Raw genomic sequence first — 61,833 nt, forward strand, 5'->3', positions numbered from 1 at the left:
AAAACTGATCAGAATTTAATCAGTTGTGCTTAGATTTTGCATAAGTGTGAGACGGTGTATTCTGTCTGAGGTTAGTTTTGCTATTTTCGGTTTTATGTTTGTTTGTTTTAGTTTATACTGTGTTTATTTTCTATTGATGTTTTAATCAGTTTTAGAATATGTATTGATAGATACTGATGTATGGCATAGTGGTTAGAGTGCCAGACTAGGACCTAGAAGGCCAAGGTTCAAATTCCGAATTGGTCATGTAGCTGACTAGGTGATCTTGGACCAGTCACTGCCTTTGATCCTCACCTTACTCTCAGGGTTGATGTGGAGATTAAATGAGGGGTAGCACCATGAATGCCACTTTGTGTTCCTTGGGTGGGAAGGAAGGAAGGAAGGAAGGAAGGAAGGTTGTACACCACCTCATGGTTGTATCATGAAGCTTGCTATAGAAATAACACATAATAATAATAATAATAATAATAATAATAATAATAATAATTGTTATGTAATTTATTATTTATACCCTGCCCACCTGGCTGAGTTGCCCCAGCAACTCTGGGCGGCTTCCAACAGAACAGAACATTAAAATGCAATAATCTATTAAACATTAAAAGCTTTCCTAAACAGGGCTGCCTTCAGATGTCTTCTAAAAGCTTCATGAGCTAAAGCTGTGCCCAAGCTGACATTCTGAATGCATGTAGTTCAGCAGTCTCATAATAGGACATTTTTAAGACTGTCAGTCAAAACTTGGTCATAATACAAGGCAGCACTCCATCCCTGAGTAAACAAAACGGAAGGATGGATGGATGGATAGACACACAGACTGATATTTTCATCAGCAATCAGCCATTGCAATTTGTGTACAAAGTACAAACATACAAACACAACTAAGCAGATGAAATTGTCAAATTTAAAAGCATACAAAGTAAAACTCAGACAGCATGGTCATGGGCCTTAACAGCAGCTACTAGACATTGTGCACTGGGTGGCAGAGAGCAGGTGGGGGCGTGGCTGGTGCGCGTCCTGGGGGCGTCCTGGGGGCGTGGCGCACCACTTGCGAGCGGGGGGGGGGCAGCTGTGATGACACTCCACCAGAAGGGTGCTGCCGGGGACGGTGCACTTCCCCCCCCCAGCCCCCTCTTCCTCCGCCAGTGGTTGTGCAGACTTTGCTGCTACCAGCTTATCTTGGTCAGCAGTAATCGGCTGAATGCACAGGATGAGGTAGTATTAATAATAGGGTGGCACCACACAATGTATCCCTGTACAATATATAGGGCTCCTATATCAAGACTTAAAACAGATAGAAATGTTTTGTTTTGGTTTTTTACTTTAGGACTTGCTTTTAGTAGGTCCAGGTTGGCTGAATCTATTTGCGAAAAGACAAAACCACCCGGAATTGCATATGAGGTCAAATGCTACTTCACTGCATGAAGCAGTGCCCTTTTAAGACTGCGTCAGCAAAATCTAGTCTTTTGCCTGTAGCCATTTTTCTCCCTCTGCCTGTTGCTTCCTGCCATGCACACAGCGATACAGAATGGACACTCTCATTGCTTATGGAAACAGACCCTTCAACTGGCACGTGCAAATTCCTCCCCTTTTGAAGTATCGGGATCAAAGCATTGGCACATGACAGTGCAGAGAGGATGCAGTAGGAATGTAAAATAGGCTCAAGGCACCAGCATCAGGGAAATAGCTTTGAAATGGACACCAGCTCTACATAAGCTTGTGCGACAGAGCCCAGGATGTTACTGTTATCTCTGCTTGTTGTATTAACTCCCCCTCTCACTCGGTAGCATTTTGCCCCCAGATGCATCTGGGGAGTGAAGTGTTTATAGATGCTCGATTCACCTGAGCCGTTAAGAATGGGGGAAGATATGTCACTCTGGCTGCAGATACACTATGCATTTAAAGCACACACACAAACCCCAAAATATCCTGGGAACAGTAGTTTGTTAAAGGTATTGAGACCTGTAGCCAGTGGCGGAGCTTCATGCTCTGGCACCGAAGGGCGGAGAGCAGGCAGGGGCGTGGCTGGTGCGCATCCCGGGGGTGTGGCCCACATCCTGGAGGCACGGCGTGCTGCTGCAGGGGCATGGCGCACATCCTAGGGGTGGGTGGGGGGCAGCCATGATGGCAGCCCAACAGGATCGTGCTGCCGGGGGTGGTGCGCTCCCCTGCACCCCTCTTCCTCCACCAGTGCCTGTAGCTCTGTGAGGGGTAAACTACAGTTTTGTGGGGAAATGTGGTTACACCACACAACAAATCTATCATGCTATCATTTGTTGTTGATTTAATTCTAAATTTTTGAGCAGGTAGCTGGATGCAGGGCAAATATTCCTGCTTGTGAAATGTAGCATGAAGAGAGAAGGGATCACATCCTCTGGAAATCTGGTGTTATCATATCTATCACACATGTCTTCCTGAAACATGTGTCTGGGCCACTTCACACATTACATTTTTAGTGTACAGTGGAACCTTGGTTTATGAACACAATTGGTTCCGGAAGTCTGTTCATAAACTGAAGCGTTCATAAACTGAAGCGAACTTTCCCATTGAAAGTAATAGAGAGTGGATTAATCCGTTCCAGACGGGTCCGCGGAGTACTCAACCTGAAGCGTACTTAACCCGAAGCATGGGTGTAATTGGTTCCAGAAGTCTCTTCATAAACTGAAGCGTTCATAAACTGAAGCGAACTTTTCCATTGAAAGTAATGGAAAGTGAATTAATCCGTTCCAGATGGGTCCGCGACGTTCGTAAACCGAAAATTCATAAACCAAGGTGTTCATAAACCGAGGTTCCACTGCAGTCCCAGGAATGGGCATACAGAGCCATGCCATCTCTGACACTGGAAGCTGAACATAGGCATCCTGACTAGTTTTGTGGGAACCTGTCAGGGACTGGGCAGAGGAGGAGGAATGGTGAAGGAATTCTGGAGGTCCACTTATATCAGTGTCTCCCATATTGGTGGGCAGCCGCTCCCCTTCTCATCCTAGTTATTGGAAGCAGGTAGGTGGGTAGGCTTTCCAGAGCAGGAGGGAAGTCGAAAGAATGGGACCTGCCATTAAAATAGGACCGCTCCAAGATATCGCATCCGATCACAATGGCAACCACTGAGCATGCACTGAAACACCAGAAAAGGGTATTCAGTGCACTGGCATCACCAATGGTGGGCCTTAGCAGCTGTCAAGAAGAACCACCTAGTAATACACAACTTGATTTGAGGGTTGAAGTTTGTGTCACAAGCTACCTATCTAGCAAAGTCACAGCCTCCCAAGAAGTACCTTTGGGCACCTTTCCTTTGGAATTTGCATAAACAGTATAAATTCCCATCAGTGTGTCCATTCAAGGGTCTAGATGTATCTCCGCGTGATTTATACCTGCTTTTCACTGACCAGTATCACAGGGCCATATCTGCACACAGATTCACACGTGTACTTGTTGTTGTTGTTGTTTAGTCGTTTAGTCGTGTCCGACTCTTCGTGACCCCATGGAGCAGAGCACGCCAGGCACTCCTGTCTTCCACTGCCTCCCGCAGTTTGGTCAAACTCATGATGGTGACTTCGAGAACACTGTCCAACCATCCCGTCCTCTGTCTCCATCTTTAAATGAAAGACATGGAGGGGGCTCAAGTGAAGCCCCCTGTTATGATCTCACACCCTTTCTGAGGCGAGAAATTACTCACATTTATTCGCCCCCAGAAACTGAAATCGGAATTCATTGTCTCTTCAGTGCTACCCGTGCTAGAAAATTGATTTTGCAAAAATCCTAAACTTTACAAGGTGCTCTGTTGTCTACAGTTACCAGCACTAGTGAAGAATGGCATCTGGGCAGAATATTTTCTCACACCCACTCTGCAAGGATTTTTCTCTATTCTTTTCATCATTTCATTTTTTCTCCCCTTCCAAACACATAAATTGAGTTTTCTAGCAAATAATGACAGAGCATCTTTGGGGGATAGATGTCAGATGCTTCTGTGTCTGCGTGTGTCGTCCTCTTTTTTCTATTATTCCTCCTCTACATCTTCTATTTCAACCTGTCTGCATTACAGACAGATATTGCTTTCTGTTCTATGGAGGTCATTATATTTGTAATTGGAAACCTCACCATTTCCCCCCCTCCTCCCACCCCCTCCAGATACAACCAACAATAGAAACTTCAGTGTCAGACTCAAACTTCAACGAAAGAAAAGAAGTTATAGTCACAGAGGGAAATGGGTTTTTCCTCTTTTCTCTAAATCTTTAAAATAAATTGAAATGCTGGCTAAAAGGGTTGAATTAGATAGCCTAGATGTTAAGACTCTGGTGCAATGAGATATGAAACCAAAAAGAATGGTGGGTGTCTTTTAATGCACCGTACCTTTAAAGTATAAAGAAGGTGGTCTTCCTGTGGGAAAGGAAAGCTGCTACCGTATCTTGTTTTTTCTTCCTTTCTTTACATCTCTGAAATAAACTGAAATGCTGGTTAAAAGGGATGAATTATTTGGCTTGGACACTATGAGTCTGGTGTCTAAAGGACAGCTTCCATGTGTGTGTGTGTGTGTTTGTGACAGAGAGAGAGAGAGAGAGAGAGAGAGAGAGAGAGAGAGAGAGAGAAGTGGGGGGAATGTGGAGCATAAAACAATATGGATTTTCTGTTATGGTTGGCCACGTGTCCTACTTTACAGAGTGGCAGTCCTCTATCTGAGGGTACGGTTGCCATACGTCCAGGAAATCCTGGACATGTCCTCTTTTGGGGGCCTACATGTCCCTCTGGGGGATGGATAAATTTAAATGGAAATGTCTGCGTTTGCATTTTTTAAAAAAATAAAAATGTGTGCGCTAGTGGCTTGGGTTCAGGCTTGGGCGGCTCAGCATGTGGCGAGGGTGTGGTGAGGGTGGCGGACTTTGTCCCCCCCCCTAAATCTCAACAACTCAACAAATGTCTGGATTTCTACAGCAGGGGCAGCAGAAGGGGCCTTGGAGTTGCCTGTCGACAGTGAGCATATAGACAGGAGACTTTATCAGGTACACAGGTCACTTGGTCACAGTCTTCCTGGCCACGGCGAAATGTGTTGTTCTATATTATTTTTAATACTTATTTTGCTTATGAATTGCTTCCCGTGAGGCATCCCAAAACAATGCACAATATAATATAAACGCCTGTAGAGCAATTGCATATACAGTGGACCCTCGACTTACGAAGTACTCGACTTATGAAATTTCGAGTTACGAATGAAAAAAAATGGCCGCACGCTTACTTTTTTTCGACATCCGAAAGGAAAACTGTTGTGGTTTAGATGGGGTTTTCTCAACTTACGAATTTTAGACGCGGTTTACTCGACTTACGAATTTTTCCGTTTCCAATGCATTCCTATGGGAAACCGCTTTTTTCGACTTACAAACTTTTCGACCTACGAATGGGCATTCGGAACAGATTAAATTTGTAAGTCGAGGGACCACTATATAATAATAATAATAATAATAATAATAATAATAATAATAATAATAATAATAATAATAATGTTTAGTCGTTTAGTCGTGTCTGACTCTTCGTGACCCCATATAATAATAATAATAATAATAATAATAATAATAATAATAATAATAATAATAATAATAATTTATTATTTGTACCCTGCCCATCTGGCTGGGTTTCCCCAGCCACTCTGGGCGGCTTCCAAGAAATATTTAAAATACATTAACATGTCACAGATTAAAAACTTCCCTGAACAGGGCTGCCTGAATTATTATTATTATTATTATCATCATCATCATCCATCAATTAATTAAAGGAAAGGCTGGCTCTCACCCTGTTGCTGTGACTGGTAGTAAAAGGTCTGAGAACCCCTGATTGAAACTATTGTCATTATTTCTATATATGCACGTCTATATATCATAGAATCAAAGTGTCACAGAGCTGGAGGTGACCCCAAGGGCCATCTAGTCCAACCCCCTGCAATGCAAGAATCTCAGCTAAAGCATCCATGAAAGTTGGCCTTCCAACCTCTGCTTCAAAAACCTCTAAGGAAGGAGAGGAAGGTCATGCTAATATGATATGCTAATATGATATGTTAATTTATATGCTGATATAAATTAGCATCTGCAAATATTACACAAAACTGTGCATTTTCTGTTCCTTCTGGTGGCTTCTGAAAGCTACTATAGGCAATCTGCTTCTCCAAGAGGAAAGATGCCAGAAAGAAACGAATCCCCATTCCAATAGGCAAGAGCAGGTGATTCTTTTCATTACAGCGGTTTATTTGCTGTAAAAGCAGGTGTTAACTTGGCGCAAAAAAATACACACGCATAAAAGCCAGGTTTGGCATTGTTTGCTCCTTGTTAAGATGATGCAAGCCCCTGTGGGCATCTGTTTCCTTAATATCCCGGTGCCGAGAAGCGCGACATTTTCATAATATAAGCTGTTGTAGGAAAGCAATTCCAGCCCCAGATAAAAAAGAAGAAGATTACACTTGCCACTCGAGTTATGGCATTAGAACAACCAATTTTTATTTATTTTCATTTCATTTTCCCTGTCAGTCGCTGCTGCACTTCTGCAAAATGTTCTTGGGAGACGTTAATTGTATTTTGCATGCCTGGATCCCCCTAAGAAATGACAAACCTTTTCACTCACAAATTAGATGTCTCTTTTCATTTAAACTCCAGAAAGGGAAGCTATAATTTGGAAAAGGAGAAAGTTGGGGGCTGCCGCCTTCGCAAGGGCCCTTTGCGTACAATGGGAGCTGACAGATGGGTTTAAGCAGTGGAGCTGCACCCTCTCTGCCAATCTCTGAGATCTTCATTTAATTTGGCCCCCAGCTGATGAACTTATTAAAATAAAAGTCACAGCTCATGCCTGTGTGAAAAAGCAATATAACAGAAAGACAGGAATAACAATGACTAAGCTTGGGTTCACGGGGCACCGACAGGCAGATCAGGACCAGAGTTTAAGGGGCTTAGATTTGTTAATGAAACTACCTGTACTTTCCATGAGTAATATAGTTACAGGTGGCTTCCTAAAAAGGAATGGGGGGAGAAATTCGATTCAGTTTGCATTTAAAGGAGAACCTACCTACAGTAACTGGCAGCTTCCGAAACAGGACGTGAATCAAAACATGAGCACCCTTTGAAATTTGCACGCCTCCAAATTTTGCAATGCAGTTATCCAGTCAAGAAATGTGTATACTAGGGTGAAATATGCAAAAAAATGCATACGATAGAAAAATGCATTACATTAGGGAAAGTTGCCTTGCAAAAATGTGCTCAATAGGCAAAATTGTATGGAAAGTGTACGTATTAGGAAAAATTCATACTAAAATGCTGGTGAATTTTCATGGGGACTTGTTTTAATTGCAAACTGTTGTGAGAATGTGGAGAACTGAACCTAAGATTTAAGGGGAAAACGGAAAACAGAGAGAAAACAAAATTCACATATTCACCCCTCCCTATTTTTCATTATTGTTATTGGCTTTTCCCTATACAGTGATCTCTTCAAGGATCTTTAAAGTCGACCAGTGAGCTGCATTGGACTATGTAACATGGGGTAATGCAGAGGTCGGTCCATGTCTGCCCCAGGACGTTTTGCTACCTGGGGTGAAAGACAAGATGACGCCCCTCCAACCGTTCCACATACAGGAGACAATCCAACTGGCCGTTGAATCTTGCTTCAATGCTGGTGGCAGGCCCACATCCTCCATTGCACCTTAGGGCAGTAGGCTAGCTTAGAAGGCCACGTCCAATCACTGGGCATACACAACTCAGTCCTTCTACAACTCCCTGCCCTCAGCACCTGTGGCGGCTGCCTCACTACTGTAGCCCTGGATCAAGCTGGTCTGAATTCAAGTTTAATAGCTAATATAAGGCTATTATTCTAACTTGGAAAGCCTGTGTGCGAGGTAGAGGACCTTACAGAGAAGGGTGACCAGGTTGTGGGGGCGGGCAATAGTGCTTTTACCCTCATGTCCAGCTTTTGGGCTTCCCACAGGCATCTTGTTGGCACTATGGAGAAGAGGAAGCTGGAAGATAGACTTTGAGTCTAATCCAGCACGATCTTATGGGGCTTTTTTCAGATAATGGATATGGTCTTTCTCAGCGTGGATGTGGTCTGAGAGCCAGTGTGGTATAGTGGTTAAGAGCGGTAGACTCGTAATCTGGGGAACCGGGTTCGCGTCTCCGCTCCTCCACATGCAGCTGCTGGGTGACCTTGGGCTAGTCACACTTCTTTGAAGTCTCTCAGCCTCACTCACCTCACAGAGTGTTTGTTGTGGGGGAGGAAGGGAAAGGAGAATGTTAGTCGCTTTGAGACTCCTTCGGGTAGTGATAAAGCGGGATATCAAATCCAAACTCTTCTTCTTCTTCTCAGGTGTAAGGTAAAAGGTAAAGGACCCCTGAACAGTTAAGTCCAGTCAAAGGCGAATATGGAGTTGCAGCGCTCATCTCACTTAAGACCGAGGGAGCTGGCGTTTGTCCACAGACAGCTTTACAGGTCATGTGGCCAGCATGACTAAACCGCTTCTGGCAGAAAGGGACACTGTGATGGAAACCAGAGTGCACAGAAACACCGTTTACCTTCCCGCTGCAGCAGTACCTATTTATCTACTTGCAGTGGCGTGCTTTTGAACTGCTAGGTTTAATAATAATAATAATAATAATAATAATAATAATAATAATAATAGGTTGGCAGGAGCTAGGACAGAGCAACGAGAGCTCACCCAGTCATGTGGATTTGAACCACCAACCTTCTGATCAGCAAGCCCAAGAGGCTCAGTGGTTTAGACCACAGTGCCACCTGCTCCCTTCTCAGGTGTGCACAGCACCTGCATGGGGAGGGAACTCCATGTGGCCCCTTTTCACCCCCACCTCTCACCAGTGCACATCTAGGCAGCAGATCAGGCCAAACTGAAGAATGAGAGGTCCGTGTGTGCCTCCCAGCCTCCTTGTCTGGTAATGCAAGCTCTGGAGCACCCATCCAGCTTTCAATGGAAAGAAATATATTATTTGTTGTGTTTTTCCTAACCAACGAAAATGGGGGTTATGCATTTAAAAACTAATTTGTGCGTGTTTGAGCTAACATGGAAGAGTGCCAGGTTTCAAACCCTCCTCTCATTCTTATACCTGTAAGCAACCAAACCCCAAGGTGCTCGTGCGAGGAGCTCTATCCTTCCTAATTCTCTTTCACTAATCCCTTCTGCTGCAGCCAGATTCTGGATATACATTTAATTTTTCAGTGCTTTTGTGGATAGTCATCTTTCAATAACTCTCAGATTCCTTTCTGAGTGTGTAAAAGTCCGTGACCACAAACAGGCAGGTACTGTGTTCATCAACCAGCTTCACACTGTGAGCTCCAAGATGCCGTTCTCAGGCAAGCTGTTCCTGCTTCAGTAACAGACAAATCATCTCACACTATACAATCCAGCCCACCAGAAGGAAGAGCATCTGCTTAGGGTGCTTCCAGAAGGTTGCTACCTCACCCCCAGCATTCTGCTGTGCTAATGTAATAAGATGGAAAGCCAAAAGCTACACTGGGTCTCTGCAAAGATTCTCGCTAGTCCAAACAGCAGGCTAAGCATCCTGAATGCCACTTACTGGAAACCGCAGGAAGAGAAGTACTCTTGTGTTCAAATCTTGCTTGCTGCTTACTCACAGACGTTTGGTTGGCCACTGTGACAACAGGATGCTGAACTAGATGGGCCATTGGCCTGATCCAGCAGACTCTTAGATTCTTAGAAGAAAATGTGGCCCATTCTCAAACAGTGGCACCAACTATAGGGGGCAGAAGGGGGTTTGTCATCCTCAATATTTGTGGGGAGGGGGCGAGCCCCCCAATATTGAGGGGGCCCCAAACAGATCAGCCTTCCACCTGCAAACACGCCCTCCACATTCCCCATCCCCCGCCACTGACACAGCGCTGGCACACCGGGCAGGGGTGGGGCACAGAGTGTGATCTTTACTCTCTGTGCCCTCCAGCTCCTGCCGCCACCAGGGTGCAATGGGGATCTCTGCAGGGGGTGCCTGGATCATTAAACCACTCTGGGAATTGTAGCTCTGAGAGGGCCATGCTAAAAGAAGCTAAAAACTCTTAGCACCCTTAACAAACTACAGCTCCCAGAATTCTTTGGGGCAGCCATGACTGATTAGAGTCATATCACACTGCTTTAAATGTATGGTGTGAACATGGCCCTAGAAGGCAGGGCAAACCCCAAATCTCACACCCACCTACAAAGCTTCCCTTGCTTCCATCTCCCCATTTTCCCTCTTCCTGCAAATAAATATAACAGCATTCTGCTCAGAATGCTGCCCAAGCTATGGGCATGCTTATTGGATGTATCTTTCCAATTTTTAAGTTACTCCAACTTAATTTTTTATATTACTCCAACCAGAGCAATATAATGCTTTTAAAACAAAAAACAAAAAAAACAAGGAATGATGGCAGAATCACACTTGGGTGTTGAAAAGTCTAGCAAAAGAGTTAATTGGTTCCTATCTGCATAAAAAACGCAAAAATGTCAAAGAGGGAAGTAGCGTATTTGTGCAGAAATGTAAGTCATCACCATTACTATGAATACATTGTTATTATGTTTATTGTTGCTGAAATACATTAGCATTATCTTTTTAAAGAAATTTACATATGCACAATGGAACCCTTTTGTATCTGCCAAGCCATAAAGTAGAGCAATTTTAGATGTGGATGCAAATTAGGTTGTTGGAGGAAATGATGAAATCTTAGCCAGCAAATGTAGTGGTGTGCAAAGCTGCAAACCTCTCTGCACACTTACATGGGACCAAGTCCCATTGAACTCAGTCGGGCTTATTTCTTTAGTTATTATTTAATTTATCATTGCATTTTTACCCCACTTTTTCTTCAAGGAGTCTCAATGGCTCAATACATGGCTCTGCCTCTCTCTATACTGTCTTCACAATTGCCCTGTAGGGGAAGTTAGGCCAAAAGTTGGCAACTGCACCAAAGTCACCCCAAAGTTGGGGTTTAAACCCTGGTCTTCCGGGTCCTAGTCCAACACTCTAACCACCACACTAGCTGCATGTGCATGCATAGGATTGCACAAAAGTTGTTAATCAGAGGGGAGTTTTGCATTTAAAAACAACACACTTATTTTTTGTTTATCATGTTTAATAAAAGAGGATGTTTAAAGTGTGCAAGGCACATGCTGCCAATGGGAAGCCATCCTGGAGCTAATGAAGGGTTATTTGAATGGGATTTTTGTTAGCACCAGAGTAGGGGGGCAGGGACTTAAAGACCTCACATGTCACAGTCTTACTGAAAATCGGGGGGGGGGGGTTGCGCCTATGAACAAATGAAAACAAACAAAAGCTGCAACAGCAGGTGACACATCATGACTAGCTTGGCGCTCAACCAGGCTTCAGGCCTAGTTCTAAGGCTGCTTTGTTGTCTCTGGCCAAAGATATGTGACAGAACATTTATTTACATAGATCATTATAGTTCCATTTTACATATCATGATGATTGAGAGATTTAATAGTTGCCCAATACAAAAACTAATAGATTCAAGGGTGGTGTATATTTCTGGAAAGAGAGAGGCAAAAGGCTGAATCTTAGCTGGTGGCGTACCATGGGCTGCCAGCACCCAGGGTTGCACAGAGGGGGTGGGTGGGAAATGGATGGAGTACACATGTGCATTTAACTGCCTAACAGCATCCACATCACCCAGGAGACGGCAGCAGCAGAGATAAGAAAAAAAGAGTCGTTCCATTGTCTGTGAAGGGTACTTCCTGGTCTGCATGGAGAATATGTTTTCAACGGAGCCCTGTGACAGAAGTGCGCAGCTGTATTTAAGCAGCACCCAGTGTTGAAATTTTGCACCCTTAACAATTTTGCACCTGGGGCAGCAGTCCCTGTGGCCCCTCCCCCACGTTCCCCACTGGGTGGATGGCACCTCTACGGGCAGCTTTGGGGTGAACACAAATTAACAATAGTGAACGCCTTGCTGTGTAACGTACAAAGCAAGAGCTGGCCAAAAATTGTCCATCATGAGACACCTGAAACTTACCTTGCAGAGAAGCACCACTTACCTTTTCAGGATGAGAGATATGTGAGGCATGCCCTCAGTTCTTATTTATTAAGCCATGTAAATAGCACTTTACCAAGAATTAGCATGCAGGTCCCTGTTCTGATGGTTTGACAAGGGAGGCAAAAGCGGGAGAGGAGGGGAAGAGAGGCAGGTTAAACAGAGGGAGAATATTTGTCTCTTTCAGTTACATGTACTTGGGTTTAGCGAAAATAGGCTTTGGGGACTCTGTTGCTACCTGCTTGTAACATCTAAGGCCTCCAGATTTCTTGCTCAGAACTGAGGAGCAACCAGGCGTTAATTCAAAGGCGCTCAGCCCTAGAATCCTTTGTCAATACCAAGGCCACGTATGAAGTGGTAACAGAGTAATCCACAATACTAGACCGATGACACTTATGGCTCTATTTCTCATTTTCAAGGGAGCCTCGCCAACTTGGGGAACAACGCACAACTTGGGTCTCAGTGACTGAAGTGGAATATAGGGGTTTGGGTAATCCCTGAGGTACTCTGGGCTTGAGTTGTTCAGGGCTCTGTAAATTAATGCAAGCACCTGTTTTAACAATGCTCTCCCATGTTCTTGGCCAGATTCCAATTTAGATTAGCTTGAGTTTCCAAACCAGACCCAAGGACAGCCCCGCATAAAGTACATTACAGTAATCCAGCCTTGAGGTTACCAATACTTCTTCTTCTTCTTCTTCTTCTTCTTCTTCTTCTTCTTCTTCTTCTTCTTCTTCTTCTTCTTCTTCGGCGACCACTTGTAGCCAAGTAAGATTGTCTTTCATGAACACGGTATTTAAAAGTGAGTCCATAAGTGACTGCGGAGGCCAGTTCTGGATCCACAAATCTTTCCACAGTGGGGACATAGGTTTCAGGGTGGGAGTGAGGGTTTGCCAAACGTTCATAGAATCATAGAATAGAATCATAGAATCATAGAGTTGGAAGAGACCACAAGGGCCATCCAGTCCAACCCCCTGCCAAGCAGGAAACACCATCAAAGCATTCTTGACATATGCCTGTCAAGCCTCTGCTTAAAGACCTCCAAAGAAGGAGACTCCACCACACTCCTTGGTAGCAAATTCCACTGCCGAACAGCTCTTACTGTCAGGAAGTTCTTCCTAATGTTTAGGTGGAATCTTCTTTCTTGAAGTTTGAATCCATTGCTCCATGTCCGCTTCTCTGGAGCAGCAGAAAACAATCTTTCTCCCTCCTCTATATGACATCCTTTCATATATTTGAACATGGCTATCATATCACCCCTTAACCTTCTCTTCTCCAGGCTAAACATACCCAGCTCCCTAAGCCGTTCCTCATAAGGCATTGTTTCCAGGCCTTTGACCATTTTGGTTGCCCTCTTCTGGACACGTTCCAGCTTGTCAGTATCCTTCTTGAACGTTCCTTCCTCTTAGCGCGTTTCTCCCTTTCATCCTGCATGTGCGTGTCAAAACCCATGACACCTTTGGTAAAGGCTGTTCTCCAATTGGAGCGCTCAAAGGCCAGCGTTTCCCAGCTGTCGGTGTTTATACTACTTCTTTTCTTTTTTACCAACACATAGACTGGAGTGGACAGGCTATCTCTCTGCCCAGGAATGGTCATACCAGACAAAGTTGGCAAAAGGCTCTCCTCCTAAGCCGCTCTTCTTTCTTTCTTTTTATTAAACAACGGTAGCACTACCCAGAGCTTAATCTTACCTCTGATATTTTTAACTTGCTTATTTTGAAATGAAAACACTTAACAACACTCTATAGGGTTGCTTCAACAGTGAGGGCATGCCCTTGGGGTATGACATTCTACTCCTTTGTACCCACTTCACTTTTAAGATGAATGTCGGGAGCCAAAACATGTCACGGAGAGATTAATTTTTACAAATGACTCTGTGTTCACAATGTGCGTGCGTTCCATTGCGAATTCCACCCAACCGCCCTGGAAAACCTTTCGCTCAGCCGAAGAAAAATAAAGTGCCAGAGGTGGGGAAGAGCGGGTAAGATGTGGTGAATCATCTGAGGCAATAATGCCAGAGTACACATTTCCGAGGTAACTAAAAATGCACATTAACTCAAAGGGGGGGGGTGGAGAAGTTCATTTGCAGTCACAAGTAATAGCTTTTTCCTCCCACCTCACCCTACAAGCATTCATTTGATATCAAAGCAAAACCCGGTAAGTGACACCCAAGGCTTGTTTCCACAGCTATCCTAAGGAAGACCAAAGCAATCGTGAAGCTTTTCCTCCACAGGAAGAATCCCTTGAAAGCAGCATTTACTAATCAGAGCAAAAGCAAATAAAATAATCCTGTCCCCTCTTCCCACTCCCTCTGGGATTCTGACTAACCTTGAGTTCAGAGACACTGTTTGGGATCCTGCTTATCCAATTGAGAAGGCAATTTGTTTGTTTTCTTCCATTATAGTGTGAACAATTGTCCTCGGGCCCAGGCAATAAAATTTCAAGGACTGCAGTCCTGACCTCTTCTTTCCTAAAGGATTCACCAATAGGCTTCATGCTGTGCGCCTAGTTGGGGAATCCCCAGATGCAGTAATGCTGAAAAACAATATTCTCAGCCTCCTTGTTGCTGAGCACGTCTGCTTTTTCTTTCCGTTTCTGGACTGGCGTTTCCCATTATTTCTTTTCTGACATCGTCTCCTGCTCCATCAATCAACTTTTGCAAATCTCTTAATGCAGGCCTTGCTTCAGATGCCTTAGCACAGTGGTTCTCAACCCCCCCCCCAATGGACCACTTGAAGAATTGCTGAGGGTCTTGGTAGACCACATACGATTCCCCGATTCTCCCCCCCACCCGGCCGCCTGTTGTAGCAATTGTAATGCACTATGCTAGATGCCGCATGATTTTGATTTTTAATTATATTTTTATTGCTTCTTGTATTTTTTTATAGACTGTACTTTATCGTATTCCATAGAATTCAGAATGTAATACAATAATAGGCAAGAAATAAAAGAAGCAATAAAAATACAATTAAATATCAGTAAGAATATTTGATGTGATGGATGTGATGTGTCCCATTTTCATCACCTAAATGATGGTGGTCATGGAGCACTGGTGGTCGGTCCACAGACCAGTTTGAGAACCCCAAATCTGGCATGTATCATTCTGTGTTTTACTAAATTTGTGACCACCACCACCCCACACCACACCACTTTGCAAATTGTCACTGAGGTGGTAGGGGCAGGATTTGCTTGCTGGAAAGGTAGCATAATACTGTATTATAAAAGGAGAGGGGGCGGTTTCTAACACTCAAAGAAGCACCAACGGTAAGGCTGTCCTGCCCGTGAGCTGCAGTGAGGTTGCATCTGGGCAGCAGGCTCCCAAGGGTGTCACCACCACACTGACCCTGTTGCATGCCTGCTGCTAAGTACTGCCAGGTGCTTATCACCACCTCCTGCCCCTCTGCTGCTGTGGGCACACACACCATCTCTTAGAATTTTGAAGTGTCAGGCATAGCTCTAGTGGCTTTAGCCCAAACGTAGCAGAGTTTTCCTGCACAGCGCAGAAGCTAGTTAAGGTGGAAATGACTAGTCGGCTAGACGCAGAATAACTATTTACAGGATTTATTAAAAGAAAATAAAACCAGCAGAGTTTCTGCATACAAAGCAAAGCAAAATAAATCCTTACTGTCTCTCTCTCTCTCTCCAACCATACGCAGCACTCCTACTCCTAACACCCAACAAGAATCAACTGTGCTAGCATTCTTAGATAACAGAGTTCAGTGCTGGTCATTAACCAATCAGAGTGCTGTTGCCAGGCCAGGCCGACCTTGGCTTTCTGCCAAGAGTAAATTGACACTGCCTTGAGTTAACTGTGTGAAGCAAGAATCTGTAAGTTTCCCATGAGAACCAATTATCAGAAACCGAACACCATCAAGGCCGTGCCCCTCCACTGTGGCCTGATTCCGCCATGCCTCCTCCACTGACACATAGCAGTGGCCCAGGTACTCCAGTACACTGGTGGTGGCGGGGGTGGGAGGTACGTGGCACAGACCGGGGCTCTGTAAGTGTGGCCATGGGTGGGCTACAGTGGCGAAGGGCATGCCTGCAGCAGTGGAGAAACAAGAGGAGGCAACCGCCCAGTACAGTGGTACCTCTGGTTAAGAACTTAATTTGTTCCGGAGGTCCGTTCTTAACCTGAAAGTGTTCTTAACCTGAAGCACCACTTTAGCTAATGGGGCCTCCTGCTGCCGCCGTGCCACCGGAGCACTTTGCCATCCTGAAGCAAAGTTCTTAACCCGAGGTACTATTTCTGGGTTAGCGGAGTTTGTAACCTGAAGCGTTTGTAACCTGAAGTGTTTGTAACCCAAGGTACCACTGTAGTGGCAAGCTGCAGGCACTGAGCAGTGAGTCTCCGGCAGTGATCAGTGGGCATCTGGTGAGCACGAGGGAGTGGCACTGCCAGGGGTTTTGCCTCAAGCAGCAAAATGTCCCAGGCCAGCTCTGACCGACAGAACAATAAAAGGGGGGGGTGAGCCCTTACCCTCATTGCAACCCAAAGATGCAAGATGTTGTTTATATGCCACCGATCTGCTTCCAACAAATTATAAAACCACGGGAAAGCATCAAACACCAGAAACTTCCCTATACAGGGCTGCCTTCAGTTGCCTTCTAAAAGTCAGGTGGTTGTTTATTTCCTTGACATCTGACGGGTGGGCATTCCACAGCATGGGCACGACTGCCTTGTTCCCTGTAAGCTCACTTCTCGCAGCAGGCTGGCCTTATCTCCTCCCTTCCCCATCACCAATGCCAAGTGAGCTGGTTTGGGGAGTGCCCTGTACAACTGCAGCTCTTAGAGGCAGCTGCTTTTCACAAGGCGGGCAGGAGCCTGACATTAATCAGTACCTCTCTCTCATCCTCTTGCAGATACCTGCCTCCCTTCCATGTAGGTACCTCCTTCTGCTGCCGCCTGCCCGATTCGGTTGGTCACCATGCCAAAAAAAAATAATGGTGGCCTCGCTGTACAACTCCACTGTGAAGTGATCCCAAAATGATTCCTCTGGCAGATTGCACTTTCTCCTCATCAATGGTAATGGTAATGATAGCAATCGAGTGCTGAGCAGCTATTGAAGGGGCCTCATCAATATGAATAATAATAACAGGGCAGTTTTCTCATTCTATGGGGAGTTTCCATAGCAACAAATGGTGCCACTTCTAATCTCCAGTTTTAAAAAACCCCGTAGAAAATCACTTCTTCTTTTTTTTTGTAATTAAAAAAAAGAAAAAAAAAGACGTGTGAGAAATACCTGTTACAAACTCTGGTTTCCATTTGTTTAAATATGTGCAACCAGCACCACGGTGTGGCCATAGTGGATAATTTCACTTCACAAATAATAACTCTTAGACATTCCTTGCCTTTTAAATATATACGTATATGTATATAGGTCGCCTGGGTCTAAGATTAAGGTTCGTTTTCAGGAAAGAACTCGCGAGCATGTCCAAATAATAATAAAACCAATGGGCATTTCTTATTTATTGCAGGACATATAGATTTCTTGGCAGTGGCCTCATTCGGGTGTCACTTTAAACCAGGAGTAGGGATATTTTTTCAGCCCGAGGGCCACATTGCCTCATGCACAACTGTATGGGGGCCACATACATTTGCACGGTAGGCCGCAGCCCAATGTGAAAGTCACTAGTTTCTACATGTACATCTCTCCATACAGACAAGCTGGAGGTATGATTGCAGTTCAAGGATACATTCCAGCCAGGCCAAAAGTAAAATAAAATGGAGCAAGGAGCAGGGAGAGATGTGACTCAAGGAAAGTACAGAAGGCCATAGAAAGAGACCTGGAGGGCAACATTTCACCCCCTGGACCTCAGGTTCCCCTGGTCTGCTTTTAAACCATAGTTAAGCTATGGTTTGAAGGTGAACATGGCAGTATGTTGTTGCACACTGCCAAAATCGCCAGCAAATTGCTCTTCCCTGCGCCTGATGCTGTCAGGAGCTAAGCCATAGTGTGGCTTCTTGGCACGTCCGCAACCCAGGATTCATGGTTTGTGTGTGTGTGTGTAGGTAAAGGACCCCTGGACGGTTAAGTCCAGTCAAAGGCAACTATGGGCTTGCGGTGCTCATCTCGCTTTTCAGGCAGAGGGAGCCGGTGTTTGTCCAGTTTTTCGGGTCATGTGGCGAGCATGACTAAACCACTACTGGCACAAGGAGGACCGTGATGGGTGCCAGAGCGCATGGAAACACCGTTTACCTTCCCACTGCAACGGTACCTATTTATCTACTTGCACTGGCATGCTTTTGAACTGCTAGGTTGGCAGGAGCTGGGACAGAGCAACAGGAGCTCACTCCATCGCAGGGATTCGAACCGCCGACCTTCTGACCACAGCGCCACCTGTGTCTGTCCGTCTATCTATCTATCTATCTATCTATCTATCTATCTATCTATCTATCTACTCCTGCCTTTTCCCCAGAACGAGGACTCAAGGCTGCTCACAAAAATTAAAACAAACATGGATAAAACACAGAAAGCTACAAACATATTAAAAATGATAGTAAAAAAAAGTACTTAAACGATACCAGAATTAAAACAATATAAAAACAAATCTATAAAATCCAGTAAATGATAAGGAATAACAAACCCAAATGATCAGGGAGCTGGAGGACTTCCACCTATGAAGACAGTTTACATTTGTGATTTTTAAAATTTATTTTAAAAAGGTAAGGGGAGGCACAAGAGAGGTGTATAAATTTAGGCATAGTGTGGAGAAAGTAAATAGAGAAAATTTTGTCTCCTTTGGTAAATCTAGACTTCAATGGCATTCAGTGAAACTGATCGGCAGGAAATTAAGGACAGCGAAAAGGAGACACCTGTGACTCTTCACTGACTCATCTCTTCCAAGGACTCAGCTATACAGCTGCAAATAAAACGTTTTAAGTGTGTTGTAAAGTGAATATACAAATGTGACACTAGATGGTGTAAGTGAGCTATGCAAAATTCCAAGTTTTTTCAAAACGTTTTCTTATGGAAAGCATTTTCACAGCGTTTTTTAATATGTGTGTCACCTATGCATCGCTCCTTCCACTCTCCTGCTTCAGCTTCCGATTCCAGACTTCTCTCTGCCAAACTCTCCCAGCTCACTAAGCCCTGTTATCTCTTCAGCTTCCGACACCCCTTCTTCACAGTCTTCTCCCTCTTCTCCTTCTGACAACTTACTGTTGTCCCACCACCACTCCCCAGGCTTTGAGCCTTCTTCCCTTGATGGTTCCTCAGCCGTTTCCTCCCACCATTCCTCTGCGTCCAACCAGCCCATGGTGGTTTGCAGATCCCACACCTTCCAGTTCATTCATGGGCTGGCAGCTCTTTCACAAAAATGGTAGGTGTCTAAAATTTTCAGCAGCATTCACCTAACCAGTCCCACCACCAAAATTGACGGGGGTGGTAGTTCCAGAACAGCTTGTGAAGATGGAACACTTGGAAGAATACAATGTACCACCCTTTGAATTACCTATATATAGCCAGCTGCCCTGGCCAGTTTATGAAGGATTAAGATTTCATTTTGATCCATGAGATCTTATAGGGTCTACTAAGTGAACTCTAGTTTGGTTTGAAAATTCATCCTCCTATGACCTACAATATCAGGCTTGAAATGTGACTTTTGCTTGGAAATGTATGGAACATTACAAGGAATGTTTGAAAGCTTCCATGTCCAAACACAGAAGCAACACAAAGCAGCACTTAGCAGAGTGGGAGGGAGATTTTTACTTTGCCAGTATTTTAAACAACATACATGCACAGTTGATGCATTTCCACTCTCTCTGCATAAACAGCCCTCTGAAAAAGAGAATCGATATTGCATCTCCCACTTACACTTCTGCTACATTGTGGGATCAATAGAGGTTGAAATTTCCACTTTATTTAAATGTAAACTTTAAAGCATTTGCAGAGTATTGTATGGTGGGAGGAAACGCACGCAAAAGAACTTGCCCTAAGTTATATCCACACTGCAGCCTGAAACTACGGTAGTGTGACCATCATTTCCTAGTTCCTAGGGAACTAATGGAATTGTAGTTAAGAAGGTAAGAGCCTCCCGGATACAGCCTCTCATTCTCACACTGGGAAACCTACAATCAGAACCTGAGTGCAAGAACTCTCTTCCCTCCTGTGGTTTTCAGTAAATGGTATTCAGAACTATACTGCCTCCAAGTTTGGATGCAGTTGTATAACCTCCATCATGGCTGAAAGCCATTGATAGCCTTATCTTCCATCAATTTGTCTAATTCTCTGCTAAAGCCATCCAGGTTGGTGGCCATCATTTCTTCCTGTGGCAGCGAGTTCCATAGTTTAACTGTGTACTGCCTGAACAAGTCTTTCTTTCATCTGTCCTGAATCTTCCGCCATTCAGCTTCATTGAATGTCCACAACTTCTGGCGTTATGAGCGAAGAAGAAAAACTTTCCTCTACCCGCTTTCTCTATGCCATACACTTCTATTGGAACCTCTTGCTCACCTTGTCTTTAACCTAAAAGTCCCAGATACGGCAACCTTTCCTTATAAGGAACCCTCTTGATCATTTGGGTTGCTCTTTTCTGAACCTCTTCCAACTCTTCAATATCCCGTTTGAGATGAACTGTCCGGAACTGCACACAGTATTCCAAATGCTTACACACCATATATTTGTATAATAGCATTATAATACCAGCAGTTTTATTTTCAGCTCCTTTCCTAATGATCCCTAGCATGGGATTTGCCTTTTCCCACCGCTGCTGCACACTTCATTAAGCTACCCACTACGAACCCTAGGCCTTGTTCCTCATCAGTCACCACCAGTTCAGATGGTGAATGAAATGAAATTAAGGGGTTCTGCCACTACATGCATCACTTTGTTTGCCTTGAATTGCATTTGCCATTTACAACCCATTCACTCGGTTTGGAGAGGTCCTTTTGGAGCTGCTCTTAATCTCTCTTTCTCTTTAGTATTGACAGCAAACTTCACCACCTCATTGCTTACTACTAACTCTAGTTCATTTATGAACAAGTTAAAAAGCCCAGGTCCCAATACCTATCCTTAGAGGCTTCTAATTTCTTCATCTTTCCATTCAGAGAACTGTGAGTTCTGTGAGCAGAGCATGGGAATGACTAAACGAATTCTCAGCTAGTGATATATCTTATAAAACTAATTCCCAGTTATTTGGAGGACACTATGACAATTAAGTGGTATAAAACAGGTCTAAGTTAGTAGTGTGGAGCATAGCAAGTGCTAGGTAAGAAGAGAAAACTCATATTTTGGTTCCCACATCACAAGCCTTGGAACTCAACATTCGATGAGCAAGTTCTCGATAGCCTATCCTTGCAGAAGAAGTGCCTGGGACACTAGAGCTTTATAATCCAGCCAAAGAGGGCCCCATGGACCTGATTGACATAGCTGTCAAGTTTTCCCTTTTCTCGCGAGCAAGCCTATTCAGCATAAGGGAATTTCCCTTTAAAAAGGGGAGAACTTGACAGCTATGCTGATTGACCAGATGTAAGAGAGAGCAATTCAGAATGGTCAAAGTAATTTTAAGAGAATGGGAGAGTTAGCAATATCAAAGGCAAATATATAACTAAACATGGTTTAGCACAGTGGTTCCCAATTCTCTAATTACTGAGGACCCCCCTATTTTTCAAAAGCCAAGTCACACACCCCATGGTTCAGAAATTCTGAAAACAAAGATTGAAGCACCTGAAATTCTGCACCTGAAATTCTGCCTACCCCAGCTAGAGAAGAGGAGGAGTTTGGATTTGATATCCCGCTTTATCACTACCTTAAGGAGTCTCAAAGCGGCTAACAATCTCCTTTCCCTTCCTCCCCCACAACAAACACTCTGTAGGGTCTGGTGACTTCTGTTTCAGTGTATCTGAAGAAGTGTGCATGCACACGAAAGCTCATACCTATGACAAACTTAGTTGGTCTCTAAGGTGCTACTGGAAGGATTCCCCCCCCCCCGATTACGTCAGACCAACACGGTTACCTACCTGTAACAAGTTCTGTGAGGTGAGTGAGGCTGAGAGACTTCAGAGAAGTGTAACTAGCCCAAGGTCACCCAGCAGCTGCATGTGGAGGAGCCGGGAATTGATTACGAGTCCATTGCTCCTAACCACTACACCACACTACACACATTATGTTTTATATTCTAAGATTTCAAATTCGGTATCCGAGGGGAATATTTATTATTTTTATAAACTAAGTTTGCCACTTAAAAAATGCACAGCTAGAGAGCATGATTACCATTTTTCAATTCTCTTTTTTAACACTAACCACATTTTAAAACATGAGTAGGTAAATGATGGGTCATGTGAAATCTTTAAGGTAGCTTTCTGCAGTCTAAAGGAAGTTTTCTAGAGAACCCTATAATCACACCTCTTATTTAAAGGAAATCTGATGGTAATATATGTAAACGTTTCAGAGAAAGGAGATCTGATTTAAGTAAGGCAAATTACATCTGAGCATAGCATGCCAATTTCTGAAGTCCTCCAAGTGTTTCATCTTACAAAGCCATGAACGATGCTTTTAAATCTGTAGGGTACCATCTAAATTGGTAAAAAAATGTTCAGGTTCCATTCAGTTGTAGCAGAGCTATGTGCAAGACTGGGTGAATTCTGCAATTCTGTACAACTGCATGGGGCCCAAAGGTTAGGGCAGGGCTTCAGGCCTCAGCAATTTATTGTTCCTCCATATGACTAGCAGAAGACAAAGAAATATTTAAAAGAGTGTAAAATTTTACTTAACCTGCATAATTAATAGAGGTCACAGAATTCAGTTTTTTCTGTTGCAGAATTTAGGTTATGCTGGTACTCTTTTTCTTAAAGGGGAAAGTGTACAAAGGCCAGCATGTATGTACATCTTATTTATCCAGCTTCGGCACAATGAAATTGAACCACAATTAGGAATAACAAAAATATTAACAGAAATACAACATCTGGAACTTGTTCTTCCAGAAAATAAACTTATTGTAGTCCAAAAAACTCCCTAAATTCACTTAGGTTGTGTTACAGATTATGGTTTCCACACAAATTCACACTAAACTCAAGTTTCTTCCAATTTTTCCACTTCTTAAAAAATTACATTCTGTCAACTATTTGTTGTAGGGTTGTTTTTTTAAAAAACAAAACAAAACAATTATTGTCACTATTCAGGTTATATCACAAATAAATGCAAGCACCAAACAGCTGTCTTGTCTTGTTTTGTTTTGTTTTGTTTCATTTTTGTTTTTAAAAGACACTAGCTGGATCACAATTTCCCATTAGAATTCACTATGGAACGAACCCAATGTTATTGTACAGTACTGACACGATAAAAAACCAGCTGCCCTTTTCTCCGCATCTGTCATCCAACCTTCTTCTCCCAAACCATCCAATGATACCACAACTGTGTTCAGGCTGAGGCTGCTCAGAGTCCTGTGTGGCTCCTGGTTTCCGATTCAGCAGGTTGTGCTGCCATCGCTTTCAGGCGTAAATTCACATCTTCTTCATCTTCTTCTTGCTGCGTTGGTTAAAGACCGGCGACGATCCCATCAGGCTGTCAGGGGAAGGAGAAGCATAGCTGCTTTCAGAACCGTCTGGGCTCTGCGGCATGCCAGCTTCACTCATGCCCGACATGGGCTCCTCAAACACGTCGCTGCCCAGGACCCCGTGGTGGCCATGGACGTGGCCCTCCTCACTCTCTTGTGGCTCTATTTTCACCGGAAGGTTCCAGAGAGGGGAAGTGTTCACTTCACCACCTAAAAGGCAGTTGGGGGTGGGGTGGGGGGTAGAGAAAGAGAGAGACTTTACTCATCAGGTGAGCAGAAGATACGAAACATAGATATGATGAAAACAAGAGGCCAGGTAGACTAGATGGTCTGCATAAATAACATGTTAAGGAATAGGGAGTTGGCAGATAAAAACTGCTAACACTTTACTCATGAAGTCTTATTTTTATATCAGGATTAGGCAAAGCGTGGCTGGACTGCAAATCCCATCTTCCATTGGCCATGCTGGCTGGGGCTGGTGGGAGTTGGAGCCCCACAACCTCCGGAGGGCCAGGCCTGGTATATAGGGAAGGTTTCAGGGAGAAAGGGAACTAAGTAAAGAGAAGAGTGAACTAATGTACTCAACGGAGGCTGGGCTGCTAATCCTGGAGATGCAGAAACAGAGGACAACCTGTTAAAAAGCCATTTTATCATCCTAAGACAGTGTAGCTTTAATGCGCTCGGCAACAGTACCCACTGGGTGTCTGGTGGGACACGCTTCAGCAACTTGGTGAACAGCCTACGGGGCTTGTAAGGGAAAGAGCAGAATAACAGCATTTTCCATTGATAGATAAGCAACAATCCACCATCAGAGAATCACAAGGCATTTTGTATACTTCTAGAATGTTAGCCTCTTCCCTCAAGCAGTAAAGCACTAACGTTGAACTTTTCAGTGGAATCATTTGCATCCCCAAATGACTTAGGGATCCCTCGCTGCATTTCACATTTGAGGGGCCATACACAAGAGCAATGAGCCCCAGCAGAAGAAACAGACTTGTGTTTTCAAAGCCCAGTCTTCTTCTTATTTTAGAAGTTAAAACAGAGCGGGATATCTAGACTCCTTTAGCTACATATGCAGCTAAGATTAAAGTTAATAGGAGAAAAGACATGGAATGTTTTGAGGGGGTTTAATTGGGTTTCTTAATTGCAGGGCACAATGGATTCACACCAATGAAATTAAGTAGGCTTCACAACCATCAAAGATGAAAAAATATACAGACTATTGCCCTTTGTTTGCTTAGCCTTTAGAATGGATTAACATTCCATTTTCAAACTTTATTTTAACTACTGCTAGAAACTTTATTAAATTTTATTGCAAATTTGAAGGCAGAAGGGTAGGGTCCAGTTCATCTCCAACAGTTCCCTTGATCGTAACAACATGTTTTCCCTAGCTTTATTCACCACTTTTAAAAAATTAAGAGGCTCAATAGACAACCAAAAATGTGAAAAATGATGGAACTTCTAAACTAATATCCAAGTATCTCCCTTCTACCAGCACTATTACAAAGGCACTGCCTTCAAATGAGCCACACTTTGTAGCATTTTCCATTTCAAAACAAGGGACAACACAGCTCTTAGAAGCATCTTGGTTTCTTCTTTGATGAGTCAAGGGTCTACCACAGGCATCCCCAAACTGTGGCCCTCCAGATGTTTTGGCCTACAACTCCCATGATCCCTAGCTAAGAGGACCAGTGGTCAGGGATTATGGGAATTGTAGTCCAAAACATCTGGAGGGCCGAAGTTTGGGGATGCCTGGTCTACCATGCAAAGGAACTATGTACCTGAGGTCTGCGGAGACACTTCTGCTTCCAGGTTGGCTGAGAAGCGCTCACTCTGAGCTCCAAGCACTCCCACAGGCAAAGACTGGTCCCCCGATGCCAGGTCCCCCTCCAGCTCCTCACTCATGGGGAACGTGATGTCACTGACTGGCTCCTCTTTGATCTTCACAGGCTTCATGTCTTCTGCTGCCTTCTCAGGGTTCACAAGCTTCTCATACTCTTCAGAAAGTTGCTTGCTTACCTGTTGGTAACCACATGGCAGAGATAAGAAGGTGTGGTTTGTGACAGAGGTGCTTGGCATCCATCTCCTTCATGACCAGCTCACCCCTACCAAGGCAAGTTGTCTATGATGGAAGATGGAGCCTGGGCTGGGCTATGGTGGAGACAGAAGGCCTTATCTTTCTCCCAGCATGGGCTTGCCCTCATCTACGCTCCTGCCTGACTGGCTTGGATTGTGCCAGAGTGGGGAGGCAATGTGTCTCTGTGCATGGAGTGCTTGGCTGCATCTACACTATACATTCAAAGGAGGCTCACACCTCATGCCACATGCCACTTTAAAAAGTCATGGCTTCCCTCAAAAAATCTACAGAACTGTGGTTTGTTAAGGGTGCCGAGTTGCTCAGAGACCCCTATTCCTGTCAGAGAGCTAAAATACCCAGGCTTCCCTGGGGAAAAGAATTGACTGTTCAAACCAAATGAAAATTGTTGCCCTGTGAGTAGAATAGGTCTCTGAAGAACACTCAGCCCCTTAAAAACAAGCAGATCCCAAAATTCTTTGAGGAATCCCCTTGCAGGAATCACAGCTGAGAGGCAAGGCAAATGTCTTAAGTCTGTGTCCCAGCATTATCTCAGTAGAAAAGAACATGTGAATGGCCATCTTCCACTCTTGGGCTTGCTGATCGGAAGGTCGGCGGTTTGAATCACCACGACGGAGTGAGCTCCCATTGCTCTGTCCCAGCTCCTGCCAACCTAGCAGTTTGAAAGCATACCAGTACAAGTACTGTAGATAAATAGGTACCACTGCGGTGGGAAGGTAAATGGCGTTTCCGTGCGCTCTGGTTTCTGTCGCGGTGTTCTATTGTGCCATGCTGGCCACATGACCCGGAAAGCTGTCTGAGGACAAAGACCGGCTCTCTCGACCTGAAAGTGAGATGAGCGCCGCAACCCCATAGTCACCTTTGACTGGGCTTAACCATCCAGGGGTCCTTTACCTTTACCAGTAATGTAAGAACACCAAGGTCACACCAGAGGGTCACTGGTGCTGACTGGAATGGTAAGGAGCTCCAAAACTGTGACCTTGATGCTCTTACAGTGAGGAAGGAGCCTTGGCCCTGAAGGAGCGTCTCTACCTCCATCATCCAGCCCAGACACCAAGGTCCAGCTCTGAGGACCTTCTGGAGGTTTCCTCACTGTGAGACGTGATGCTACAGGGAACCAGACAGAGGGCTTACTCGGTAGTGGTGCCCACCCCATGGAACGCCCTCCAATCAGATGTCAAACAGATAAACTATTTGACTTTTAGAAGACATCTGAAGGCAGCCCTGTATAGGGAAGTTTTTAATGGTTGAGGTTGTTTGTATTTTTAATATTTTGCTGGGAGCCGCTCAGAGTGGCTGGGGCAACCCAGCCAGATGGGCAGCATATATTATTATTATTATTATTATTATTATTATTATTATTATTATTATTATTACCAATATTGCCATGGCTCCTGCAACCCTGGAGAATTATAGGAAGCAGCTTGCAAGCAGCTGTTATTTTCACTCTCCCACTGGCTTCATAAATCTACACCTCTTTAGGAGGAATCTCTGCAAACAGATATATTGCAATCTGCAGGAACGTCCCCATTTGAGATAAAGCAATGGGAAGCCCCTCCAGGCTAGACATTTTCCCCAACAGAGAGCAATTCTTGCAGGTGTGCAGTGCAATCTATCCCCCAAGCTCCCTGAGCAATGAACAGCTTCGCCTTTCTCGATAGAGGAAACACATTCACGATTTCCCTGTACTATGAGAACCATGGGAATTAGCTCTCTTGCCTTGCTGTGAGCATACTGCTTCCTTCTCTTCTCACCTGCAGCATATAGCTATGATAATCCTTGATCCGGTGCTGCCAGAACTTCTGCAGAGAGAGCACACTGCCAATGCCCACTTCGTGGAAGACCTGCTCCATGACATCCGGGAAAGGGCTTTGCCCAAGCCGGGCTTCTCGGTCCACAGCAAAGCGCAGGAGCTTAGTGAACTTCAGGCAGTATTCGTGGGCGATGTCTGTCAAGGTTTCCAAGACACTCTCGTTGGCACACTCGAAGCCCGCGTGGGCCAAAATGGTGGCAATGGACTGGTAGAGAAGCTGGCGGCAAGAGGTCCAACTCAGCTCAGTCACTGGCTCTCCTTTGCCTCTGAAAGCAGAGAAGGCAGCACCCAAAGGACTTGGTGAAAATGGGACTCCTCCTGCTAGCGTCGCCTGGGACAAACATTTCAAGCATGCTTAACGTTCTAGCTAGCTTGAGACAAAGGAAACTTTTCTCCCCTGAGAAAAAGGGTTTGGTGCTACTTCAAAGTTAGCTTCTTTGAAGTAAATATATAGCAAAGAGAACGCGGCTGCAAATTTCTCACGAGTTCAAAGTAAAATGTTTGCTTTGAGGTACGGTATGTAACTCCTGCAACTTTACCTCAAGGCAACACATTCATATTAATTATAGCGAGGTTCAAAACACCCTACTTTTTAAGGGGATCTACACAGCTTAAGAGTCTAGAGCTGAATTCTTTGTGGCATTTTAATCCATGGATGACTAAATATTTGGAGGGCAAGGGCTGCATTCACCTGTGAGACGCCCTGCATGAGCTGTTTGACAGCAGTGCTACAGCCACCCCACACTCTTACATGCAATCACACACCCACAGACAGCATGCACCAAGCGCACACAGGATACCGAGAAACACACACATACACACACACACAACAACCCACCATGAACACACACCCAGTTCATCAAGTGATCAATTTTATGACTAGGGATGGGGTGATCTGCATCCCCAGCAGGGTGTTGGGATGGGCAGAAGTTTGAACAGTGTTTGCTTTATTATTATTATTATTGTTATTGTTATTATTATTATTATTTGCAACTGCTACCCAAATCACCAGGGTCTTGGGAAGCCAGAAACCAATGTTGTTAGAAGGCCAGATACTCCCCCCAACTTAATCCGGTATTTCTAGACCAAACCCATTAACTATTTATTTATTTTATCTATTTATATAAGTATTTCTGTACTGCTATATCATAAAACAGCAGGGCAGTGCAAAGCAGTAAAGCCTTAAACACCATCAAAACAATACATATAATCATTAAAGTGGCTGGTTTATCCATTTAAACACCAGCAAAGGCCAATCAGGATTTTTTAAAAAAAATCTTCAAAGAAACACCTGAAAGTTAGAAGTGAGGATGCCTGCCAAATCTCTGCAGGAAGACTGAACCACAGCATGGGACCGGCAACACTAAATGCCTGGCTTCTAGTGGAGACCAGCTGGACCTCTGTAACACATGGGACAACTAACAGCGCTCCTCTGGATGATCTCAGCGATCGAGCTGGGATGTAAGGGCTCATGCAGTCCTTAAGGAATCCTGGACCCAAGTTGCTCAAGAGCTTTGTATATCAACACAATAACCTTCAAGATGGCCCAGTATTTATGTATTCCTCCATGTTTCTTACTAATGATTACGATGCCTGGTCCAGATTTTTTGACATTTATGGCGTGGCAGAGGAAGCCTTCCTGCCTGGCTGAAGTCGGGTGTGGACTATTACCTATTCAAGGATTTTTAAAAAATTCTGTACCATGCAAGCTCATGATCTCAAATGAGTTGGGCATCATCCAGGTCTGGCACTAACACATGACATACTGGGGCTCATGGCAGGGCCTACCCATTATAGGGGACAGGAAATATGCTGATGGGAGCTGCATTCCATGCTCCTGAAATAGCCAGTTTCAAAAACCAGTGGGGCTGAGTAATTGGGCACACAGCCCATAATTCCAGATCAGCCCTACCACCATGCCAACAGGACACAGTGCCTGCTGCTAGGGCTTGGGGAAGGTGGTATATGATTGGCATGGACTGGATCCCCCTTGTACTGCCAGCTGAACTGTCCCATCCCACGTAAGTGTATTGGGGGAGTGCTGTAGCTCAGTGGTAAAGCACCTGCTTTGCACGCAGAAGGTCCAAGGTTCAATCCCCGGCATCTCCAGGTAAAGCTGGCACAGAATCCTGCCCAAGACCCTAGAGAGCCACTGCAAAGTCTGGGTAGACCAGGTGCTCCCAAACTGTGGTCCACGGATCACCAGTGGTCCGTGAGCTTCATTCAGATGGTCTGCAACATGTCCATATTCATATTTTTATAGTATTGTTGTTGCTTCTCTTATTTCATGCACTGTATTTTATGGTTTTGCCATTTGAATTCGATGTAAAGCATGTGCTCTACCACCGATCAAGTTTTGGCTGGCTGGGGACATTACTGGATAAGGGAATTCCGCCATCTTCCCACTTTCATCTGGTTCTAAGATGTATAGACTACCCCCCTCAATAGAGTACAGTGACAAATCTGCCAAGCCTTATAAATCAGAGTTCAGGTTAATGAAGTTTCAGGCATCATAAACTGGGTCATTTTCTGTTTTCATCGCTGAACATGACAGGCAGGCTATCTGTCAAATGCCCCCAGCTGAAGTGATGAGAAGTGTTATTTAACATGAGGCAAGGCCTTCCCTTTTCTGAGTAGAGAAATCCTGTGGCCCATTTCCTGTTTAACCAGCATGTTAAGGTAAAAGAATTTGGTGCACCTGGAAGCGGTGGAGGTTCACTCACATAAAATAATGGGCTGAAATGATAGGCCTTTCCAAAGATGAGCAGAATGCTCAACTTAAGAAGGCAAAGGTTGCCTTCTCGCAATTGCCTCAATTTTATGAAACATTACGCCGCTGAGCTGCATTTTCTAACCAGTGAATTACTGCAGAATTCTGTTATATGACCAAAGTGTCCTTCCAGGTAAAATAAAGGTGGATGTTTGTGGATTTCAAGCAAGATTGAATTAGTTACTGATCCTGATAGTGATGAGTGACCTCCAATGATTCAAAGAGAAGGGGAGCCTTTTCTTTATTTCCCTTTTCTGATGTTGGCTCAGCTGTGCGAACTTCCCTCCTAATAACTCTTGAATGCTTCTCTGCATTGTGCCTCCCTTCCTTGACCTTCCAGTGTAAAACAGCAGCAGTTGTCAGCTGGACCTTAACAATCAGCCCTAGTATAAAACTGACAGTCCCTATGAGTGAGTGGTCAACAATAATTTGAGCAAGCCTTGCCTTTAGCATTGCCACTTTGCAGCTCCATCACCAGACAGGGATGGTGAAATCTGAAGACAAAGTACTCCTCCTGCCTGTTCCCCCACCTCACCCCCAACCACCCAGCCAACCACCCTTTCCTTCACATGGGACGTAGCAGTCCTAGAGTCCTGCTTGTTTCTTCATTTAGTGTCATTCATAGGCTGCTACTCCTCCCTAAGGAAATCAGACGAGCATACAGTAAAAAAAAAAAAAGAAAACACACAGAGGCACTAGAAAACAACAGAACTCGTGAGAGTCCAAATAACCATCAGGATTCCAAAGCCTGATTTCCAAGCAAAAGTTTAACTGCCCTCCTGAATGCTGCATATGCAGATTGCCAAGATGGCTTCAAATGGTGGCAGGTCAGGGCACGGCAGTTCAGTGGCAGGTGGCAGGAAATCTTAACCCAACCCTTAATTGCCCATACAGAAAACAACTAAGGCTAGATACTTCTGAATAAATGCCCATGATTATTGTTAATTGTTTAAACCACGATGGGGAATCTGCAGCGTTCCAGATATTTTTTAGCTGCAATTCCCATTACCCATGACCATTGGCATGTGTGCATGATGGGAGGTAGACTCTGACAACATCTGAAGAGTCACAGGCTGGCCATTCCTGGTTTAAAATGTGGAAACACCGAGGGCCTATTCCACTAAGCAGAGGGCTTACTCAGCAGTTTAAAAGAAGAAAATATTGAGCAGTGTAGAACACAATGACAAGAAAGAAACCTCACATTTGTGTGGCTCAAAGCCAAAACCTCACATGGCCGACCACTAACCCCCCAAAGACCCCACATCATGCACCTGTAAAAGTCGCTTTCTGGATCGCTGTGCCGCAACTGAAACGGCATCTTTGGATTCTTGCTGTCGAGAGGAAGCAAGTCATCAGGGAGAGGCGGGGAGCCAGGGCAGGTGGGCAAAGGCTCGCTTTCTTCCATCTTGATGCCCTCCGCTTGCTGCTGGCTCTGACTCTGAGCCAGGGCAATGAGGCTGCGCAGCCGTCGGTTGTGCTGCATCAGCTGGATGGTGTGAATGGTGAGGCTGCATGGCTCCGAGGGGATGTCCAGCATGGTGGTGGGCTTGGGCTTGTTGGCAGAAGGCTGGTGCAGCAGGGGATCCTGGACCTCCACGGTGCGGAACTCTCGCTGGAGCAAATCAAAGGAGCTGCGGTTGGCTTGGCTAGACGAGACGGGGATCTCACCCCAGTAGCGCAGCATCTTGCTTGCTTCTTAGCACGAAAGCTGTTAAGATCACTTAAGGGACTCTCGCCGGAAGAGCAGCTACTCAGCAGGTCCTTTGCAGAAACAGGGTGGACATTTTAACCTGGTTCGAAAGACAGGAAGAAAAATCCAAAGGTGTGTCATCAAACGTTCTCCTTCACCATCCAAAAGCTCAACTGAGTAATAATGCAGCCTTCATCAGACAGCTGAGCAACATCTTCTTGAAGAAGTTATATACATATCCTAGAAAAACAGAAATTGCTGTGAAAGTAGCCTTACAGAGGATCTACCGTGTTTCTCCTAAAATAAGACACGTCTTATATTTATTTTTTCCTCAAAAAAACACACCATGGCTTATTTTCAAGGGATGTCTTATTCGGGAGCTGGATCATAACAGGGAAATGATTTTTTATATGAATTTTACAGATGCTGTACAACAGAAATCACGTTTCTCTCTCTCAGGACTGATTAGCCAGATGCTGCCTGAGATCACAATTGGCTTTACCAAATAGCTGTTAAGTACTTTCCTTTGATGCCCAGATCTCATGGCTACCATAAGGTTTCTACCTTTCAGGACAAAGGCAAGGTGATAATAGGAAGCTGTCTTTATCTATCTCCTTAATCTCCTCTTTCATATGCATAACCTTTGAAGCCTAGGAATGCAAGTTGTCTGGGTCTCTCGGCAAAACGAGAAGGGAGGGGATGTCAGTTTTTAAAAAAACACCCGCGTGTCTGCGAGAGCTCACTACTTTCCTACCGTAGCTGCAGTTTGCCTGCCTCGCTCTCTGTCTCGGCCATCAAGAGGAAATCAACAAGCAACTCATGGCTGGGCACATACCGGTAGAATGGAAGGGGGAAAAGGTGGGGGGAAGCGAGAGGTGGGCTGTGTGTGCGTGTGTGTGTGTGTGTGTGTGTGAGAGAGAGAGAGAGAGAGAGAGAGAGAGAGAGAGAGAGAGAGAGAGAGACGCACAGGGGGAGAGAAAGAGACGCGCACAGGGGGAGAGAAAGAGACGCGCACACAGGGGGAGAGAAAGAGATGCACACGGAGGTAATTCATGAGGCGTCTTTAATCGCTCCTCTTTTCTTCTTCGTGCCTTCCTCTCCTCTCCACTGCAAATGCCACTTTTGTCCTCTTCACCAAGTAGAGCTCACATACGGTAGCACTACGGCTTATTTTCGGGGTATGTCTTATATTTTTTCAACGCATGGAAATCGTGCCATGGCTTATTTTATAGGCATGTCTTATTTTAGGAGAAACACGGTATAGATTCCAATTAACACTAGAGACGGAGTTGGTAGCGAAGGCTGGGATGAGCCCAGGCTCCCCAATACTAGTGTGATATTGTATGAGAACCAAACCATAGCTGAAAAAGCCATGACTCTGGTCACATTTAAAACTCGGGGGGGGGGCTCTAATGGGGTGCCTGCTTTTAACATTAAGAAAGTATTGGGTAAGAAGCCTAAACCTTCTCTACACACTGCTGTTTTAGGCACCCTGGCTTCCCCCACCCACCTATTTTGATAGTAAAACCATACACTCATTGCTTCATGAGATCTGCAAGGTAGACAAGAGAACAAATGTAGCTCACCCATCAAATCTCCTAAAACAAAATAGCTGTCAAATGACTGCAGAAATTGGGAACACGCCTGTTAAAAGCATCGGATTGGGGAAAGGAGTGGCAGGCTAGAAGCTTGGAGGTGGGATTCCCCCCACCCAATTGTCCAAAATGCTGAGCTGAGTTTCCCCAAGACACTGAGGTGCTTGCAGGATGGAGAGGAGGAGAAAAGAAAGAGGATTACACAAGCAGCAGCTTCCAAATCCATTGTGCAAATTAAATACTGCAAATCTCTTGTTTCTCAAAGGAGTGAAAATTGGATTCAGGTTACACCATCCATGGCTCACAGAGTAAAAAAAAAAAACCTCAATTGATATGACTGTAGATTTTATTTATTCATGCTCTATGTAAACTATTCAGTTCAAGACAGCACCAAGATTAAGTCCCACCAACAGCTTGTGTTATTTAGGTTAAGGCAGAAAAGATCAGAAGACGAATTTGATTGTGTGTAAATCATTCATTTGGTGTAGTTACTGAGTCCCTTTGCCAATTCCCCTTACAGGTTTTTTTTTTTTTGCCATACCCTGTGGTTTCCTGGCCAAACACATTGCAAAGCGGCTTCCAGTTCAATGCTGTGCACACTTCCCTGCATGTAAGCCCCAATGGAACACAGTAGGACTTACATCTGAATTACAATGCATAGGATTTCACTGTTAAGCTATCATACAGAGGTTGGTATCAAACAGCTCAAATAAGGCAGAAGTAACTTCTAAGAATAAGGGTTGTCTTTAAGATTTGAAAGTAGTTTTTGTGGATAACTGCAGGATTCTATTGATTCAATTCCGTCAAAGCAAACTTCCAATCTCCTGCATATCCAAATAGGGCTGAGGGAGACTCCTGCCTGAAACCCTGAAAAACCAAAGCCAATACAATACTGAATTGGCTGGACCAATGGTCAGACTCGGCATAAGCCAGCTTTGTGATTTGTGAGCACAGATACAATAGGGAGGTTTTTCCATTTCCTCCCTCCTTGCAGAGAAACATTTGGTCAGTTTGGGAGAGTCAAAATGGTTTCAGGACTCAGACATGTGGTTTATGTACGTGTTTGCCTTGTACATTTAATTTATATATTTGAGACCTTAAAACTCTTATAACATGCTCATTACCATTTTTTAGATTTCCAAATGTGTCCCCAGGCCCCAAAATGGTGGGGACCCCTGGTTTAGATTGTTTGCTTGGGGAACACCAGACAAAAGGAGTAGGTGGGGGCACAGATTCTCCTCACTGGCACATTTACATTTGAAAATGTTGCAGCAGGGTGTTTCTTTATTCGGATACATATGTGCCAGGTGGCGCTGTGGTTAAACCACTGAGCCTAGGGCTTGCTGATCAGAAGGTCGGCGGTTTGAATCCCTGTGACGGGGTGAGCTCCCGTTGCTTGGTCCCAGCTCCTGCCAACCTAGCAGTTCGAAAGCACATCAAAATGCAAGTAGATAAATAGGAACCGCTACAGCGGAAAGGTAAATGGCGTTTCCATGTGCTGCTCTGGTTTGCCAGAAGTGGCTTTGTCATGCTGGCCACATGACCTGGAAGTTATATGCCGGCTCCCTCGGCCAATAATGCGAGATAAGCGCGCAACCCCAGTCGGTCACGGCTGGACCTAATGGTCATGGGTTCCTTTACCTTTTTATGTGCTAAAGGCAAGTCCTTTGAAGAACAGCTTCACATATGAGAGCCGATAAGTAGGTATCTGCACACTGCAAGTATTCACCGTGTCCCTGTATTGCAAAAGTTGTGTCCTCATTTTAGTGACAGCTGAACACATACTAAAAGAGGCTCAGAGGGAAAGTGGGCTGACTTTCTAGTATAGAGGCAGGCTGCAAGAACGTTGAGGGTTCAAACAAAATCAACAACACGTGCAAAGTGAAGCAAACCTGCCCCATGTTGGGAGTTACTCCAGGTGAAAAGGAGAGATAGTTTGAGCGTGCCCAATAAATTTCCATGCAGGTAAAGGGTGCACAGGTTTCCTGTACAGACACACAGAGAGACACACACACGGTCTTGCAAAGGTAGCCAGGAAAGCCTTCTGCCCCCTTCTCAGTCTCTCGGATGACCACCCTCCAAATCATAGAACCGCAGAGTTGGAAGGGGTCCTCACGGAGGGGCCATCTAGTCTGACCCCCTACCATGCAAGGAAACGGGTTTGACCGGGATGCCCACCACCAGGAGCCCTCCGCAAGAGCAGAAAGGAGCCCTGTTGAATCAAGTCAAAGGCCAGCGGCGAGCCGGATTCCCCCGAGGGTAGCCCACAAGGGCGACCTGAGTGAGGCGGCGGCGGCGCTCTCTCCCAGCAGCTGGCATCCAGAGGCTTCCAACTCTCCATTCTTCTCTCCCCCTCGCTTGTAATAATAAAAATGCCACGTGGCTTTCCAGACTTTAGGTAGCAGAGCGCGCGCGCGCAGGCACACACGTGAACATACCAACTCGGGACCCACTTACCCCCGCGGGAGGGCGCGTGCAAAGGCCCGAGCCCTCGAAGACGGTGACTCCCTTCCCGGAACCAAAGTGCCAGGGCGGTGGTTTCCGAGGGGGGACGGTTTGAGAACCGGACGCGCTAAAATGGCGGATCCCGCGAAGGAGAGCTGCGAAGGAATGGGGGATTTCAAGAAGCCGACTCTGCCGCCTCCGTTGCCGCCGCCGCCGCCTCAAACTGGGGCAGAAGACCCCAAGAAGGCGGCGGTTCCCAAACCCCCGCGAGGCCCCGCTCCTCGCCCTTGCCCCCCTCCAGACCTCCCGCAGTACCAGGAGCCTCCGTGGGGAGGATGCCCTGCCGAGGAAGAGGAGGCCTCGTCCGGCTACAGCCTGGAGATGGTGAAAGGCGGCTCCGTGCTGGAAAGCGTCCGCTTGGCAGGCCGCAGCTGGCTGCTGGTGGGCCGCGCGCCGGGCTGCGACCTCTCCCTGGCTCACCCGTGTGTGTCCCGCCACCACGCCGTGCTCCAGCGGCGCCCGCCTCCCGCCGGGGATGAGGAGGAGGAGCGAGCCCAGGTCGGGGAGGAAGGGGAAGAGCAGGGCCCCGAGCCCGGACTCTACGTCTACGACCTGGACAGCGCGCACGGCACCTTCCTCAACAAAGCTCGGATCCCGCCACGCACCTACTGCCGGGTTCGGGTGGGCCACGTCCTGCGCTTCGGGGGCAGCAGCCGCCTCTTCGTCTTGCAGGTACAGTATAGAGAAGGTAGCGCCCCCTACGCCCACCCGTACCTTTGGGCGCTCAGTCAAGGTGTGCAGCTTCCTGTACTGGCCAAGGGGGCGCCTGCGGTGCAATCCTACGCATGTTTACCGGGAAAACTTAGAATTGTAGAACTGGAAGGGACCACGAGGGTCATCCAGTCCAACCCCATCTTTTGCCCAACATGGGGCTCGGACCCACAACCCTGAGATTCAGAGTCCCATGCTCTACCAACTGAGTCTGCAGCCTTTCATAAGGGAAAGTGAGGGCTGATTTAAGATGCTATGAGCACCTTCAAGCAGGGCATCCAACACCTAATTCCTGCCAGTCATCTTAAGGGAAAGAATGGCTGGTGGGGCACCTTCAGACATGAACAAGTAACACACACACACACACACCTCAGCTCGCTATGGCAAGCAGAATTATTGAAAGCTGGATATAACATAACAAATCTGACCAACTAACACAGAAAATAGGAGTCTCTATATAGATCAAATGTATTTGCTGTTTTAGTTTGTATTTGCAATTGAAGTTGTTTTTAAGGTGTAATTCTTGTTTTATCACTTGCTGTTTGCCACCCTGGGCTCATTTTGGACGAAGGGCAAGATATAAATTTAAAAATTGAACAAGTGGCATGCTGTTCATTGTCTATTATCCTGTAACAGGTAATGATGCTGAATTGCACTTACAGATGGCCCAATTCAAAGTGATGCTTTTGACATATAAAACCTTAAATGGCTCAGGACCACAATACCTCAAGGACCACCTCTCCCCATATGAACCAACCCAAACCTATGATAATCATTGGAGGCCCTTCTTTGTGTGCCTCCTCCATGAGAGGTCTGGAGGGTGGCAACATGAGAATGGGCTTTTTCTCTGTGGTTCCCCTTATGTGAAATGCTCTCCCCAGGGAGACTCACATTTTCTAGCTATTTCACCTCATGGTGTAGAAATGTTCTTGATTTTTCATTTTAGCAGAGGGAGAGGCTCTCTGTTTCACAGAATCCAATTTAATGAGGAATTAAGAATCTACCTAGCAGCTCATTTATACATATTTACCATTCTGTAATAGTTAAGAAACTTGAACTTTTAACAAATTCACATTTGTTAGAGAGTAAATCCCACTGAACTCAATGGGACTTATTTCTGGTAAATAAACTAAGGTTGTAGCTATCATCACTTTTTAACTGGCATTCAATTTTGTATGTTGTAACTTAATCTGCAGGGCCCAGAGGAGGATCAAGAACCGGAATCAGAGCTGACTGTAACCCAGTTGAAAGAACTCCGTAAGCAGCAGCAGGCCAAGTTAGAGAAGACCATGCTGGGCGATGATTCTGATGAAGATCAAAAGGAAAAGGGTGAACATAGAAATGAAAATAATCGGAGTACTGATTTCACTTGTTCCTGGGGACTGGGTAAGTTACAGTATATTGCTGGTAGACTCTTAACACTTACCTATGCTTCATCTTCCACCACTGAAACTTGTGTGGTGTTAGTTCATGGAACTTGTTTCTGTCTTCTGTTTTCATTGCAATAAAATTATATGTGAATTCCATGAAATCCCTGAGGACTGGGATTATTTCCTACCAAAAAGGCTGTTCAAAGGCATTGTATATGTGGCTTTCTTCCACCTGTAGGTATCTGGGCAAGGTTTATCTTTGCCACACACCTAGATCATAAAATGAGGCTGTATTTTATTCTCTTCTATATTTACCTTTTAATGAGGGTGAAAGAGGAGAGCGCAAAATATGGTCTGAAGCTCAACATCAAAAAAACTAAAAACATGGCCACTGGTCCCATCACCTCCTGGCAAACAGAAGGGTAAGAAATGGAGGCAGTGAGAGATTTTACTTTCTTGGGTTCCATGATCACTGCAGATGGTGACAGCAGTCAGGAAATTAAAAGACGCCTGCTTCTTGGGAGAAAAGCAATGACAAACCTAGACAGCATCTTAAAAAGCAGAGAAATCACCTTGCCGACAAAGGTCCGTATAGTTAAAGCTATGGTTTTCCCAGTAGTGATGTATGGAAGTGAGAGCTGGACCATAAAGAAGGCTGATCGCTTTTGAATTATGGTGCTGGAGGAGACTCTTGAGAGTCCCATGGACTGCAAGAAGATCAAACCTATCCATTCTTAAGGAAATCAGCCCTGAGTGCTCACTGGAAGGACAGATCCTGAAGCGGAGGCTCCAATACTTTGGCCACCTCATGAGAAGAGAAGACTCCCTGGAAAAGACCCTGATGTTGGGAAAGATTGGGGGCACAAGGAGAAGGGGACGAAAGAGGACGAGATGGTTGGACAGTGTTCTCGACGCTACGAACATGAGTTTGACCAAACTGCGGGAGGCAGTACAAGACAGGAGTGCCTGGCGTGCTCTGGTCCATGGGGTCACGAAGAGTCGGGCACGACTAAACAACAACAGCATATCTACTCTCATTTATAAATTTATTTGTGTTTGTTTTTCAGGAGAAGATGCAGAGGAAGAGGAGGGTGAAGAAAACCCCATCGCCATCGAGTTTCAGGAGGATCAAGAAGCCTTTTATTTGAAAGATCCCAAGAAGGCATTGCAAGGGTTTTTTGACAGAGAAGGTATGTGTGTTATCTGTCATGCTTGAGCAGAGCCACTCAAGAAGTTAGTGTGTATACATATAATGCACTGCTTTTAGCATAAAAGCCCTCAAAACAGCGCTCAACAAAACCATTGAAGTCACAACATATAGAAGAAATACTGTACTTCAGATAAAGAAATAAGGGAGTAAGTAATTTCTGAGTGATCCGAAGGGGCAAGCAGGTGGTCCTTTAAATACCCTCGCCCCAGACCAGCAGTTTAAATTGGTCCTAGAAATAAATGGGGAGCCAATGTAGATAGGCCAGTTGTGGTGTAAAATACTTCAAATGAGAGGCCCCAGTCAGCAGCCTGGCTATGACCTTCTACAGCAGCTGCAGTTTCCAGGCACTCTTCAAAGGCAGGCTACCCTGAACATGTTGCAGTAGTCTGATTAGAATACAACTAAGTCATTTGATGGTGGTAAGATCTGTATTTTCAAGTAAAGGTCACAGCTGGTTCACAGGTCAAAAGCTGTACAAAGATGGCCCTGTCCACCGCTGCCACCTGACCAACCAGGAATAAGACTGGGACCCAAACTGCTAATCTGATTCTTCAGAGGGAGAACTACACTCCCCCAAACAGCATTCCTACTGTCTGAAAGTACTTTTGTCTCAATTTGTTTGCCCAGTCAGTTACATATCCTAGACTCCGGTTCAGGTGTTCAGATGTTCCATTTCCTCTGGAATCAGATGGAGCTATAAGCCCCATTATATGTTCCTCACCTGCAGCTGTGGGCCCATCCCTCCGGACCTGCCTTTGCCAACACAAAGTTCCTGCCATCTGCACATTAGCATGGACATTTGAAGTAGAGAAGCCTTTTGCCAAATCCCTCTCTGCATCCAAGAACCATGCACAACCCAGGGTTCAGGGTAGGCTATGCATATAGAGGTCTACAACCAAAGGGGTCCCGCTCTCAAATGTCCATGCTTGGATGGCAGGAGTTATGCCACAGGCAAAGCAGTACAGACCTTTAGGCATTAAATTCGAGAGGGGGGAGGGCTGGCACACTCACTCCTGCACCCTCTACAGTCCCCCCCCACACACACACACACCCATGTTCAGCTGAACACCTGAATAGAGCTTTACTGTGCTTCTTGATCTTTTAACATCTTATGTGTTGCTTACAGTCCTCCTGCTTTCTGCAGGAGAAATAAGAAAAGAAACAGATTGGACAGATCTGTATGTTATATCCTGGTTTAACTTCAAAGTATTAGTCCCTCCATGGCAATTCTGCCCTTTGGGTTTTTCCACATACACCTTTGTAACCTAGAGCGGTACTAGAAACAAATTAAAGTGATCAGCCTATTGTGTTTAAGAACTTCGGAGTGCAGAAGTTGGCTGCAGTCCCAAACAAACTTACTAGGAATAAGCCCCATGGAACACAGTGGAACTTGTTTCTGAGTAAAAATGATTGTATTGTGCTGGCAATTTGGTTTTAGACTGAGCATGGGATATTATACTTTAATGAAATTCTACTTATTCTATGAGCTACTGCAGCTCATAAAAAATTGTGAGTGCCAATTCATCTTCAGCATTGGTGGGGAGACCACTAATTTCCAACATTTAAATTACTTTGTCAGCTTAAGCTCCTTTATGGAAACGAAGCTTAACTGCAGCATTATCTTTGATCTGTACAAAGAAATGTCTGAGAAGTTTGTTAAAGCTTTGATCTAGCAGTGATACATTCACCAGTCTAGATTTCTCTAAATGTGTCTGACTATAAATGTGTCTGAACCACTTACAGATGCAGGAATGTCTGTGGAGTTAGGGTGATGGATCATTTTAAGACCTTATTGCTAATTGATAAATGAATCAATATTAAATATAGCATTGCCTTAGGAAGGATTTTTACAGATACTGTGCAGTTAAATTTTAATCCATGTAATTAAACTGCACCAATTGCTGAAATAACAATGATTCCAAATACTTAGCCAGTTAATAGTTTAATGCTGTTACCATTCATAAAAATTAAAATAATTTACAAAGTAGTAAAGAGCAAGAATTTTGGTTAAATGTAATTCAGGTTATCCATTTCACTACAAAACAAAGCCGTTGATAATGTATGAAAGTAAATCAGCTCCTCTCCCTCTCTTTTCTTCCTAGGTGAAGAGTTAGAGTATGAATTTGATGCACAAGGAACTGGCACTTGGCTCTGTAGGGTGAAGTATGTATGTATTCTATGCAATAATTTTGTATAGTTATGTCTTTCTGTAAGTCAGAGAGACAGAGAAAGCTGTTAAGTCTTGTACATCTAGAATTGGTTAAGAGCAGTTAAATGTAAATGTAAGAATATTGGGCCTGGAAAGGTGTTAGTTTAATCTCTGGTTTGCTAGTAAAACTGACTGTGTCACAAAATGATGCATGTCTAAAAAGTGCATCACCAACAGGAAGAGTTTGGAAAGCTCTGGTCTGCACTGTATTCTTGTCAAACAATGAGTGATGTCCAACATCAGTCATACTCAGAGTAGACCTATGGATTTAAGTGACTTAACTCAATGGATCTACTCTATGACTAATGTTGGAGGTTGCCAAATGGCTGTTGATTACAATGGCTCTTGGGTTGTCTCTGTACTGAGTGTGCTAGAATGGGGGAAATAACTCTGAAAGAAGGGAGTGCTTTGTCTTTCAAATAAGCCTAGAAGGCATTTGTCATACTATTTTCACTAAAATATTTGACTGTGGTGATAGAGTTCAGGTGTCAACCCCACGAATACTAAAATGCCTTTTTTTTTCAAAGGTTCACTTGGTTGTATTGGGAAACAAGGATGGCAATAGTCACACAAGGGGTGGTTGAAGAGGTCCGGGCCCTCAATTGGAGTACTCTTTCCAGTTCTGTGCACTATACTTAGAAAGGATGCAGGCAAATTGCAAAGTGTTCAAAGCAGGGCAGCAAAGGTGGTCAGTGGTGTGGAAAACGGATCCAATAAGAAAGGTGGATGGGGAAACCCAGCTATATATTACTACTACTACTACTACTACTACTACTACTACTATAACTGGGTATTATTATCCTAGAAAAAAGAATCCTGAAAAGGGGCATGATAGCACTTGTCAAATCTTCAATGGGCTGTCACAAAAAGAGGCCAAAAACTTGTTCTGCTACCTGGGATGGCAGGACCAGATCTGATGGCCAAGCCTCAGGAGGGTAGATTTTAGTTAAATTGTGAGAGATAATTGTAAGCGCAAGTCAAGAATACAGTCATACCTTGGTTTTCGAACAGCTTAGTTCTCAAACGTTTTGGCTCCCAAACGCTGCAAACCTGGAAGTGACTGTGCTTCCGCGGCTTCCGATTGGCTGCAGGAGCTTCCTGCAGCCAATCAGAAGCCACGCTTTGGTTTCCGAACATTTTGGAAGTCGAATGGACTTCCGAAACGGATTCTGTTTGACTTCCAAGGTACGACTGTAATGCCATTTACGTAAAGGTGTGGTAGGTTCCGACTTCCTAGAGGTCTTCAAGTTATACGAGAGTAGATTTCAAGGTGAATATGAAGAAAAGCTCCTTAATAAAAATAGCAGTTTAGGTGATGGAAACAAGGTGATGGGGCTTAAACTCACTGCAGGTTTCCAGAAAGAGGCTGAGCAGCCAGCTCTGGATTTCCTGTATTGAAAAGTGAGTTGGACTAGCTGATGTACAAGGCCCAGGCCCCTTCTATGATTCTTTATTTATGGGACTTGATAAGGTTATGTGGCTTTCACCTTATGAAAGCAACATGCTTCAAATAGCTGGGAAGATTGCTGTCTTTTAGAAAACTGTTTAAAGGATGAAACTGAGAGGTGACTGGGAGTGGCCGCCTGGACCATATATTTTCACAATTCAAAGTGTTGGTGCTGACGATTAAAGCCCTAATGGCTCACCCAGTATACCTGAAGGAGTGTCTGTACCCCCATTGTTCAGCCTGAACACTGGGGTCCTCGTATGAGGGTCTTCTGCTGGTTCCCTCACTGCAAGAAGCGAAGTTACAGGGAACCAGGCAGAGGGCCTTCTCGGTAGTGGCAAGTAGAAGTGGAATGCCCTCCCTTCAGATGTCAAGGAGATGAAGAACTACCTAACTTTTAGAATAAATCTGAAGGCAGCCCTGTATCAGGAAGTTTTTAATATTTGATATTTTATTATGTTTTGGTATAAATAATAAAATTATTATTGTTACTATTATTAAGGAAAAGAGATGAGGCAATGAGATTTCAGTTGAGATTAATAGAAATTATTACCTATTATTTTCCCGCGAGTGCTTAGTTGATTATATGGTCTATATCCTATTTTACTATGGGAAGGTCCCTACTGCAACCTGTGTGCTTGGCCTTCTCAAGCTGAAAGTTTAAGGACTAAAGCACTGAAACAGAATGCGTCCAACTTTCAAAAATTCTCCCTCCAGATTGAGACATAATAGGTGGTCGTGGGTGGAACCCCACCTCCAACTCTGATTCTAAATCTTGTATATTAATGTTGAGATGTTTTATAACCAAAGAGGCCAAGGTTATTTGAAAGAACAGTTCTGAGTAGTACACAAGCTGACACTGAGCAGACATGTCAGGCCATTTGTTGATCTTTCTTTGAATTATAACCTTCTGAATTCAATAGGCTGCCTATAGATGATGCTTCGGGGAAGCAACTTGTGGCAGAGGCTATTCATACAGGGAAGAAAAAGGAAGCAATGATCCAGTGTTCATTGGAAGCCTGCAGGATACTGGATGCTAGGGGTGTGCTGCGGCAAGAGGCAGGTAGGTGGACTAGCCAGAGGCTCTGGCCATGCAGAATTCTTTTTGGAAATAGTCTTATTGACAAGAGCTTTGAAGGAATTTACATCTGTAAAATGTGGTGTAGCCCTAAGCATTTTTATCATATTAGCTTATTATACCTCTTATTACCATGCTTGTATCTTGCTCACCTACAAGGATTGCTGGCATGCCACTGTTTGCATTTTATTTTCACAACTATTGGATGTGGTAACTTCACCTCTTTATGTCCATTTGCATACTTGCATGTTTTTTGAAATGTGCAGTAGACCAGCTGTCACTAAATCAGAAGTACAGGTGCGTAACTGGCTTCAAGCTTCTCCAGTTTTCTTCATGTATTTTTGTCTTCATTCTTCTTAGTATCCCGAAAAAGAAAAGCGAAGAATTGGGAAGAGGAAGACTTTTACGACAGTGATGATGACACATTCCTTGATCGGACAGGAGTGATTGAACAGAAACGTCTGAGCAGAATGAAGAAAGCAGGAAAGATCGATGAGAAGCCAGAAACCTTTGATTCATTGGTAGGAACAACTTCAGCCAGGGATTCGTGCTAGTTAGTCAAAATTTGTGCCTTCTGCTGACCCTGTCCCTCCAGGCCAAGATATGGGGTATTGACTGATGTTACTGTTGAGTTTTGGAGGTTCGCTGAGCGTCTTCAGGGTCCAGAACAACTGCAGGGGCAAGCTTCCCCCCTCCACCTCAATTCTGAGCTGGTGGCAGGGAAGGTGCAGCTGAGAAACAGAGGGTCATCTTGCTGTTTCTCTAATATCTCTTAAATCCCAGTGGAAGGCCACCTAGACTCCCCACCTGAGAAGAGAAGATCTCATGCAGAGGCTTGGAAGACACCTTTTTGCTTTCTGATTCTTTCCAAAGTCTAATAGATTCCTCAGCATTTTCTCAGGCTCAGGAGAAGGGATTGTAGCCAACTCGACCACTGTTCATGCGGAATGACTTACTTGAGCACAATGGCATTTCACCTCTCCCCTGCACTTACCTCAGATCTGCTCCAAAGGATTGGGGGAATCCCCAGTGCAAATTTGGAGGAGTGCAGATTTGGAAGAGTCCCATTGCACTTTCAGAAATTGTCTGGTGTGCACAGTGATTTAGTTGGATAGAACCCAGAGTATCTTGCCAGAATTTTAAAAATGCTGTCACCTGAATTAAGCTCTCATATAATCATTCCTAAGAGTGCTGCTGCAGAGGAATATAAACCACTTTCCACTATCAATTTGTCTGGTATCAAATTTCAGAGGGGTAGCCATGTTGGCATGTTCATTTGTCCAGAAAGAATCATTTTTTTGGTCTTCTAAACTGAAGTAGCACATCAGGGGAAAAACTTTATTCAGTGTGGCAAAAAAAAACCCTTAATAACAAGCCAGTGGCGGTTATTTAAAATGTTTTCATACCACTGTTTAGCCAAGGATTTCTAGGCATTTTACATAAGTTCGTTCTCTCTCTCTCTCACTCACTCACTCACTCACACACACAGACATCAATTGCAGGTGGAAAAGTGACAGATAAAAAGCAAAGTTAAAAGACTTGAGTTAAAAATTTCAAGATACTTGAAATGCCTGGTTAAATTTATTTTAAAGGTTTTGCCTGACTTCCATAAGACAAGTTGGCAGCTGGGTCAACCTCCCTTGGGAGAGCATTCCACAATTGGGTTGTTGCTACACTTCTTTGTATTTCTAGGCTTTTCACTTTGCCAGCAGTTTGGAACACAAAACGTTGCTACATTTTTATTTTAAAGTTTTGTAAAGCTATTACAGATGTACATAACTTTTCAATTTCTCTCTCTTTGTAGAGTGCAAAATTAGCCGCAACTGAAAGAGAGCTCTCTGAGATAGCAGAGAAGCTGAAATCTTCAAAGACAAGTAAGGCCACATACTTTATTCAAATTTTGGGGTTGTCTGCATGGGAATAAGGCATAATTAATTAATTAGTAAAATTAATTAATTAGTAAAATTAAGGGTATTTTGTTTCTGTCTTCCACAAATGAAAGATTAAGCCAAGTGTAACAGCATGATTAAAATTATTTAAAATGCCTAATACTTGCCTTTCTAAAGAAGCTGATCAAGTTAAAACTCTCAAATTCAGTTCTGTGGAAAGCATGTTACATTTAGTGGAAGGAAAACAAATTTCATTCTGGGATAAGGAGCTTCAATATGGGCAAGTGATAACACACTTTTGGCATAACCTTCAACTTCCTTCTTGCAAGTCCTTTTCCGATCAGCAGCCCTAGAGAAGTCCTTGAAGGTTAGTTATACATGCCTAGGAGTATGCCAAAGGAACCAACTGGAGTCAATACTAAGTCAATTTTTGCACAGATAAACCCTTCATTTCCCCAAAAAACAGTTACTAGAGCAAAGAATTCGAGCACATCTGTAGTCTTAATTGTATTCTTCTCAGAAAGTTGTATTGGGCATCTGTTCCGTGCCGGCTACTAAAATTTGGGACCACTTCTACTCATAACTGTATTGGGATGGCATGATTTTTCTATATTTGTATTTCCTTTAGCACAATCGCATTCATCAGCGCAAGATTCTTTGGACGAATTCATGACGGAAATAAAATCAGGATGTGCTTTAGACAGTGTGGCACGGAGAAAGCTTCATTTGCGGACTTTTGAACTGAGGAAAGAGCAGCAGCGATTGAAAGGATTGATTAAAATTGTTACACCAGCTTCATTGCCGGAGTTGAAATCCCAGTGAGTCTTCATTTTATGGAGTGGTAATCATTTTATATTTTCCTTGTTGAGCTATAGTTGAGCTATAGTTCTCTGATGACTACCCAAATGTACATGCAGAGGAGTATGGAGATGGTGGAAGGCAGGTTTTGGCACTGATTGCCAAGTCTATTTTGAGCATTAATTGTGATTAATGGCAGTGCCAACACATAACCTTCAGGCCCCATGGATAACACCAGGGGAGAAAGGAATTCTTGTTTGAGAAGGGAGCCTGCAATGTCCCTGTCCCTGATGGGCTTCATTGTCTCTGCACAAGCCCAGGGCCACACTGTGAGGTTTGCAATGAGAAGGAACTTTTTAATGTGGAATCTCCACGAGAGAGAGAGAGAGAGAGCGCACAAAGCAATAGTTCTAGTGCTGGTCCTTCAGAATTCGATACTAAAGCTGTGTGTGTGCTACTTATTCTCTTCCCCTCCCTTCCCAAATGTTCTGTAGGCTTGGGAATCAAGATCCGGAAACTCAAAACAAACCCAAAAAGCTGACTTTACCCATGTTTGGTGCCATGAAAGGAGGAAGCAAGTTCAGACTGAAAACTGGTACTGTGGGGGTAAGTAAAGAAAGCAAAAGCTATGGGTTGTATCAAAACATGTCATTCAGCTGACAGTAAGGCTTCTTAGCAGAATGGGAAGGGAAGCCATTTTTGACCATGTCCTATCTCCCCTGCTGGCCCCCAACACTTTGGAGTGTTGCGAGCAGGGAAGGGGGAAGGGGAAGGGTAAATAGCTGAATATTGCTTCCCTCCCCATTTTACTGATTTATTTATTTTGTCTAGTCAAAGCCATTGCAAAAGATAGGCTCTATTTAGAAGTTGGATCCATTAGGATGGGCATTCAAAGATAGCTGGATTACATCACTTCCTGTGGGCACTAGGAGGAACTCTTGTAGAAACAGTTAAACTTTGGGCTTGCTTTAGTGAGACTGTTTATGTTTCTACAAATCTCGGGAAGTACTTAATAACTGCTGTTCAAAGGCACATTGCCTCATAGCATGGCATATTCTGTTCCATACATCAACGGCAGAAGATATAACAACTACGTTCACGGCAATTTTTGTTTGCCCCACAGAGGTTGCCTGTCAAGCGTCCAGATATACCTGTAAACCTATTAAAGATGAAAGATGAGGGGCCAGAGGAGGAGGAAGAAGAGGAGGAGGAGGAGGAAGAAGAAGAAGATATGAAGGCTGTAAATCAAGGAACACAAAACCCAGTGATGCGGATACCAGCACAAGAAACAGTTAGGCAGCATAAACACTCTACCAGTTCTTATGATTGCAGCAGCGAGGACATGGAATTTGTTCATGGTGGTTAGTCCAGTTCTGTTTCCTCTTCATTTTGACTATTTTGAGGCTCTTAAATGTAGTAGTGGGGACTGTTGGAATGCTTGATACCATATGTACTCCTGCTGACAACAGTCAGGTTCAGTTAGGTTCATTTCCTTAAGTGCCTCTGAAAACCCTGCCTTGAATTCTTTTGAAAATATGGACGTCAAGAGCTTGGTATAGAGGTGCACATGGATGGGAGAAATTTCTTCCCTTGGGCTAAATTGTCTTAAGGTCTTGTCTTGGGATAAATTGTTCTAGAGAACCTGTGGGACGCTGCTGTCTTGGAGAGAGGAGTGTTGGGTGCAGGTCTTTTGGACCAGCTCCCTTCCTTCTCAGCTGGCCAGCAGCTAGCATTTGTATGCTAACCACTGATTTTGGGTCTGTGCCCTGTGACTTGCACCTAGTGCACATACCGTGTTTCCCCTTTTTTAAGACACCGTCTTATAACTTTTTTTCCTCAAAAAAACACACGGTGGCTTATTTTCAGGGGGTGTCTTTTTTTTTAAGTGCTGGTACAACTGGGTCCCACTGGCTCAGGACACTCGGTGCTCTCTTCCGCGCACATTATAAACACCACACTCTAGCCTACTGTGCTATCCAGGTTTTACTGTCAACCAGGCTGGCAGCAGCTCTCCAGAATTTCAAACTTGGGGGTACCTGGGGGTTAAACCTGGGATCCTTCTGCTCCCCGGGCTCTCTCACGCCGGCCGAGGAATGAGGAGGGAGGCCGTGACCCGTCCCGCTCTGAGATGCTTGTGAGGGAAGCGCGAGGGGGACGAGGCTTGGGCCCATGCCCCTGGCGCGCGCGCGCGGCTGAATGACGAGCCGAAGCGGAACCTTTTCTCTGTGGGGGGGGGGGGGAAGACGCGCGCGCGCAAACACACACACACACACTGAGAGAGAGACACGTACAGGGAGAGAAAGAAAGAGACGCGCACACACACACACACACACACAGAGAGACGCACGGGGGAGAGAGAGAAAGAGACGCGCGCACGCACACAGAGAGAGAGACGGACGCACGGGGAGAGAAAGAAAGAGACGCGCGCACACAGAGAGAGAGACGCACGGGGAGAGAGAGAAAGAGACGCGCACAAACACACACACAGAGAGAGACGGACGCACGGGGAGAGAAAGAAAGAGACGCGCACAAACACACACACAGAGAGACGCACGGGGGGGAGAGAGAGAGACGCGCGCGCACACACACACACACGCACACACACACAGAGACGGACGCACAGGAAGAGAAAGAAAGAGACGCGCGCACACAGAGAGAGAGACGCACGGGGGTGAGAGAGAAAGAGACGCGCGCACACACACACACAGAGAGAGACGGACGCACAGGGAGAGAAAGAAAGAGACACGCGCGCACACACACACACAGAGAGACGCACGGGGGAGAGAGAGAAAGAGACGCGCGCACACACACACACACACACAGAGACGGATGCACGGGGAGAGAAAGAAAGAGACGCGCACAAACACACACACAGAGAGAGAGACGCACGGGGGAGAGAGAGAGAGACGCGCGCGCACACACACACACAGAGAGAGACAGACGCACAGGGAGAGAAAGAAAGAGACGCGCGCACACACAGAGCGTGCGGCTGCAGCGCTCACGAAGCAGCGCTGCACTTAGGGGAAGATGGCCAGGGAGGGGGGCTGCGGGGTCAAGGCAACGCGTGAAAGGGAGGGATGGCGAGGAAGAAGTGGGGAGTGAAGTGATCGGGGCTTTAACATGCCCGCACGCGCAAAAGGGAGGCTCGGAATGTGGAGATCGGTTCTGGCTGCTTCTCTTAAAGTGCCGCAAGTAACGAGCCTCTCTCTCTTTCCTCCTGCCGCTCGTGCCCTTGGTGCTTCGTGCGGCGCTGCTTCACGCTTTGTCAGCGCTGCAGCCGCCACCGCTTCTGGGCACCCACCCGACCCCGCAGGCTTCCTCCTCCTGCCGCGGCCGGCATTGCAGGAGCTGGGTCCTGCTGGCTGGTGCTCCGTGCGGCACTGCTGCACGCTTTATTGGCACTAAAGCAGCCACCGCCGCTTCCGGGCACTGACCCGACCCGGCAGGCTTCCTCCTCCTGTCGCGACCGGCATGCTGGGTCCTGCTAGCTGGTGCGGAAGTATGGCTTATTTTCGGGGTATGTCTTATAGCTCTCAAATGGTTAAAAACCCTGCCATGGCTTACTTTCTGACTACGTATTAAAAAAGGGGAAACACGGTATCTTTGCGGCTGGTTGCAAAAATGTCTGCCCCCATCTCAACATTTCAGACCATTTCAGAGGACTCTAGTGATGATAGAAACCATAGGCTGCTCTATTCAATCTCTCAAATAGTTCAAGTTGCTAATGGTATGTGTAGGCCATGAAGAGCTGAGAGATATATTAGCAGCATCACTATTTTATAAGTGTTAGGTTCATTTTGAATAGGAATATTTTCCTTGGAAGGGTCTCTTTTTAAATTCAAAGCACTGTACCAAATTTCACAGGCATCTCCAAAGACCAGGAATAATTATTGCATAAATTTCAAGGTAAATTTTCTTAGGTTATGGGGATTTAGGTTCAGTCTAGTGGGCACAGCACCTTCACACACCAAAATATTGTTATGAGGCTTTACAGAGCCCTTACTTTCCCACCTTAATCCCTCACCCTTTGGGGAATGCACAGATCCTGCATTAGTTGATTATTGGGAGAAGGGATGAGAAACATGGACAGATCTTCCATTTTGCTTAATGGCCTGATGCAGTGCCTGTGCTCAGAAGGTAGCAGGGTTGGTGTGGGTACTGTGTTTTTACTTCTCTGGCTCAGACCTTCTGTGTTTGTGTGTAGCACGGTTTTCATTGAATAAAAGCTATTATAGTGTAGCATTGCTCAGCCCTTAAAAAGAAATAAAGGCAGTTTAATTGTAAGTTGTCAGAATTTGTTAAGATTTAATCTGCTAGTTCTGTGTTCATTAAAGAATCTGGTTGGCTAAGTCTGCGGGGTTCCATTTTTCTTTTACAGGAGCTCAGCCACAGTCAGAGCCTTTGAGCAAAGATGCAGTGACGCCAGAGTGCAGCTCCCCATTGAATAAATCACAGAAGAAGCCACAAGGTGACCCAGGTGAGCACTAGAGAAAAATGGATGACAGCACTGGTATCATATTCCTTTGGTTTGTACAATTGGAGTGGGAAAATATATTTTAATACTCGGAACATCTTGCAGTATAAGACAGCAGTTCCTTCAGCTTGTTTTTTGAACATCTAATATGTTGTAGCAAATAAAACCACAGTGCTTAAATAAAAAATTAATCCTGATGAGATACATTCCTTTTGGCAAAATGCATAAAGAAATTATTTAAAAGATTTTGTGTGTGAAGTTTCCTAGTGTGTTAAGAAAGTTGAGGGAAATGGTTTTTTTAATAGTAATCCTATTTTTAAAGGATGAATACTTTTCATTCAAAAACAAATAACAAAAAAATTAAGGATTGAATTTAGAAGGATTAAAATGTATAAAATTTAAATAAGTTGGATGGATTTGTTAAAATTTGGAAAACTAATAAAAATTAATATACAGTGGTACCTCGGGTTACAGATGCTTCAGGTTACAGACTACGCTAACCCATAAATAGTACCTCGAGTTAAGAACTTTGCTTCAGGAATCAGGATGAGAACAGAAATCGTGCAGCAGCAGCAGGAGGCCCCATTAGCTAAAGTGGTACCTCAGGTTAAGAACAGTTTCAGGTTACGAACGGACCTCCAGAACGAATTATTTTTAAAAATTAGGAGAATGGAGGAACAGCGCTTTTTGAATGTCTCCTTTGTAGTGCTAGGCACATAACTAAAATATTCAAGCATTTTCTGGAGAAAGGGGGAAATAGTAAGCAATACTTGCACTGCTACAGTTATCAAAATTGCTAACCTTTACTTTGTGAGATACACCCAAAAAGCAGTTTTGCTGTCCTGCCCTTGGCTTGTGTGCATTTTGTTGGTGGGGCCTAAGGAGCTGCAGTGCTTGATTTTAACAGCTCCCTAGCCTTTTTTTTATGTAGAGGATTTATTTGTCTGAAATTTGTTTAGAATAATTCCTCTAGACTCGGCAGCGTTAACATAGTTTATCTTATTCTTTTCCTAGCACCTGAGACATCTGCAGGAAAGTCCAAGAATAAGAAAACGAACATTTCAAATACGGTGAGTTGGGAGAACTAAAGCATATAAATAGGATGAAGTACACTGTAACATACTGCATTCCCTACCTGGTGCATTATCAGAATTGCTTGATGCCGGCATTTATGGAGGACCGTTCTCTGTTCTCGCTGGCCACGTGCAGCAGTGGTTCAGTTCGTTGGTGAGACCGTGATCGTATAGTGGTTAGTACTCTGTGTTGTGTGTCTCATGTCAGGCTGATAGCTTATTGTGCTAGTACAGGGACGTCCAACTCCCAAGAGACTGCGATCTCCCAGAATAAAAAGCTGGCAGTGATCTACCCTTTTTTGGAGGGGGACCAAAGTTGATGACCTTTGGGGGGGGGCAAGTCAGAGTTGTTGAGCTTTTCTTTAGGGGGGCAGGTTGAAATTGTTTAGCTTGGGGGGGGGGAGGCAAGTAAAAAATTCACTCACCAGAAGATCGCTAGCAGCAGTCAACCAGTTGGACATCCCTGTGCTAGTTCCACTGCTAGATAAGACACAGTTGTGAAAGGATATAGCTGCTGATTATTTTGGAATGGTAGCACAACTCATAAATTGCAGGAAACTACACCACTTAATTATAATGCAAATAATTTTGAGTTTTTTTACTACTAGCCTGGCAGTGCTTTAACTTTCTCATCTAATAGAAATTATTGGCAGGGCATTGCAGCCAACAAAACTATATGCAGCCAGGAAAGCAGGCTTGTCAACCCCAATTTGCAAGGCTGCAATAATGCTTTTTTCTAGTAGCTTATACCTCCCAGTACTTTGTGCCAACAGTATCATTCTGTTTTATTGTAAGTAACATTAGATTCTCCACTATAGCACCAAGTATAAAAAAGCATCAGACAGAAGATAGAAGTGACAGAAGACAAGCAAGAGATTAACAAACACAAACATCATCTGTTTGTGTTTGTTAATCTCTTGCTTGTCTTTGTCACAAACTATCCTCTTTAGAAAAAAGTCTGAGAAAACCCTCTTCGCATAAAGAAAAGTGGGGAAAATGGTTTCAAACTTAACACGTCATTCTTGGCCCAAATATCCCCTCTAAGCAGTTTACAATCCAATCATAAAATAGAATCTGTCTAAAGCAATTTGAGTTCCTGTCCTCAAGATATTCACACTAAGATATTTCCCCAATTCTAATAATAATAATAATAATTTATTTATACCCCACCCATCTGGCTGGGTTTTCCCAGCCACTCTGGGCGGCTTCCAGCAAAATATTAAAATACATTAATTCATCAAATATTAAAAGCTAGTAATGATAATAATTTATTATTCAAACAAGTGCAAGTAGAACCTTAGTATTGCAAAGGAAAACAAATTGTATTTTGCAGAGCAACCTTGCATCAGTAGGTCCCAACGCCCCCTCTCCCATCTTCTGCAGAGGCTTTTAAGGGGGTGCATGAAGTTGTGCAGCAGAAAGAGGGAAGGGAAATGTTAGAATTACGAAGCATCTTTTTTAAAATTATTCTGCAGTCTCAACGCACTCTGTCCTCAGAATATCCGGAAGATGACCCAGACTACTGTGTGTGGATGCCACCTGAAGGTAATTTATAATTTTCCAAAATCATATTTGACCTGATCTATTTGAAGACAATGCAAAATAGGGGACTTGGGTTGCTGAGAAACGGAAGCTGAAGCTGTGCAGCTGAGCAGAAGGCAGCATAGAGACAGCCACTTGAAATGTCTTGTGTATGGAGTAGTCTAAATAATTTTGCACCACAGAGTCTCTAAATCTACTCACCTTTGTCTTGCTGAAGTATAGGGCAAGCAGGATGACATCAGGACTAGTCCTGTACACTGATACTACAGTTTCTTTGCTATCCTATGTAATGAGGGCGTGGAAGAGCAAGCACAAGCAAATAAAGCATCTAAGCTTGCTCTGTCTGAAGGAAGACTGACATTGGACCTCAGTCCTCCAGATCCCAGAACATTTCCGACTACGTTATTGCTGTTTCTCCCTGCCTGCCTTCCCACCATCCTACTCGGGTCATGCTTTTGCCCTTGGTCCAGCTTGGCCAGAGATAAAGGCAGCAGCGGTGGCACCTGAGGTTTAGGAAGGACACAAGCGTACAAAGGTATCCAGTGTGCAGACAGAGTACCCTTTGCAAATATGTGCTGCAAAGTTCTATCCCTAAGTCATGCTGATGTGCCTGCTGTTGGTAGATGTTCCTCAGGTATAGAACATTCTCCATCAGGGCTTGAAGTACTGTTTTGGGGGGGACAGGGGGTGGGCGGGGGTGGAGGACCCCCTAGTCCAGTGTTTCTCAACCTTTTTTGGGCCACGGCACACTTGTTCCATGAAAAAAATCACGAGGCACACCACCATTAAAAAAGTTTTAAAATTTAACTCTGTGCCGCCCTATATTGACTATATAATTATGACTGTAAGAAACACTTGCCAATTGCTGTGTTGGTTGCAATCTCCTGTAATAAGGCTTCACAAGCCGCTGATTTCTCTGCCAGCACAATCCTTTGCTCAGCAAGTTTCAGGTTGAGCTCATCCAGCCAGCTTCTTTAAGTTTGTCTAAAACCACCCTCCAGTCGTTTGCACTGAGCTTTGGGAAAGAGGAGGAGAAATATTGCTTTCCGGCGGGTCAGTGTTGTTTATTGGCAGCCGCCAGGCACGTGACAATGCAAATCGCCCTTCTCGTCGCCGCACGTCGCGGCACACCAGCCAGCGTCTCGCGGCACACTAGTGTGCCGCGGAACAGCGGTTGAGAAACGCTGCCCTAGTCCAGAATGTGGTAACTGTGCTCCCAAGTGCACAGCCTGGGAGTCATTTTGGACTCACAGCTGTCCAACGAGGCACAGGTCAATTCTGTGTCCAGGGCAGCTGTTTACCAGCTCCATCTGGTTCGCAGGCTGAGACCCTACCTGCCCGCAGACTGTCTCGCCCGAGTGGTGCATGCTCTAGTTATCTCCCGCTCTATGTGGGGCTACCTTTGAAGGTGACCCAGAAACTTAAAATTAATCCAGAATGCAGAAGCTAGACTGGTGACTGGGAGTGGGCACCAAGACCATATAACACCAGTCCTGAAAGACCTACATTGGCTCCGAGTACGTTTCCAAGCACAGTCCAGTGCCGAGGGCCTTCTGGCAGTTTCCTCACTGCGAGAAGTGAGGTTACAGGGAACCAGACAGAGGGCCTTCTCGGTAGTGGCGCCCTCCCTATGGAACACCCTTCCATCAGATGTCAAGGAAATAAACAACTATCTGACTTTTAGAGGACATCTGAAGGCAGCCCTGTTCAGGGAAGTTTTTAATGTTTGATGTTTTGTTTGTTTTTTATTCTGTTGGGAGCCGCCCAGAGTGACTGGGGAAACCCAGCCAGATGGGCAGGGTATTATTATTATTAATAATAATAATAATAATAATAATAATAATAATAATAATTTTATTAATTTTTATTATTATTGGATGTGCTTAGGATTACTTAAGAGGTCAGGGAGAAAGAGAGTGGAGTTTGTATGTTCCAAGGTCTCCAACTGGAAATGCATAGTTATCAAGAATGCTCATCAATCAATTGAAGTAAACAAATGCAACTTAGAATTTTCTTGCCCAAGATGTCCTTGTTTGATACAATACAGTACCTACATATAATGTAGAGCTTTCTTAGGTGTACTTAAAGTAGCAGTGCAGCTGAATTCCTCTGAGTAGTCTTGAATTGTGAGCACCCTCCATTCTAAGAGTTGTTTTTGAAATTTCTGCCTTTTGTAGAACAAGATTAAAAGCCAGCTTTATGAATTGGCTGGAACATTGTATAAGCCCAAATATTTTTGCATGCCCTGCAGTTCCTTACCTGCCTCCCACAGGTCCAGCCAACCATTTCACTCGCTTTTTTGGCTTTGCAAATGTCCTTTTGCTTCTCACATACTTGCTCAGTGTCCCCATGAATATTCCTACACCTTTAGTTACTTCCAACCTCTGCAGAATAATATAAACAAACAAAAACAAACCATCTACCATTAGTGGAGGTCACACCTGGATGCTGTCTAATATAAGTCCCCATCTCCCTCTCCTTGAAATGGACATTGGCCTGTTGCATAACCAAAATATTGCAGCTCTGCTGAACCCCATGTCAGGAAAGCTTTTACACTGCTTATGATTCACTTAACACACTGCCAAGTATGTAGGGTCTAGGTGACTGGGACTTGCCAACTATTTCTGTTTCTCTGTATATTGTTTTCACTCCTGGGCACAAGAGAGTTTTTTGAAAAAGGAAAAAGAAACACTCTAATCTTCCTCATTTGATGCAGGTCAAAGTGGTGATGGTAGAACTCATCTGAATGCAAAATACGGCTATTGAACTTCAGGTGTTGGCTTTGAGAAGTGAAGGACTATAGTACCACAGTCACTACAGAAGACTCCATTTACATGGCAAGCAACAAACTTTAGCTCATTGTGTTTAAATTCCGTTTAAATTCCTTTTAACGATTCCTGAGCCTCGCCTACACATGCTTCTTCCCCCACTAAACGTGAATTTGTGTATATTGTGCATCAAGGTGTGTGTATATAGTAGTGAAAGCTATGTATTTACAAAGCAAACTTAATAAGAAGGCTGGCTTTTTACAATAAAAACTAAGAATCCAAGTGCTTTTCTTTCCATTGCAAGTATTGGGGTGGGAAGAAGGAAATCATACACTGGAGAGATTGAGGCGCAAACTTCTGGAAATCATACACTGGAGAGATCGAGGCGCAAACTCACTATAGGTCTGCTTTATTTATTATGGGTTTCCTACACAGAAGGCAGTCAAGTGACACTCATTTTGCTGTGTATGGCAATCCTGCATATGTGTATTTTACAATTGCAAACAGTAGCCTCCAGATGGAGCTGCTCAAAGCCAAGCTATGTTTAGTTTTATTCTCCCTTTTATAATATTGGTGTCGGGTTTCTGTGAAGGTTTCTCCCTTTCACAAGTGAAATGTGAACACATTCATAGAATATAACTTTATTATATTCACAACCTGGACGAAAGAAATGCCTTCATCATAAGAAGTTTAGACAATTTCAATCCAATAGTTTACCATTTATAAAGTGGTCTTTCTTGTTCAGAAGTATATAATTTTTGTATAGTCCACTTTACACACATGTGCACCTATGCTTATTTTAACTTCTAGTTGTCTAGGAAATGCACTCTTTATTATAGAACTCTTGCGTTTCCCCTAGGGGTAGGGCAGCAAAGACCATATCTCAGGATACGTAAGTTGAGAGTGTGTGGCTCAGAGAGAGAATATGCCTTGCATGCATAATGTCACAGCTTCAATCATCAGCACATCTAGTAAAATAATATAACCTGGGTGTAGGAGGGATGAGGAAGATATCTGTACAAGGGCTTGGGGAAACTACTGCCAGTTACAGTAGACAATCCTGAGCCAGATGGACCAGTAGTATGACTCTATATCTTGATACACACACACACACACACACATCTATATATATAAAAATGTAGGCATTGCGCGTGCAGATGTAACAGCCTTTCTCCGTAACTGCTGAACTGTAATGTAACAAATTACGTTCCATGCCCATCAGTGAGGGATCTGGCATAATTTTTTTTCCAAAAAAGCAAACCTTTCATATCTAAAATAATGATTAAACACAAAAAGTGGCACCCAAATTAGACATCACCAGCAGAAGCTCTGAAGACTCCAGCAGCATCCAATAGAAAGGCAGATCGCCCACTGCTGCCTCGAAAGCCGCGCCACCAGGTGACATCACAAAATTCCACAGCAACCAACTGAAAAGGAGGCCTTTTGCAGCAACAAGGCCCAACATTGCCAAGTGGAGGTATGGGCCTGCCTGGGAGGGATGGGGGGGCAAATAGGGGGCAGGGGTAGGTAATGGGTCAGAACAGGGTGGGGGGAGACAGGGATGAAACCTGCCCTCTCCACAGTATCTTGCCTTGGCTTTGCAGACTAGGCTGAGTGGACTTAGGGGCCTGCCTGGGTGGGGGATGGGGGGGCCGAATAGGCCGCAGCATAGAATCAACTAAATATAGGCCTTTTACAGGGCCGTGCCTTTGGGTAGAATAAATGTTATTTCACATAACACACATGAGTAGGGGAGCCAGGGTTTGGACAGGGCAACCCGGGGGGGGGGGGCGGATGGAGGAGAAGAGGGAAATTGCAGGGGTAAGTGGGGGCTTAGGGTTAGGAGAGGGGGGGAATCACAGGGATACGTCATAGATCGGCACAGGGTAGGGGGAATCACACAAATAACCCACAGCAACGCGTGGCAGGGCCAGCTAGTGTGTGTGTGCTTTTTTTCTTAAAAAATGTTTAGGGGTACCCTAACCCTACTCGTATTGAAATACTGCCCCTCAATGAAGCCAAACTTAGATTCACAAAATGTTTAGGGGTATGCGTACCCCCCAGGAAAAAAGCACTGTGTGACATATGGGTCACTTTGAAAGATGCCTTATCATCAGTTCTTAAAGGTAGAATCTTGGTACTGCTAGCAGTGGAACTCAGCTGACTCAGACTGAAGCAGGGGCGTAGCCAGGATCAAAACTAGGGGGGGCAAGCCATGGTCGTTCAGGGGCGGGGCCAAGGCACAGAAGGGGAGGGGCCACAAAGTGGGCGGGGCTAAAGGGCCAACGGGCCTGATGACATCGTGGTGGTGGCAGCAGCGGCCACCTTGTGCTTCTGGGGCTGGTAGCGTTGGCGGCTACCCTGCTTGGCTGGAGAGGACGGGAGGGTCGGGCAGGCAAGAGGGGGTGGCAGGGCGGGCGAGGGCGAGGCAAGACATGGCCGCAGCCACGACGGCTCCGAGGCGTTGCTGCATATCAGCATAATATTTCAACCATGGTTCAAGCCCCACCTTAGGGGAAAAATCCTGCATTGCAGGGGGTTGGACTAGATGACCCTTGTGGTCCCTTCCGACTACAATTCTATGATTCTATTGATATATTACCATAGCATATGCATCATTCTGCTTTCTTGAATTGTCCTACTCCTAGGCATAGCATCTAACTCCTAGAGGCCTAGGTGCCCCCCCCCCCCAATTACTGGTAAATACCGTACTTGAAAGAGTCATCCCCCCATGTTGACGGGCTTTCTATGTGGGGCTTATCTGCCTCCCCCCGTATTTTATTAAGGATGGAAGAGGGAGGGAAGGAAGGAAGAAATAGAGAGAGAGATAACTCATATTTGTGGGTGTCTCTGGATGACGCTGTGATGCTGGAACTCTGCAGCAAGAGGACGGGAGGGTCGGGCAGGCGAGAGGGGGTGGCAGGGCGGGCGAGGGCGAGGCAAGACATGGCCGCAGCCACGACGGCTCCGAGGCGTTGCTGCATATCAGCATAATATTTCAACCATGGTTCAAGCCCCACCTTAGGAAAAAAATCCTGCATTGCAGCGGGTTGGACTAGATGACCCTTGTGGTCCCTTCCGACTACAATTCTACGATTCTATTGATATATTACCATAGCATATGCATCGTTCTGCTTTCTTGAATTGTCCTACTCCTAGGCATAGCAGCCAACTCTTAGAGGCCTAGGTGCCTCCCCCCCCCCAATTACTGGTAAATACCGTATTTGAAAGAGTCATCCCCCCATGTTGATGGGCTTTCTATGTGGGGCTTATCTGCCCCCCGTATTTTATTAAGGATGGAAGAGGGAGGGAAGGAAGGAAGAAATAGAGAGAGGGATAACTCATATTTGTGGGTGCCTCTGGGTGACGCTGTGATGCTGGAACTCTGCATGTACAGGAGCCTTGTAAGCAGCTTTCGCTCTGCTTGATTTACAGCAGGCACGTCCAACAGGTAGATTGTGATCTACCAGTAGATCACTGGATGTCTGTGGTAGATCACTGGTAGGTCACTGGCACCCCTAAAAAAAGCTCACCCAAAATTTTCCTCCTCCCTCAAAAAAGTTGAACTATGACCTGAAGCCCTAAACAAAAATGGGCCTCCCTCCTAAAAGAAGCTCAACAAGTTTGACCTAAACCCCAAAAAACAGGGCTTCCCTTCCTTTAAAAAAAACTCAATAGCTTTGACCTGAACCCCCCAAAAGGGGGTAGATCACCCCCAGTTTTAAACTCTGAGTAGATCAGAGTCTCTTGGGAGGTGGCCACCCCTGATTTACAGTATACAGATGCAGGAGGAGGGGCAGACTGGAACACCAATGCTTTTTATAAACATCACTGTGTCTGTCAAAGCTACAGCCCCCCCTTTCTTATTCACTTCTTTTTCGCCTTGCAGAGCCACCTTATTCAAATTGAATCCTCTGAGTCTGCACCCTCATTAAATCGCCAATAGAACTCTTAATGCTCCTGAATGCTCATTAACAACTGCCACTTAAGAACAATAGGGTGAAATGGTCAGCTATCGAATCTTGCCTGGGGATATATGCTCCATTGTCTTAACTGCTTAACTACTGGTAGCCACTTTGCTTTATTTGATGTGTTTTTGTTACTGCTGTGTCCCCCCCCCCCAGCAAGCGGAGACTTAGCTGCTCTTGCTAAAGCAAAGCCCTTTCCACTTCAGTTTTTGGAGGGGAAAAGTGCTGGTTATGGTCTGTAAAATACATTAATTTTTTTGCTTCTAGGGGGGGCAGCTGCCCCCTCCTGCCCCCCCCCTGCCTACGCCCATGGACTGAAGGGAGCTTTCACAAATACATATTCATCCAACCCCAACTCACCAATGCAGACTTCAATTCAGATTTGCAAGATCACTAGCAGAGTTGAAAGTAACATGCTTCAAGCACCTTAAATGGTAAATACATATCACATGACCTTGACCAATCCATATATTAGCAGCAGTGCACCTGAATTTCACACAATATTGGGAATTCGATGTGGTCAGAAATCTTAAGACCTAAGTTAAAAGAACATTAGAAATACATTGCTTTAGCTTTCCCTCCCCCCGGTTCCAGTCAAAGCACAGTATGAACATGGCTCGCAGAATATACTCTAGCACTGGTTTAGCTGAATACTGAAGCAGTTACAACAGGCATCCCCAAACTGCGGCCCTCCAGATGTTTTGGCCTACAACTCCCATGATCCCTACCTAAGAGGACCAGTGGTCAGGGATGATGGGAATTGTAGTCCAAAACATCTGGAGGGCCAAAGTTTGGGGATGCCTGAGTTACAATGTGCAGGTGTGATTTGGTGAGGGGGAACTGGCTTCAGGTGAAGCATGTCCTCTCCGCCCAATTCTTTAAGTTAGGGGTGAGACAATTGCCGCAATCCAGACATTGGGCTCCAACTCCCATCTGACCCAACCAGCATGACCAATTGCCAGTGTGGACAGGAGTTGTAGTTCAGCAGCATTTGGAAGGCCAAAGATTCCCCGCTTCTGCGCTAAGTGAGTATCAGACAGGCAATGTTTTTTCGGCGCCTACTGAGGACCCTGTTCTTTCAATAAACCTTTGTAAGTTGAGGTCTTTGCCTGCCTTTGTCTGTATTGGAATTGTTCTTGAGAGGTTTTATGACTTCTTGTGTGCTGCCCTGGACTCATTTGGGAGGAAGGGTGGGATGCAAATGTGATGGCTAAATAACACATCCCTTTCCTGGGTGGCTTAGCATTCTGTTATGCTCCTGATTCTCTTACACAACAGGGGCTTGCCAGCTATCTTTGCCTTTCTGCCTTCTGTGAGCTCTGCTTCAGC

General features: G+C 44.8%; 2 protein-coding genes across 4 annotated transcripts; one reads left to right on the forward strand and one right to left on the reverse strand.

Moving 5' to 3' along the window:
• Nucleotides 1-23,092: 23,092 nt before the first annotated feature.
• On the reverse strand, nt 23,093-36,355 carry SUPT7L (SPT7 like, STAGA complex subunit gamma). 3 transcript variants are annotated; one of them, XM_035111518.2, is made up of 5 exons: nt 36,223-36,355; nt 31,449-31,967; nt 27,349-27,673; nt 25,281-25,518; nt 23,093-23,709 (listed from the first exon to the last, which is right to left on the reverse strand). In XM_035111518.2, the coding sequence occupies exons 2-5, from the start codon at nt 31,859-31,861 to the stop codon at nt 23,447-23,449; spliced, it is 1,239 nt and encodes a 412-aa protein (XP_034967409.1). In that variant the 5' UTR covers nt 31,862-31,967; nt 36,223-36,355; the 3' UTR covers nt 23,093-23,446. The 3 variants fall into 3 exon arrangements, with proteins under 3 accessions (XP_034967409.1, XP_034967404.1, XP_034967405.1); XM_035111513.2 differs by lacking the exon at nt 36,223-36,355 and adding an exon at nt 35,920-36,055; XM_035111514.2 differs by lacking the exon at nt 36,223-36,355 and adding an exon at nt 35,920-36,027 and having other exon boundaries at nt 31,449-32,107.
• On the forward strand, nt 36,040-57,074 carry SLC4A1AP (solute carrier family 4 member 1 adaptor protein). The gene is made up of 14 exons (XM_035111511.2): nt 36,040-36,639; nt 37,875-38,064; nt 39,116-39,238; nt 41,361-41,421; nt 43,838-43,977; nt 44,353-44,513; nt 45,797-45,866; nt 46,510-46,699; nt 47,174-47,285; nt 47,803-48,040; nt 51,058-51,156; nt 52,168-52,223; nt 53,702-53,771; nt 56,485-57,074. Exons 1-14 carry the CDS (start codon nt 36,040-36,042, stop codon nt 56,532-56,534), a joined length of 2,160 nt encoding a protein of 719 aa, XP_034967402.1. The 3' UTR covers nt 56,535-57,074.
• The last annotated feature ends 4,759 nt before the right edge of the window (nt 57,075-61,833 follow it).

The sequence above is a fragment of the Zootoca vivipara genome, chromosome 3, assembly GCF_963506605.1.
Source record: "Zootoca vivipara chromosome 3, rZooViv1.1, whole genome shotgun sequence".
In the NCBI taxonomy this organism is placed as follows: domain Eukaryota; kingdom Metazoa; phylum Chordata; class Lepidosauria; order Squamata; family Lacertidae; genus Zootoca; species Zootoca vivipara.

Excerpts from the sequence above, each read along its gene's own strand:
- SUPT7L (XM_035111518.2), bottom strand. The coding sequence starts at position 31,861 with ATGCTGCGCTACTGGGGTGAGATCCCCGTCTCGTCTAGCCAAGCCAAC. Across the intron at positions 27,674-31,448 it reads CCAGAAAGCGACTTTTACAG|AGGCAAAGGAGAGCCAGTGA; the intron begins GTGCATGATGTG and ends CTCTGCTTTCAG. Across the intron at positions 25,519-27,348 it reads ATCATAGCTATATGCTGCAG|GTAAGCAAGCAACTTTCTGA; the intron begins GTGAGAAGAGAA and ends GGTTACCAACAG.
- SLC4A1AP (XM_035111511.2), top strand. The coding sequence starts at position 36,040 with ATGGCGGATCCCGCGAAGGAGAGCTGCGAAGGAATGGGGGATTTCAAG. Across the intron at positions 41,422-43,837 it reads ACTTGGCTCTGTAGGGTGAA|GCTGCCTATAGATGATGCTT; the intron begins GTATGTATGTAT and ends TGAATTCAATAG. Across the intron at positions 43,978-44,352 it reads TGTGCTGCGGCAAGAGGCAG|TATCCCGAAAAAGAAAAGCG; the intron begins GTAGGTGGACTA and ends CATTCTTCTTAG.